The sequence below is a fragment of the Aptenodytes patagonicus genome, chromosome 1 (genome assembly GCF_965638725.1).
Source record: "Aptenodytes patagonicus chromosome 1, bAptPat1.pri.cur, whole genome shotgun sequence".
In the NCBI taxonomy this organism is placed as follows: Eukaryota; Metazoa; Chordata; class Aves; order Sphenisciformes; family Spheniscidae; genus Aptenodytes; species Aptenodytes patagonicus.
Genome location: NC_134949.1, coordinates 196,862,652 through 196,934,740, shown reverse-complemented (window position 1 = coordinate 196,934,740; position 72,089 = coordinate 196,862,652). Strand labels below are relative to the sequence as shown.

At 43.9% G+C, this 72,089-nt stretch overlaps 1 long non-coding RNA gene across 1 annotated transcript; it reads right to left on the bottom strand.

Annotated features, from left to right (window-relative positions):
* Nucleotides 1-49,887: 49,887 nt before the first annotated feature.
* LOC143173937 (uncharacterized) lies at nucleotides 49,888-66,796 on the bottom strand. Its single transcript, XR_012997850.1, has 4 exons — nucleotides 66,741-66,796; nucleotides 55,190-55,272; nucleotides 50,561-50,626; nucleotides 49,888-49,937 (listed from the first exon to the last, which is right to left on the bottom strand). It is a non-coding gene; the product is annotated as an uncharacterized LOC143173937 (long non-coding RNA).
* Nucleotides 66,797-72,089: the final 5,293 nt, after the last annotated feature.

The following is a 72,089-nucleotide window of genomic DNA, read 5'->3' as shown; positions in this document are numbered from 1 at the left end:
CATCATGATGGGCTCTCAGGTGTGGGTAAGTCTTTAAGTCACCAACCCATCCCATTAGAAAATCTTTTGTCTATATATTTTTCAACACCAAAAAGAGGTCACCCACTCCTGCTACCTCCCCACAGTAAATCATTCCTTATTCCTTTTTTTAAGATTTTTTTTTTCTTAATGCTATGGAGTTTGAAGATAGACATGAAGCAAGCTCCTGTGAAATAGCCTGCTCTCTGCCATGTATATCAGTGTTCATGCACTGGGAAAACAAAGTCCATCATCCGGTATCTACACCATATCCTGCCTTTCCAGACAAAAGAAAAAAATCTGACTGGCGCATCTCTGCAGCCACAGGTGACAGATACCACGACCACCCCATCCACTAGTGAGGACCCACTGAAGCCTTGGGGAGGTGGCGAACCCATAAATCATCTTGGCCTTTTCCTACAGAAGCAATGAAAGATGGAGGTGGTTTGGAGGAGGTGTGCAGAGCAAAGCAGGGAAGATACAGGGAGGAGTGAAAGCCAGGGTAATTGTTTGGAAAAAAAGAAAAACGAAGAGAAAAATGTGTATTTTACTGTTTCATGAGGTGGGTGGGTGCGTATGTGTGCACACGTGCCTTTACCCTCTCCTGGAAAGACAAGGAACTGCTGTCCTGGGTGCCCTGCTACAGCAAGAGCCAGCAAATAACTCCTTGTAAGCAACCAATTGCACTGGACAAACACAGCCTCTTCCTGAGAGGCTGCTCAGCTGCCAGTGTGCAATCTGGAATGCCTGTCTTCCTGCACTGCCTAGGTGCCAGCCTCTGGTGCTGGCTTTGATGCCTCCAGAGAGCCCTGTTTCCCACTTTTTCAGTCCCTTCTTTCCCAAGGTCCCTCCGGTCCCGGTTGGGAGGACTGGCCTCCTCCACTGCCACCGGTGCTCAGTGGTCCTGGGAGCCCTCCGAGCCACAGCAGGCATGTCTGGCCACTGCATTCCTACAGAGAGGTAAGGGTGCTGCTGGTGCTGCGTGCCATGTCCTAATGCACCGGGCAGGCACGTAGCACTAACAGCACCATCTCCCACGGGTCAAAAAGGAGAAATTTGAGGGGTTTGAAAAGGATGCTGCTTACAACAGGTTGCACCCGTGCACTTGTGTGTCTCTGGGCATGTAAACCAGCGTAAAAGCAAAAGAGTCCACGAGGAGTTCAACAAAACATTATGCTTGCAAGGGCAAGGAGTAGAAGGGGCTCCTCCTTATCCTAAAGCATTCCTCCATCACTAAGAAGATGAACAGCCAAGACCTTCCCTTTCCCTCCCAAAGGACTCAGGCCACAGGCAGCCCTTGTCTAGAGCACTGAATATCCAAATATCACCATGCAGTGGAAAATAAAGCCACAAGTTAGCTCAGTTTACACACAGGATACCTGTTCCTGGGAGAAGCATGGCATCCACCTTGCCTCCTTGTCATCATCGGGGGAGCAGCCACAGCAAGAAGACGGGTGACGAAAGCTAAATGAGCGGGGAGAAGAGAAGACAAGAAAGAGTGAGCACACCAAGAGCTTTAAACAGAATATTTGTGTCCAAGTTTCAGTTCTGAGGCATACCCTCTGGTAAGTGGGTGCAACACCATCATTTATACCAGCGGTTTGTTTGGCGTCTGATCTAAATGCAGTGCACTCCATTGTCTTTGTAAATTCATCTTGCATTATGGCATATCTGCTTACATTTTAAAACTACCCAAGGAGTAAATAAGTTGCCCTTTTTTACAGGCATACTGGGAGTTTCAGTCTGTTACCCATTTGCTTTAAATATCAGGTCGTAAAACTGTGCTTGGGTTTTTGGCTGACATCATGGTTAATGATGCACTGTGCCTATTCTCTGGTTATGGAGGAATTCTCACATTATTTCTGGGGTAAGCTAATAATGAATGTTACTCAGAACAAATCCTAAGTTTGTGGTTGACTTGCTGCCAATGTAGGAAATCATGTTACAACCATTATCTCAATCTATCTCCTCCCTCTCAAGCACAAAGTTTTAATGTTAAATCCAATGGAATCTATATCTATTATCTAAGTAAGCAGTGCCTATTTGGTGTGCAATATACTGCACCAACTCCCTTTAATAGTGTCAATGTGGCATTTGCACTGGGGGCAACCATCTTGGCACTTCTCCTTCCCAGGTTTTTTTGGGACACCACCTTATTTCTTATGTTCTCTGCTTTGCAAAATTTCCTGCAGCAGTTGTCATCAAATGAACCTGCCTTAAATGCAATCATTTAAATAGATTTAATTGCACTTTTTAGCCACAGAACAAAGACAGAAACAACATACACATTGCATAGGTCACACCTGTCAAACTGCAAATACATCAGTAGAGCAAAGCAGAGCAGTTTGCTTTCAAATCTTCACTTACATATTTATATAAAAATAGAGCCTTCAGGAACAACAAAATACATCTGGAATCAGAGTGTTGCAATTAGGGTCTCGTTCACACTAATCCTTGGGATAGCATTAATAAAACAGTCTAACGGACTGGATTCAAGCTTTGTTAGGTGGTTGCATTCACATTTGGGATCCAACCCACCAGGGCCTTCAGAGGTCCATTTTTCTCTGATGTGGTTACCAAACAGTGGAACATTTCTAGCATGACCAAAACTTAGTCATGCCTCAGTAACTTAACTCAGATTCCACATCTTGAAGCCTGAAAGTAGTTTGAGGGGCACAATTTTATCCGTGCCATCCATAAAAAGTAATTTAACCCTGTTTTCCTGATCGCCTTGGATGTTGTAGTGTGCACACATCACCTACCCTGCTTATGTGCATGGTGCTGTCCAATAGGTCATAAATCCTACGGTTACTGCCATCCAGTTATGGCATATGGGAATTTTCCTTTAAAAAGCCCTCTCCGGTGTTAGCACAGTGGAACTTGTATTCTCCCTACTGTCAGAACCAAGGCTTTCAAACAGCCACGTAATACAAGTAACAGGGGCAAAACCACTATCTACTTTTACGATGGAACGTGATCGGTGTGTGAAAGGTCCGTATGATGTGGTGACGACAGCAGAAGGAGACGGGACTGAGTGACTCAAGCTTTCCTTCCAGGCCCCCGTTACCGTGAGGGCTCCCAGGGGCTCTTCTCCTGCTATAAGATAGCGCAGTTCTTTCCACTGACGTGGAATTATGTCCAGCTCCGTGAAAACTGAGCTCATTCCTTGATTTGCTCCTCTCTGAACATCAGGTGAGTTATGGCAGGGGGAAAAAAGACATTTCCTTTCCCCCTCATCTCACGGTCCAAAAGCCACTGGCAAAATTCAAATCCTGAAAGCAGCTTCTTGATGACTTACGATGACAAGACCCCAAAAGAAAAAGACAAATGGTAAGAAAGCAGAATATCTGTCTGAATAAGACCCAAAGATTTTTTCTTTCCACCTACGCTTTTTCCTTTCTCTAACCTAGGTCCGGGTTTCCCTCGGAACTACAAAGGGTGTGCTACTTAATGAGGTTTGAAACAACCTTTTTCTCTAGTTAGAGAACAGAGCAGGTCAAGAAGTAATAGACTAAAGTGAGATTCTCGGCATCACAGCACCTTCTCAGCTAGCAGACCTTCTCCATGACTGTCCTTGGAGCCTCTTCACGTCACTACTGGAAGGTAACTTGATTTTTAAAACCCTAGTCCTATACAACCAAAGAAAATAAGAGGCTGAAGCAGATTCAAACGTGTTGATGAAACATTGCATTAGCATATGCAGAATCATGCGTTATACGAGTGTCACTGAGGTCACAGCCTGGAAGTGGCACAGTTCTGCCAGTACAAAGCCAGTTCATCTTGATAGTTGAGCAGTTGCCACAAAAGAAGGTAAAAATAATAAATAAATAAAGCTTTGCGGTCTTATTTACAATTTCAGGATGAGTTTCATGGACCGCTGGTTTTGAAAAGTGTGTATGTTTTTGGGAAGTGAGGTGTGGAGAGGGATGAGTGTTTTTATAGCTGAGCGCAACAGAGAGGGATCTTGAGAAACAGAAGATGTGATCCCACAATGGTTTAAGCAAAGCAATTTTTACACACAGAAAGTGTTGGAAGGATGAACCGTAAGGAGAGACAATTTAGTAAGTTACAATAAAATTCTCTCCAACATTAACTACTAAAAGGCTAGTGGTACACAAGCTTTCCCTTTGCTACATCAAATGTGTACCACTTCCACATCCAAGAGGAACAGACTCCAAAATAGGAGATGTCCATGACCGGTCAGAGTAATTTTAGCATTTTTAAAAAAAACCTGTGCACGGGAGAGGTCCCACATTTTCTGGAGTGTGTAATACATTTTTGTGTGTGGCATGCCAGCACCCAACCCACTTTTTTTTCCACAAAGTGGGTGTTGTCTGGGAGTGTTCTCTCGGGATGTCTAGCGCCGCAGAGCCAGCCTGTACCAGAAATCCCCTCTGTCTCAGCACCCTGATCCAGCTTCATGCCTCCCATCCTCCCTTACTGTGTTTCTCTAGCTCCTCGTGCTCTTGCGCCTTTATCTCGTTAACCAACTTGCTCTATCTGCCCACGGAATTCTCCGCCTGATGAAAACCTCCTGCACGCGGCTTTTCCCGGTCTCGGTGCTTGTCTGCTCTCAGACATGTAGACATAATATGGTCTGAGAAGATCAATTTCTTCTTTGAGGTCCAGTCTTATCTCCCAGACAGTGGTTTACGCAGTGGGTTCCCTGGAGAATTTTCCTCTTCACACATGGAGCCGTTCCCTTGGCCAAAAGCTAATGAATGTGGCACATCTCCAGACTGAGCCATGAAGACAGGCGGGAAGGATGCACACCCGGGCAGGCTTCTTACATGCTCAGACATCTATTCTGAAGCACGAAGAGAGGCTTTACTGCTAGTGCAGCTCCCTTCCCAAAAGGGTGAAATATCCCAGTCTCTCAGCGAAGACCTTATGCAGACAGTTTGGCTTTTTTTCCCCTCAGTATTCAGTGTCTTCAAGGTGGACTGGGGTGTTTCATAGCTGAAGCCCAAGGTTCTGTATTTCTCCCCCATCAGCATCATCCCGTTACCACCAGACCCTCAGTGCTGTTCCTGTTGTGGGCAGTGTTAATGACCCATTGACTGCAGTACCAGAACCATCAATGATGAGTTCCCCAGTCTCCAGGGAGGGGAAGCGGGGAGGAGGTACAGTGCTTTGGCCTAGCTCAGGGTCACTTGCTCTGTTCTTCAGAGACATTGGCCCTTTTGTGCAAGTTCCCCATGCCTTTTGGGGGCTCTGGGGTGTAGCTTGGACTCCAGTTGCTCATGGCTCTTTCCCCGGCACCGTGGAAGCACAGTCCTTGCAATAGCAATGGGGAAGCCAGTGCCCTGTTTTGTAGGAAGCAGCACGAGCTGGAAAGTTCAGGCCAGACACAGATTCTTCCAATTTGGAAACATCCACATTTGGGATTTGATTAAGGGTCATTTCTTGCTATTAGCCTCCCATGGCTGTACTGGTACGGTCTTGGAGATGAGCTAGCTGCCCCACCAGGCCCCAGGGCTGTGGGCACAGCTCACAGGGCAGCAGAGAAGCTCAGTGGTGGTTTCTGTGTGGACCTGGGGGCTGCTGGCGTGGGGTTGTCCCACTGAGGACTGGATGGAATAGCTGGAGCCATCAGCTGCCCCATCAGGGACCTTCAGGGCATGGGATCCAAAGCTATCAGCTGCCAGCTGTATCAGTTTATCTTGCCTATTTACACATGCCCCAAGCACAATAACTGCTTTTCCTGCTGCACTCTCCTTTAACGCTGCACAGCACAAGATCAGCCATTCTCCCTTCTTGATGCAGAGCTACGTGGTGGCAGTGAGTCCCCCCACCCCGCTCCCTGGGTCAGCTGGCCCTCCCTGGGCAGAGACATGGCACCCATGGCACAGCCCTCCAACTGCTAGAGCAATGACCTGATTTTGGGGTTCTTCCTCCTGCTACCTGCCCCAGCAAGCCCCATAAATTACCCCCAAACTTCAAATTACCAGAGCCCTCCCCCTTTCCAGATAACATGCCTGTTTCCCCAAGAGTTCAGCTGCAGAGATAATCTTTTCCCAGTTTTCCTCTAGAGGGACTCTTACCTTGATTTTAGCTTTATTAGCTCTGATTAAAACGCATTTACGTATATCAGAAGCCTCACTAAAACCAAGCTGCTAAACCCTGCAGAGATAGCAGCACAGTAACCATTCCTACCACAGGCTATCTTAAAACTGAGGGGAGTCCTAGGTGTATGAGGAATCAAGACAGGACCATTGCAGTGCAACTACTAAGTTTTACTGAACCATACAAAGCAAATATATTAGTGTGTTTAGTCTTAAATGTAATTAAATGTTTCAGTAGCAAATTAAGTGAAGAAAACAAATCAACCACATGTTTTCAGATACTGGGTACATAAATATTAAATCATTATAAAAGGCATATGAAGAGGAAAATGCAAACATTATGCAGATTTTAATTTCCTCAATTATTCCTAATTCCCCCTGAGCCCTACATTCATTCCCAGTGATTGCAGACAGAGTAATCACTCAAAGCAGGACACCATTTAATAAGATGCAGAAGCTGAAACACAGAGTTTGTCACTGGCCCCGTGTTGGCACTGTCAACACGGTGGCACTGTCGTCTCGATTAAGCTCCTCAGCCGTAGGGGACCATGGTTTGCAACTCGTGTGTCTGCAGGTACGTAGGTGATGTGCTCTGCAGTCTATCTGGGAAGATCTATCCATCAACATCTGCCTTCTAAAGCCTACAGAGATCTATTTATGTAACTCCCTCTCTGGAGGAAAGGTGCTGGGAAAGCAGCCAACAATAAATGGAGTGGGTGTGGGAAAATGAAAAATAAGCAAGCAGAAATACTACATAAAAGAATGACCATATGGTTTAAGCCACAAGCTATATAAGTCACAGCTATAAAGTTGTGTCTGATAACAGATCCAGCAGAGTAGGTGCGTAGGGCCAGAAGCTCTGCGGAGAGAGTCCTGGTGGGGGGTCAGGTGTGGAAAAGGGATGCAGGCTCAGAGACCTCTGCCAAGCACAAAACAAGCCAGAGCGAGCCCGGAGGTGGCTCTGCCTTTTCCCAGCCAGCCACAGACCTGCTTTGCCCATCCACAGACAACATCCTACAGCCAACACCTGCCATGGCATCCGTTCACTGGCCACAGTATGGAAAAAGAAAACAAACACCACTCAAACCTATACACTGCTCCGCTTTGAGGACTGATATTGAGTAGACCGAGGTGTTGATTCTGGATCAGGAAAACCATGCACACTCTCCTGCCTTGTTCATGGTCTTCTCAAGGCCACTCTAGTGATCTCCAAAGCGACCATCCAAGAAAAGCTAATGTATAACTCCTCTCTCATTCAGTATCACATAATGCACAGGCTGGGACAGAATTTAATGGGCAACAACTGTATTTCAAAAAGCAAATTAAGATCTTTGCTCTTCCAATTAATCTTTAGTGCAAGGGCTTCAAAGCATCCTGCTGTCCTGGCACACACCACTGGGAGATGGGCGGGGGAAGTGCTCCAGCTCGCTGCCCGCACAGCCCCGTGTGCTGGTTTTGGCTGGAGTAGAGTTAATTTTCTTCATAGTAGCTAGTATGGGCCTATGGTTTGGATTTGTGCTGGAAACAGTGTTGATAACACAGGGATGTTTTCGTTCCTGCTGAGCAGTGCTTGCACAGAGTCAAGGCCTTTTCTGCTTCTCACACCACCCCACCAGCGAGTAGGCTGGGGGTACACAAGAAGTTGGGAGGGGACACGACTGGGACAGCTGACCCCAACTGACCAAAGGGATATTCCATACCATGTGATGTCATGCTCAGCATATAAATCTGGGGGAAGAAGAAGGAAGCGGGGCACGTTTGGAGTGATGGCGTTTGTCTTCCCAAGTAACTGTTCCACGTGATGGAGCGCTGCTTTCCTGGGGATGGCTGGACACCTGCCTGCCGATGGGAAGTGGTGAATGAATTCCTTGTTTTGCTTTGCTTGTGTGCATGGCTTTTGCTTTACCTATTAAACTGTCTTTATCTCAACCCACGAGACTTCTCACTTTTACCCTTCTGATTCTCTCCCCCATCCCTTCAGTGGGGAGTGAGCGAGGGGCTGTGTGGTGCTTAGTTGCCGGCTGGGGTTAAACCACGACACCCCACTAGCTACCTGGTGTTCAGCACCCGATGCCTTTCAGAGCCTGGGCAATGCTCACAGAAACTGAAGCAGGAATTAAGGCAGGCTGTAGCAGGAACGTCTAAATGGGTGGTGTAGTCAGTTGCCTTGGAAAAGGGGAGTCAGTTGTCACTTCTCAACCTGCACCCAGATGAAACCATGTGGATTAGCTCACTTTTAAATCAGGCACCTTAATTAATTAGTTCCAGCATGCCAGTCCTCCAGCCTGGTGGTGAGAGGGACTGACAGCAGTCACTCACCAGTGGTGGGGTCAGCTGCTTCAAAGGAGAAAGCACTTTTTTACTCAAGACAAGGAGCTGAGATACTATTAAAATCCCAGCTTAGATAGCTATTGCAGGATGAGAGGTCCTGACCCAAAAGTGCCAGTTTCCCTCTGCTGAGTGCAAAGGGACCTCAGATTTGGACACTATATCTGGTCAAGGTGAACCCCATGTCTTCACAGCAGAGCACTGCCCCAAAGCGCTCATACTGTGCATGAAGTCCCAGTGGCACAGGCCTGTCTCTCACATAAGACATCTCTTTATCATCTCACGCCATGTTACAAAATAGACCCCTAATGTTGCCTTATCCCTCAGCCCACAGAACTGAATCAGAATTGAAAAGGTTGCTCCAAAAATCCACCTCGACCTACCACTCAGCTTGAACAGGCACCTCTGCAGAGGGTCTCCTCCAGCTCAGCAGCGGTGCTGGAGGTGAGAACAAGGTGGGCAGATTTCATCCTATATCCCAGCACATTTGGCAAGAAAGTGTGAAAAGGATGAAACAGGAAACATTTTGTTTGTGCCTGTTCACGCCCGTGGGAACAGTGTGTATAGGCAAGTCATTTATCCTCCTCAAGCTTCTTGTGGCAACTAGCAACCAAATAGTTTGGCAGATGATAATGAAATGAGCATGGGGCAGATCGGACTCAAGGGCACTGTTATATGTACAACAGTTCAGTGCGGTCTGCAGAGCAATACCACATTCGAAAGGAATGAAAAAGCTGAAGAAATAGCTCATCGAACTGAGAAAAGGGGTGACAGACAAAATGACTGCCACTTTACAAAGGCCATTTCTTCTCCTGCCACCCCCACAAATGAGCTCTAAAACTGATGCAAGCAATAGCAGCAATTTCTAAAGCAGGCAGCTCTGCCCTTTGCGAAGATGGATCAGAGAATGGAAGTCTGAGATTGATGCAACCATTATATATGATCGTCAAACCGATACTCCCCAGTGTATTTTGTGCAAGCCATTTTTTTCTTTCATATGTCCTCTTCTTTGCCAGCAAAGAAGACTTCTTATTTGCAGGATTAAGTGCAATTCTTGCTGGATACTTTTTCAGCAGGAAATGGAATTTTTAGTTGTGGTTTTTCAGTTCTATTTTTCCTCTAAAAGCGATTGTTTCCCAGACTAAATTTCAACTTTTCATTAAAAAGAAAAAAATCCTTAAACCCAAGGCATTTTAGTGTTTTTGGCCCAAATCCAGCTCAAATTCAGTGTAATTTGAATGTTACCCTCTCTGAGTTGGACTACCCTATTTCAAGCTACCTCTTCCCCAGTGTAAGGTGACTGTCTACGTAGGGAGACACCAAGGCACCCTGGGAGCTGTGGCATAGCAGGGGTGTCCGACCCCTAATGGAAAAGTGAGACATCATAGCTTCAGCACTATATCTTTAACTGCACTGTAATTCCCGGGAGGCACCGATATGCTATGCTGCAAACCAGAGCTGTCATTTGCAGCTGAAGATAGTCACATCTTGATTTTTCACACCCAGTGAGGTCCTCCAGGGGGGAATATGATGCAGGTGGAGGAGGGAAAAATAATCAGCCCTCTACCAGCCACATAGCAAGGACACGTCTGCCCTGTGTAATGCAGCGCAATAGTTGAGTTCGTCCCACCAGAGTGCCCAGTAGCACATGCTTATCTAAGGTCATTTGTGGTGGGGCAGAGGAGGGGAGGGAAACGCATCTGTTCACAGGGGAGATCATCCCAGATCGCCTCCAGGGGCTTGGAGTGGGAGACAGGTAGGAAGTGGGTGCTTGTTTGGGGGAGGTTGTACTGGGATGCCTCACACAGTGAAGATGTGGTCACGGGAGAGCAACCCCCAGGACGAACCATGAGCCTTCTCCCTGTTGCAGGGCTGCTTTTCCCATCCTCTCTGTACTCCTGCATGCATCCGACTCTCCCAGTGAAAACCTCTGTCATCCAGCTGGGATTTCCATACAGACCATCACTGAAATCCCAAACGTGCAGCTCAGCTCGAGGGTAAAAGCCTGCACACCGCTCACTGCTCTTCAGAGGCTGCAAACACACTCTGCCGAGCCAAAAGGCAAGAAAACCAGGATTACTTCTGGCTTGAGGTCCAGCACATGGCAGCAGAGAGTTTCACCTTTCTGCTGCAAGATTTCATTTCCTGTGCCAAGCCCGTGTCAGATGTCACGTCAAGCCTCTGAACTCTCCTTTTGGAGTTTTCCTTTAAAAAAAAAAAAAATGCAGTTTCTAGGAGGTGGGAAGCTACAGACTGCTGTCTGGTTTGATGTGTGTGTATTTTTAAAAATGAATGAAAAGTGTTCTGGATGGATACAGCGTAACAATATGTAAGCCTGAGGCATAGATGGTTAGAAAGCTGTATTCAGTGTGTGCACAGATGTAATTCACTGTAAGGAATATGTGACACCACACAGCAGTTCAAAGTAGCAGGCTGGTACTAATTACTATGCTCTTAATGACTTCATCCATCAAACCATAACATGTTCTATAATTATACAGCACAGCCATATGACAACCAAATGCCCAGCCGCTATTTCATAGGAGATGGTTACATAGCAAAATTCTCTGTTTATTACAAGCATAAAACTTGAAAAATAACTTCATTTTAAGTCATATGAGCCCCCAAAATGACTTTATTCTACCCTTTTGTGAGGAGAAAAGGTAAACCATTGAGGGTTTGGAAGGAGGGAGGTTGCACACAGGTAAGGCAGGGAGAATCTGTGGGATTCGCCACTTTTCATACAGATCTGGGATGTCTACAGCCTGCGACTTGAACCACTTAAGGACACCATACAGACATGCCTTGTGCTTCTCCACAAGGACAGTTTGGTGGCGGGAACAGCATCAAACTGCGGCCAGGGGAACTGCCTCACAGGCAGGGAGTGGCCTCAGCATCTTCAGAGGGTACAGTAGTGGGGAGGATGAAGTTTGTCTATGACAGATCCTCAACTTTCCCACAGCTGTGGCAGGGCCTTCCCAGGGTCTGGGCACTGTCACTGCTCACATCACCTCCATCTGCACCGGCAAGGCCCATGTTTTGGCTCTTTCCCTCTCTAAGATGAACATGCTTACCACATCTACCATCAACAGCTACCCTCCTCCCCAGCAAAACTGCACACTCCAGTGCACACAATTCTCCCCCTGGGGAGAGGGTGTGAGATTAAATTCTGTGACAGATGTTATTCTCACTGCTGCATGAGCTACAGAAAGATGCTCTGGTGCTAGGGCAGAGGAAGGCAGGGGTCTGGCCCCCAGTTTTCTGCATCCTTTTCTTCATTCCCTCCAGAGATCCAGTCCCTTCATCACTTCTGCCCACACGGTGACACCCTGCTCAGTGGCACAGCATAGATGCAGGTAAGTATAGTTCATCCACTCACCATTTGTGCAATGAGGACTTCACCCATTTCCCATACACATCAAAAAAGGTGAGTTTCCCACGTTTTCATTTACTTTTTCACCACTGCTTTTCTTCCAGAATCGCTATGGAGGGTGTTATACAGGAACCTAAACAATAAACTACAGATAATACAGAATATATCAGGATGAACTACGTATTCCCAAGCTAATAAACCATGAAGCTAACATTGTACAGATATCCTGCGACAGACACCTGCAAGCCCTAGAGCTGACTGCTGGCTGGCTGATCGAGGCCGTGGTGGGTCCGGATGCACTGAGCTCTCCTGTCCTCAGTCCATCGCAATGAAGCAGAGGGTTTGTTCCCACCTTATAAACCTAACTTGCATATCAGAATCAGAGGGCTAACCTCCCCAGGGTTTCTCTGTAGAGTTGAATGAGTGAAACACTGAATAGGTGAGTCAGCTACCTCTTCTATGCATCACTAAGCCATTGACTACGTGTGTGTGAGTGCTTGTTTGCAAGATGCACTGGCACAGGGATGTAAAGCATCATATTTATTAAATAGCATGAGAAAAACACAGATTTAGAAAAAAATGGTCAGGAGCAGACCAGAATGCGTCAGATGGGTTCTTATATCCCAACTCAGCAGAAAATTACTGAACTTCAATGACCAGGTCTTGTCCCTCAATTGGAGAGATGCAATTTCTGAGAAGGGCGTGACACAGACCCAGTCAGGCAAGCTGAACAGGTAGTGTCCAGAAAGCATTAAAAAATGCAGCTATCTTGCAGGATACCTTAGTCTTCAGCATAATATATGCCACATATCAGCAGAGTCCTCAGGCGCAACACTAGTTCAATGAGTTTTATCAATCAATTGCCAGCTTTACCAGTCCATGGGTTTTTACACAGATATTGATGACATTTCAGCAACTTGACCCAGAGACCTGCACTCCTGATTCAGAGATGCAAGTTACTCATCATACGGAAACAACCAAATGGCTGTAACAGTCTAAAATAGTGCTTTATTCCAGGAAAAACAGGAAAAAATCTTTTGTTTTAAAAATGGACAAAATGTACAGTGCTTGTTCCTGTTAGAAATTCCCAAATCTTTAGAGTATTTCACAATTTAATTATTGGCATAAACCTTGCTGTTCATAAGTATGAAAACAAAAATTTTAAGTGCCTTTATTCTAGTAGTAGATAGTGGGAGTACTTACCTCTATGGTTTTTTTGCAAGATTAATGTAACTGCTGAGAAAGATCTACATAAAACAATTCTACTTCATTAGCTTTTACATTTTTGCTGAGTGTGACAAGGTCTAATACTCACCTCGGTGGCATTTCTGCGTTGGTCTGTAACATAAAGCCTTCAGGGTGCTGCTGCCAGGCTTTTCTTTCCTATCTCCACGTGGCCACCGGCAGCATTAACTACAGAGCTTCTCAGCGTGCCTTTACCACAGTGACCATACCCTGCTTCATTGCCACCTCTCCTCATGTCTCCTGGCTGTCTGGAGCTTCATCAGGACAGTTGCACCTCCCAGGGCCTCCTCTTGTCCTGCTGATTGCCAGGTATTTTCTGTGGCCATGAGGCACGCAGGTTGCTGGAGCTCAGTTACCAGAAATGCCTTGTACCGCTCAGGTTTGTCTACAGAGCCTAGGGCCACTGCGCAGTTTGCTTATGGCTCTTCTGGTTAAAACACATGGTTCAGCATGACATCGGGCAGCACAAGAACCTCCTGGAGCTCCTGAAAAGGTTTGGTAGTGGAATACCATCTCAAAAATATTTCCTTCTTTTTCCCAGAGTTTTTTTCCCCCACCCCAAGCCATGCCCTACACAGAACAGGGCACTTCTTGAGACCCATCATTTGCTGGGCTGTCAAGTGGCCATTTATTTCTACAGGTCGATGCCTGCCTCTAGCAACTTCTCACCCCTACACCCACAGAGCTTCCTTATGCGGGATTTTGTCAGAAGTTTAAATGACTGAAGTCAGCATGTCTTGCCTCCTACGTACCGTCCTGTTGATGTCACAGAGAAGATCAATACATATAAGCTCAGCAAGAACCATTTGCACCTAAAGGAGTCAGGGTGGTTAACCACAGTGACCTGTTTCTGCACAGGAACAAAGAGTCACCGTCTCACACCAGACCACCAGCCACCACGGAAAGGTGACACACTGCCGTCCCAGACAGCGCAGCCCAGGCAGTGGCAGCTCTGAAAGGAAGGGAAAAACTTAGCTTTGCAATATAGTGAGGGCATGAGGACCTGAGGAGACACTGCCAGGTGCCACCAGCTTGCTCCTGCATAACTGCAAGAATAAAGCCTCTGAGAAGACTGCATCAGTCGCTATTCTCTGATATGAGGAATGTCACACTTAAATTGGATTTTTCTTAGGCTTATCCTGCACCTTGTCCCTTTTTGTATTCTGTGTTTGAACACTGGCAAGCAGTGCAGGGAAGGATTGCCTTAATACTGGGGTCTCTGCTGCCTGTGTCACCTCACTAGAGCCATGCATTATCTCTGCCAGTTTGCACCAGGCCGGCACAGCCAAGGGTTCATTGCTATGAGGTTTTTGACATGAAAGGAGACTGTTAAGGTCAAGCTCTCCATCAGTCAGAGGTTTGTACTTTGTATTGTGCCATGGGGTTGGGTTTTTCTGCCTGTAAAGCCTTGCACACTGTTGAAAATTATATTCCACTGCCATCTCTTGAGCTGACCCTGGCAATAGGCTGTGCACATGAGCTATCTTCTGCACCTCCACAAACCTAGTCTGTGTCCCTTGAAGCTAAGCCTTGCAGGTTGTTCAGCTCCCCCAGGATTTTTATTTTGTCTCTGCCAATTGGTCATCTACGTCCTGCCTTTACCTCAACCAGCGCTCGCTGGGCTCGTTTACATCCACTCTCGTTTTGTAGTGAATAGATGAACAGAAAGAGGAAAGTGTTCATAGAAGGTCCCTCTAGCTAAACATTCATTATTGCTCCCATTCAGAAAAATCCGATTTAGATTAGGAGTTTTTCACAGCTTGCTTTGGTGGGGTTTGGGTTTGTTTGTTTTTTAAATCATTAATCCAAGGTAGTCAGTCCCTCTGTCCACAAGTAAAACAGCACACGGTGCTCCTGAGACTGCTGTCCTCCGCCGTGGTTTTCTATCTGAAGATGGGAGGCAAAGAGTTTCAAAGAAGAGATTGCTGCTGGGAGAGTGCCAAGATGAAAAAGGAGGTCCAAGGACAACTGGAAAGAATTACCTCACCCTGCATCCTGCATGTGTCATACCTCTCCACCCCTCACTCCTTGTTACGGTCTCCACACCAACCTTTTCCTCCTGCTGCCAGCACCAGTGACTGCCTCAGCCATACCGCTGGCATGTAACCCACCTGCACTTGACCTTTTTTTTTTTTCCCTACATCAACAAACAAGGCTTCCCCCTAAGAGCCCATGAGGACACACAGTGTTAGGCACGTTTCTCAGCTCCCAGTGCCTTCCCAAGGCAACCGCAAACACCAGCTGCCAGCTGCCCAGGTTCACAGTGAGCAAAATGGTCAGAAGAGCTTAAAAATGGTGGAGCAAGTTGGAAACCAATGAACTGGACCAGGGAGGTAAAAGATGACTCGCTAGTCAAACTGGATATTGCTTTCTTTGCCTTTCAAAAAAAAGACTAGTGGAAGTGCTCTCATGCTTACAGCCAATCTTAAAGAAGGGCACCATGGCATTACATCAGCCATGAGATTACTTTGCTTTCAATATCACTACTCAAAGAAGAGTTAAACACACGCAATAAGACTGCATCACAGAGAAATCATCCTCTATAAAAAGCCTGTTTCATAATAGGTGACTGTGTATTATCTTTCCTGCCTTTGGGAGATGATGAAAAGGTGACTCATCACCAGCCACACTGTCTCCAGCATGACAGGCCAATGTGCAGGTGATATTTCACTCCACTTATGAGTAAACTTGACAATTCATAATTCTGTCTAACATAGGAGGACATGAAAGCACTTTGGAGGAAGTTCATGGGATGCCAGGCAATGATATCATGGTCCCAAGGGAGGGGCATTTTAAAGACTAAAAACAATAGACTTCTGCATTTTAAACGGGGCAAACCTTCAACATCAGATGAAGGACAGGTACAAGTGTGTGTGTGTATGCATACGTATGTACACACATACACACACAGACTTAATGGAACAAGCATAGCTATCAAGAGTTGTAGCACTGCATTTCTCCCAACCTCCACTAAAATATTTTCACAAAACAACAAACAAGCACATCATGATACTCAGCAAGTTTTGCAGGAGCAGTTTAATATGTGGCTTCGTTAAATCTTTACATGTCAGGCTGTCATAGCTGTATCAGCAAGCAACATGCTGCCACCAAAAGGGGTTGTCTCCATGAAACAACACAGCAAAGCTCACGCAGTGTGTGGATCAGATGCTTAAGCAGGGCCAGGCCTGACCCACTACCCATAAAGCCAAAAGATGAAAATCACAGGGAAGGAAACAAGTACATAAATGTGTCCAAGCTGCGGTGGTCACACATCTGAGTTGCCAGGCAGTGACACCACATCCATCTTCTTACCTTCCTGAAGAAAGTGCAGCCTGTGTTAGAGCTCAAAGGCAGCCAGGTCCTGCCAGAGCCCCCCTGTGTCTGCCAAACCAGCAGAAGGCAAAGCATTATTTTAAACCAAGAACAGCAAGGAATAGGCTGTTGTGTCACAGGGCAGCTCTGCCTGCAGAGGAGCCCCCTCTCACCTCCATCCTCTCCCTCTCCGAGCAGGCTTCTCCTCAAGGGAAGAGACAAAGGGTAAGAGTCTGCCCTTCGAAATTCAGAAGCTAAATGCTGAAATCCGAGGTTGCTACCCTTTGCAGTGGGTGCCCAGAAATTGATATATTGCTACAGGGTGACGTATCTGACTTGTCTTAGATGTGACTTTGGCAGTGAGATGAACTTCAAAGCTTGAGCAGATGAATCCTATGCAAGGTCCCAAGCACCAGAAGACACTTAGCAATCTCCTTTGCTTCCACAGCTTGGAAGGTCTTGTTCTTGGCCCCCAGGACAGTCTTTCTTTCCTTGGCTTCCCGACACAGGGGCATCTCCTTTCTGCCCCCTCTCTTGAAGACACAAAGCCCCATCGGTTTGTGCAGGCTCATGGCTAGAAAGAAGTGTGCGACCTGTAACTACTGCTCCCTGTTTTCAAAGGTCCAAAAGGCATTTTAAGGAAGATAATGGGTGTCCTGCACATTAGAAAATGGTTCATTTCAGTGTATTTGTCACAGGAAGCGGTATCATCCAATGGAGATGGGCCGGAGGCTAAAATTCAGCAGACCTGAACTCCACAATTAGTTTACTAATTATCAAAAATCTTCAACTCTGGAGCCCAGTTTCTTTGTCTATAACTGTGAATCATGACTTCAAGTGTTTAAAATGCCTCGAATGCTGTTAATGAAAGGTGACATAAGCATTTGCTGTTCTTACATCCAAATCAATATGTTTTTTTTCCCCTGAACAGTTCTTTCAAATTAACACATTTGCTAGACTTCATTCAGTGACACTTTAGAGTGGGTTACTAGGGAACTCATCATGCAAACCTCAACGAGAAGAAGGCAGAGAACACACTGCAATAAGAAACAGCAGGAAAAAGAGGGTGTGCTTTTTTTTCCTGACTCTGTTACTTATGGAAGAACGTGGGGTGGTGTGCGGGGGATCTGAGGAGAGAAAAAAGTGATCATGAAATGGTAATACTCCTTCTGAATAGGAGTAGCACTATGGCATTTAATTTATTCAAGGCTGTGGGCAAACACAGATTCTGAAGAAACAGGAACCACAGAGAGCTGATTTGTTTTTGACAATTTTAAAACCCTTGCTTGGAAATAACTTTTTTTTCATTTGGAGTTTTTCTTTTTGGCATTAACTTGGTCTCATATTCAGTGCCATGACGGAATTCATTGCTGAAGGATCACAATTCCGGCTCCTTGGGTTTTACATGCGTAACACCTAAGTGAGGAGCTGTGTGCTGTGATGAATGCCTCATGCATGCCAGCTGACTTAGAAAGGGTGACTTGGAATTTTTCAAGTTCAGTCGTTTTATTCTTTTTACAGTTCTCTGTTCTCATCTCCTCCCCCTCAGCGTATTTCCTGTTTCCTCATCCTGTAATAGTTATGTACACTTAAACGGTGGATCAAACACCTTTCGAGCTGTTGTTGTCAAGTTTTATTAACATTTCCCACATCGTTTCCTGTTTTCATACTGATACCCCAGCAAAAATCTGCATGAGTGAGCAATGTAACTGGTCAATACTTACCCTGAACTGCCGGCAGATCATTCTCTTCATAGAGGATCATCCATCCCAAAAGATATTAAAATGATGTTGCTTCAGCCATAAACTTAGTAGACATTAAAGGAATCATTTCACCCACCAACAGAGATCAGCCAGCTTTGAGGGAGATGCAATAAACTTTAAATATAGCAAGGCTGGACATGGACCTAGGCCAGGGAGTAGCAAAGGATGTTGCCTGTGCCTGAAAACACAAGGGAGGTGTATGTTGGTAGAAAGTCTTTTCCCAGCCTGGTGGAGGCACGATGCCGCTCACAAAAAACAGCAAAAAAATGCAACTTTGTTCCTTCAGGCTGCAGTACCTCAATACCAAGTCCATTCCTGAGGTTACACTTCCAACAGTGCAGTGTGCGAAAGAGCACTGAAAACAGGCACTAATACATTTAAGAGAATAAATAAAGTTTCCATCAACTTCAAAGCAGCAACTGCAAGAACAAGCCTTCTGCTTGCAAGTGTCAAGGTCTACTAATACAATACTTAGCATGCAAGATGCCCCAGTCTGTAAGTATGTAATGCCGTAGGAAAACTGATTGACTAAGTCGGCACCAAGCAGCGACTTTATGGAGGTTGTTACATTGCTTTCCCATTTAATATCCCTGCAAAATACAGCAATATTTCTCTATGGAAATACAAATTATGTGTGTCAGTAGGAGGGAACAAATCAAGTGCTTTGTGTTAGCCAGCAATTTTAAAAGCAGCGGACACATCAAGGCGCATTCAGAATATGTCAGACAGTGACTGAAAGCAGTAGGAAAAAAAGCCTACGTTCTCCCACATCAAGCTTCAGCAGGGTTTGAGGGAGGGGAGGGGAGCTTTAAATGGTTTGAGGCTTAAAAAGAAGCCAAATCACAAGAGAAAGCGATTTTAGATCCAGTATGTCTGTGTTTCTAACCAAAAGTCTATGTAAAAAAAGGAACAGAGGAGTATGTTTTTCACAATTTTCTCTTGTGGTGTTTTGCTAAGGCTGTTACTTCACAGGATGTTCTATTGTCTTCACTGCCACGATGTGCAGAAATACCCTGCAAGCCACTGTGGGCTCTGATACAGTGCCTGGCGACATGAAAGATGTGTTTTTGCTTTCAAGACCGACAGACTGAAAATCAGTATATGAGAGCTTTGCCACCCGCACCTGGCAGGCAACCTTCCCCGTTCAATGAGATTTTAGTGTAAAGGAGAAAAAAACACTAAGCCCACTGCATCCAGGTTGGTGTTTGTTGGGCTCCTGAAGTCCTCCTGCTAAAGAAATCCCAAGATTCAACTATAATTGTGCTCTTTTTTGGTTCCTGAGGTGCTTTCTACAAACCTGGGGGGATGGAAAGAGGACCACTGACTTTTCAAGCTTTTATTTACTGTGCTGGAGCCAAGCTATTTTCCAAAAATATTCACAGCTGGGATTGCTGCATAGTCAGGGGCTAGGACTACAAGAGAAAACAGCAAAGCTTTTTTGGGAAAGTCGTCAGCAGAGACCTGGGACTCCACAAAGATCAGCAGCAATCACATCTTTTCCCTGGTGGCCTGAAATGAAGGTCCAACATCAGAAAGCAGGAAAGCCAGACCTTGTACCGCAGAAAACAAGATCCCTTTGTGCTCCTTAACCCGATGGGGACCTGGATTTCCCCATTCCCCATGAAGCAAGGCCCTGAAACAGTGGTAGGTAGAGACAGGAATGGGTTGATGTCCAAAGATCTGGGACTATACTGCAAAAGAAGAAGCAGACCTAGGGGTACACTTACCTCCACCAAGACCTATGGCCACCGTCTGTCTGCACATCCATAGCGAGTGGCAGCTTAGGTCAAAGTGGTCATTTCAGCATGGGTGACTTTGGGGAGGTAAGAGCAGCAAGCCCTGCTCACGTCAGGCTCCCTCTTGAACAAAAACCAAAAGGTCCTTGTGAAGAATAACTTCAATAGCCCCTTGAAGATCCAAATCTACCTCCATGGACACGTCCTTCTCCCCACCAACTGGTCCATGAGTTGGCTGTGATGAATCCTTCTCAGAGCTTTCCCACAGTGCAGGACCCTGCAAGGGCCAGGCTGCCACCCCTGGCTGTACCTGGGCAGCCCAGGAGGAAGTCCAGGGCCTCCCTGGGCTTCAAGGAGACCTCCAGCATGCAGATGAGACGGGGGGGGGGGGCTTCTGGGAATCCCGGGTCTGAGAGCTAGCTCAGACCTCTGCATTAATAACAGTGTCACCATACCCAGTGTCACTGCGGAGAGAAGCCAGCCCACCTGGAGGAGCAAATGCTGGAGAAGACCATCCATCACCATCTAGATCCATCCATCACCATTATGCAAATTTTGCTTCTCCTGGTGCAAATCTGTCCTGCAGTGTGCTGCTCTCATGAGCATCCCCACCAGCCCACTGGCCTTTATTTCCACACCATGCCTCTGAGCACTGGGGCTTTCTTAGCTCAGGCAGCCCTTCTTTGGCAGGTCTTTTCCCAGAAGCCGCCTGGCTCAGCACATTCCTGCAGCCAAGGAGCCGTCCCTCACCCGTGGCAGACCCCATGGCAGGGTGGGGTCAGCAGACCTCTCCCACCCCAGCATTTGAAACTAGTGCAAGGTTTGCCTCAGCTCTCAAACATCTGCGATGCCGAGTGTTTTGCAGGTAACTAGTGGTGCATATCCCAAACGAGCTGTTTGGTTTGTCTGCTTGCCCTTCTCACTGGTCGTGCCTGTGTGCGCTAAAGCCTGCTCCAGTTCGGGACACTAAATGTACAACAAAACTCTCAAAGAGGGGCAAGGTGAGCCAAAGTGCCAACATAACACCTCTATGCAAGCGAGCTTGCATTCAGTTTTAAGGCAACTAGGTTTTGCAAGGGGGGGTTAAAGGTATGGAGGGAGGTTAGTCTGTGTCATAAAATGTCAGTAAGTTTTTTATACAACCACCAGAAAAAGTCTTTTTGGTTTTTTTACACCTACAGAGTCTTATACGTTGTCTTTTAGACGCCCCAAAAATTCCCCTTAGCACTTTTATCATTCAGCATCACTCCAGAGTTTAGTCAGCCAAACCATACCCTTTTCCAGTGTTAGATAAATTGCATCTTGAAAACAGCACAGACACTAATATCACATCGTCCTAGAGCTGAGCCACATGTGAAATCTCTATCCTGTTTTTCTACAGAGATGAGTAAGATTTTCCTGTGTAATTAATATATAATATCTTTCTGTGTGTTTGTGTAAATATATAGAGCAAAGATACCACTGTAAAGATAACAAATTGGCAAAGCGCTTTTTGCATTCTTTCAAATGTGGTTGTTTTACTTGCAGTTTACTGCATTTTAGTCATGTTTTGACATTTGAAGAATTTTCACTTCACTATTCAGAAAATAGACCTCTTACTAATAACAGAACCAGACATAAAACTCATAGTAATAAGGAGTAGCAGTAAACAACAGATTTACTATTTATCGCATACATTTATTACGTATTAATGTAATAGAATATTTAAGTAAAATGGAAATAATTCTAATATTTATTTAATGAGGCTAAAATACATAATTTAAGTTACTTGCATGTATTTAACAGTAATAGTAATTATCATGGGTAGGTATTTTTGTACAGATTTTGCCACTTTCAGACATGTCAACCTCTTAAAGACAACAGCTCTACTTCTATGAATAAGTCCTGCATATTGTGAGGAAGGCTGCAAATTCTCTAATAACACAGAGATGAAGAATATTTACAAAGACATAAGAAGACAAAGTCCTGATTGAAAGAAGCTTATGTTCCTGGGTGTTTAGAGCCAATTTTCTATTGTCCACTAGCCCATTATCACCGAGATCTGCAAAGAATTGGGAATTCCGTCAGTCTTGAATTCAGTCCTTATTTAATAATCGAACAATTAACTTAAAACGATCAAGCAGACCAAAATATTCAATTTATCAAGTGTTTTTACAGAATAAGAGTTGCCTCGTGATAAGTTGAGATATAGGACCTTATGGAATAGCATGCTCTTGATGAACAGCAGGATAAAATTATCAGCAGCAAATAGGGGGCATAGAAAAACCAGAATATGCAGAAATATGGACAACCAGCTCTATCTATGCCTGTTGATTTTGGACAGGAGGCATTTGTTCAAATGCATTCATTTATAGAGAGAGGCTTTTTTGTGTTACTTTTCCTTGGGCTTTCCTGGAAGTGTGATACTTCTAATCTCTTGCAGCAATAGCAGTATTTTAAAGCAACATTTGAAGCACTGCAGCAAGGAAGGTCGCGGGGAGGCTGTTTGGCTGCTAGGTGTAGCCAAGCCGTGCTCAGCCAGTGAGACTCTAACTCAGCTCCACTGCTTTGAGCACGCCTAGGACGGGCCTTCCTCCTCTTCCTTCCCCCTTTTAGCCAGCCCTTGTGCCTCCCAGCTTGAAGTTTTCATATTCAAAATAAGGCTGCTTGCAATTGCAGCTGCATCTGCAGTCACCATGACACCTGCTCCCAGCAGTGCCAGCCCTTTGCTTTCTGTCCTTTGGGTGGCCTTCTGCGAAGCCGTACAGCCCATTTATGCCCCCCGGTTTCTATTGTCACCCTTTGCTAACTGTAGGACCCATTAAGGTAATGCAATTCATTAAGCACAGCTTTCTATTTTGCTCTAAAACCTGAGCAATTACAGCAAGCAAAACAGTTGAGCAACGTACCATTGCCTTGGTTCTCACCCTCTGTTCTCGCCTTTTTAGGATTCATTTAATTCTTCATTAACAGACGCAGGCACGAAACTGCCTGCATGCCCTATGTCTGCAGCCCATGTGTGCCAGCAGGTCGCCGCGTCCCATGGTACTCTCCAGCCGGGAGTGCCCCACCAAGGGCAGGTTCGGGCATGGAGGCCGACTGGACCTGCCAGAGGAGCACGATGTGGAAAGGAAAAGGGAAAGGGCATCTCCAGGGAAAGGTTTGGGAGTCTGAATTTTTGCCAGCTTTGCTTTGAATAATTAGCACTGCTCGTGAACGCAAGCTGCGCTGTCAGTAGGGAGTTGTCTGGTTAAACGCGCTGAGGTTTTCTCCACGTCTGCCAGTAGCATCCAAGATCCCAATGCAAAGCACTGCTCTCCTGCACACAGCGTGGGGCTGCAGCCCCTCCGCGAGGCCGGACCCTGCCTCAGGGCTGGGTAAAAGTGCAGGACTCCCCAGGCATGGCAGCAGGCAGGGGTTGGCCAGGGGGTAGGCAGGCACGTGGAGTGCCCGCCGTCCTCCTGGCACACGAGCCTGTTGCATCATCTGGCACACTTTGTCTGTACAAAAAGGTCAAATCCAGAGGCAAATGCAAAAAGAAAAGGTCATTTATTTCAGAAAGGCAGAACTAAACATTTCTTTTTCCCCTTCTCCTCCACCTCAGCACAGCCCCATCCTCAGAGCGAGGGTGAGAGGAGGGGTCCCGTGTGGTGGGACATGCTGCAAGAGGCACGGGCACGACACAGATGTCTTCTCAATGAACAGCATCTGCCCTACTTGCACCGTACAGTCGCACAGTCAGATGTGCCTGTGTCATACAGAAACTAGGTTAAATGAAAGGGGTGTAGCTCTGTGAACTTTCATTTCAGCATTGTTTCATACCTTCTGGGTCAAGACCTGAAGATTTTGGTCAGTTCTGGTCCAGATAGGAGTAGGTCCATAGGACGTTTGTCCAAGTAAGAGCTAAGGCAGGAATTTGGGATTTGGGCTACTGTGAGGGAAAAAGACACCACCCTGGAAAATAAGCCTTATCAGCCTAAAAGTGCTACTGTGTGTGTGTTTTATTGTGTTTTTGGCTGCCACACCAAAGTCAGCCTTCCCAAAGGATGCATTGGAGCCTCAAGCCGTAAAGCTGCCGACACCCCACCTTCCCAACCACTCCGAGGCTCCCTGTCACAGAAATAAATATTTCAAATAAAGCCCAAGTTAGCATATTGTACTGGGGGCAGGTGATTCCCCCCTGCCGGTGCAGGCGCCATCCCTGTCCCTCACTCCCTGCCTCCCCGGGGCAGCGGTGGCTCTCGCACCCCCTTTCTGCCCAGGGACAGGGACCACCTTCCCAAAAGCCACGATTAACGACGTCCAGGGATGCGACGCGCCCCGACATTAAAAATACAGTTGTGTTAAAAGATGTGGGAGAGCCGTGAGCAACCTGAACCGTAACTCCGGGCAGGTTATTCATGACTAACTCCTACACGGGCCAGATCTTACTCAGCAAAGAAGGGGCTGGGGCCTAGGCTGCACTTTCACAAGCAGTTCAGCTCAGCGAGAGCGAGAAAGGGTGCTTTATTCCTTGTGGCAACAAAACGGTAAGCAGCTTTCTCTGGCGGTATCATACCCACTGTGCTTTCAGCAATTGCCACTTACACTGGGAGAACGGGGAGAGGGGGCTCGTGCAGCCCTGGGTCTGTCTTTAAAGGGAATATTGCCCTGAAAAAGGTGATCTAAAGTTTAACTAAACAGAATTTAATCTAAAAAAACCTTGCAGCATTCAAAGCCAGTTTGCAATTACTAAACATCATTATCAGGATCTGTTTTGCTCTTCGGACTGTCAGGAGATACTCTCCCACTGACTTTCAGGCGGTGGATATGAGCCGGGTCAGTAAGTTGATTTACACTGTCTATAAACTCAGGTTTTATTACAGGTGAGATATTTAAATGCTGCTTGTTCATGCTGAATGCTGATAACATTGCGTTGCAGTATTTGTTTTTCCATGTCTGTCCGTAGTGTGGCCATGAGCACCGATTTCGGTTTTCATGGTCTGGGTTACAGCTCTTCTTTGCTTTCCTCCTCCAAACTGTGCTCACTGGTACTAGTGGCTATTTAAAAACAAGCCCATCAGCAGATTCAGAATATTCTCTCACCTCTGTACCCTTCTTTTCCTTCCTGAAAACCTCCTGTTAAAATGCTGCTTAATACATCTAGAGAACGGGAGAAAATTAACATCATCCATTTGTGTTTGAAGCCCAAATATACCAACCAAAAAGATTCCGCGATATTAAAAATGATGTTTACAATGTGATAACAGCATTTTCCCAGTGTGAATGGTACTGGTAATCATAAAAGCAAACACCTTAGGCCATCTCTATTGAGCACAGCTTGCAGTATTGGTCCCAGGGGAGCGTGAGTACTCCAGTGCTCGGCGGAGGAGCTCTGGTATAACATATCTACTGACCTGCACTTGAACCTACCACTTGCTGTTTTTCTCTTATAATCTAAATCTGGAAATGTGCTGTCTGGTCAGTAGCATACTACCAAATCATTCAGCGAAATGCTCTAGATGCCATAAAAGCGTGCCTGTGCTTGCAGCGCCATAGAAAACGAACTTGTAAAATATAGCCCGAGTGTGGCTCGCAGCCGCCGGTATCGCAGACAGCCCATGTGCTGCTGCAGAGGCACCTTTGTAATGCAGCCAGGCAGCAGCTGTGTGCATTGCAGACATTGTGGGTGGGTGGCTGTCTGCGCGCTCAACAGCTGTCCCCGCCGCCGCGCCGAGCCAGCACCCGGCCGCCCCAGAGAGCGCCCTGTTTTGCTCAGCCAGAGCCGATTTCGGAGCACCCCGTGAGAGCGGTGCCGCTGCTCACACCCATCCTCCTCGGTGGGGTTTTGTGGGATGCAGACACCGCCACCAGCCTCAGTCACAGGGAGAGCCCGGACAGCCCAGGTGCAGCGTTCGCCTCTGGGTAACTCGATCGGCTACCCCGGCCTGCTTCGCAAAAAATGACTGCAGACACCAACTATTTTGTGGACATACTTGTGTTAAAAAATACCAGGCAGTAAACTGCAGCTTTGGCGTTTTGCCCTTTTTATTCCCCAGCCCTGAAGTTTAGTCAAATCCATCCACTGTGGTGTGCCCACACATTTGCTGCCTTTCAGCAAATCCTGTGTGTTGACCCTGGTTGCACTAAAGTCATGCTCATGTTTACAACTTCGGCATTTGTAAAGGACACTATTAATCCCTCCATAAACCTTCTTACCCTATGACATTGGGTAAGAAAAACAGCCTTTAGTTTTTGTTACAAAAAAAAGTTCAAAAGCCTTCATTTCCATGTCTACTTGGTCTACCGTCAGTGGAGGGATGCTCTTGGCCATGTTTATAGAAGCTCCCGGCTCGTGGTGTGAGGGGGGCTGGGGCAGGCCGGCGTCTCAGAAACGTGAACTGTCAGAACTGCATCTTCTCGCTGCAATTCAGAAACTGCTGTAGCAGCTGTAGAGGCCACCGAAGGCTCGGATGGAAGTGAACACCGAGGACGCTGGCAGTCGGAGGGAGCGAAGTGCGTGACCTCACCTAAAACCGCCTGAAATCACTCTGCGCCTTTCTATTGACTTCAGTGATCTTCACCTCCCCCCCGAATGAGTAACAAGGATCCCTGCAGATTAGGCAAGTGAGATGCATGCACAGACAGCCATAACAGTTTTCAAAGCGCTTACTTATGTTCAGATACTTTTAACTTTCTAGAAGAGGCTGACGCTCTCCGTGAGTCGTCACGGGTTTGCTTCTGGCGTGTTTTCCAGTTTCATAGCAGAATCCCCACCGGCCATTTCGCTCCTGTGCGAAGGGAGTATTTTTCAATGTGGTGGTTTTTTCAGGCTGTATATTGCATTGACACTTGAATAACATGAAGCAAACTGTTGACTCTTCTTAAGCTGCAATGTGTCACTTAGAAAGCTTTTAAGCCGGATCATACACTTCGCTCATTCTGATTAAAATACTGTATTTTTTGAAGCTGTACAGTATGCAGGAAAGCACCAACTGTGCAAACGAAAGCTTCTTTTTCCTTCCCAGGGTAACTGGATGAGCTCTACTGAATTTTCCATGCTGGTGATGTGCTCTGGCTGCAGAGGCAGGGCTGTGACCCTTTCGGGCACAGGGGGTGGCAGGGTTGGGCACACAGAGATCTGAATCTTTGGGAGTATTTTGGAAGTACGCAAAACACAAACGGAGAGCCTGATTTTAAAAATAGCATCTTCTTTGCAACTGTCAATACTGAAACTCCAGATCAAGACACAGGGATTGCAATGAAGCAAGTGAAGGTTAAGCAGTTTCAGGCAGGACTTGGCAACAATAGCTCTAAACCATTCAGCAACATCTGACTAAAAAGAGAATAGGACTTCTTAGAGACTTAATATACTGAAGGGGATTTTTCTAGGCTTGGAAGAGCAAGGGAAGATGGAAAAATGAACAGGATTTTTGAAAATCCTTGTCTGGTGTTTTTGGGGTTTTTTTCACATCACCTGTGGGAACAAATTTGCCCTTTTTCTTTCCTCTCCCCCCATCTGGCTAAGCAGCTTTGGGTCAGAAGCCCCAAAGAGGGGCAGGCACAGGTTAGATATCAGGGCCAGCTGGTCAAGCCTTCCTCATCGCCTGGCTGAGCTCCTTTCTCAGCTGTGAGGATGCTACCTTATGCAGAAATACCTTTTAAAAAAGCAAACTGAAAAGGGGAAAGGAAAACTGAGTTACATGGGGGATTTCTGTCCCACTTGCTCCCTCTGACCAAGCAGAGAGGAGAGGCGGGCAGAAGAGAAAACAAGTCTCAGAGGAGTCTCAGCAGATGCTTTTTCTGCTGTCTCAAAACCTCCTTGACATTTCCTGGTGCACTGAAGATATCTCAGAGCTCATCTCCTGTGGCAGCACAAACACCATGTGTCTCAGCGAGCCTGACACCCGTGCAAAGCTTCATGATATTGGAGTTGCTCCACTTAGATAACAGCGAACAATAAGCACCGGTACCCGCATTTCTCAGCAGGCCTTCAGGGCTTGGCAAGGGGGACACGGGACCTCTTTGGGAACCTGTTTATCCTTTGAAGAAATCAACTAAGAAACCAAAGGAGACAGGTAGATCTGCTGTTTCCAATGAGGCTGTGGGCCAATGCTAGAAGCAAACCTAAATGATAAATTACATACTGTATGAAATTATTAAATCCTACACAGTATGAAGAAGTGTATGTTAAGTAGTGTCCAGAAACAGTTATTTTCATTACTCACTGAGGACCATCTATCTAGTAACTGATAGACTTTGGAAGTTGTTTCATCAGCACTTGCCAGACACCCACTGCTCTTATCAGATCTTTGCTCCCAGGGAGCGCGGGGCTGGGAGAGCCCTCCTATGCTCACAACTTCTTCTTGGATCACAATGCATTCTTTATATTTACAAAATCTTTATTAGCCTCTGGAGGCCCCAGATAAAGACAAAAGACCATAAAAACGTCCATAGGAGGTCAGACCAAAGGTCCCTCTAGCCCAATATCCCGTCTCTAATGCTGGCAATAGCAGATGCCTAGGGAAGAGTACAAGACTAGGGCAAGCCTATAATAAAACTACCATGATATACTCTGTCAACCACCAGTGATTTGGAGGTCAGGGACTTCCTGACCCAGATATGGTATGTTTGTGTTTGAAGGCAGAGAAGGATTTGAACCTCTATTCCAAGCATTTGAATGCTACAGGAAAAAACACTTAACCCAGCTGGTGAGAGAAATAAATGTTCACTATAAATACAAAGCTGGTGGAAGCAGACCAAAAGTGCATTTCCAAGCCCAAGACATTACCTCCAAGAAAACACTCAGCTTTCTGAGGCCAAGAAGCATCTTTTAGCCTGAGAAGCTCCAGCTGCTCAGCGTTCCTGGGGCAGCGCTCACCCAGACCCCTTCTTCCTTCCAGCTGATCCCTCAGGAGAAAACAGTGAGGACGAAGAGCTCTCAGCAACATGTAGGACCGGGGCATCCGAAGCCTTCCCATTCAATAATTCAATCAGATGCTAAAGGTTCTTTTCAGAAGAAATAGCAGGTTGGGTAGGTGTGTCCTTCAGGCACCAAACCAAAATGGTATCTCATACTGGAATGTGGTGGGCAAGTGAATTATTTACTGGCCAGAGCACAGCTATCCCAGCTGCAGTTAATGCAAGGAAGTAGTTGCGATGTTCAATTCAAGGGGTTATTACGGTGGCCCGAATGCAGGCCAGATCGTCAGGCAATGCCCACGCACTAGTAAGCATGTGCCGACAGCACCCCAGGGCCACGCAGCCCCAGCAAAATGCTGCCACATCACGACCGGCAGCATTCGGACCCAGGTCACGAGGACAGCCACCACAATAGGTCTCAGTAGCGGCAACAACAAAAACAAACGCAGGTCCCTCTACCGCATGAAAGGCTGCGCAAACATTCATTCCCCTGAAACATTTCTGCAGGGCCCCGGCGCTCACATGAAAGAACAACTGCACTTCAGACCTACTCCACTTTTCTGTCAGCCACCACATCCCCTATTGAAATAATTTCCTGTTTTATTTTTAAGATTGCTGCTGTCATAAGCTGTTGCCAGCGTGGGGGTGGGGATGGGAAGGTGGTGTCTGCCCGGCAAGCACAATAGCCGGCTGGACGAGGGGTCAGCTTGGCGGCTGCTCCGCGAGACAGCGTGGTGGCAGAGGGAACACCGTAAGGAGCAAGGGGAGAGTGATGCTCATCGCTTCGTAGCATCTCTCCTGGAAAATCAAGGCAAACAGGCTTGATAGGACCCAGGGAGAGAGCCTCACCCAATGCTTTGACTACAGAGCTGATGTTTCAAATCCTTGTGGTGCAAGAAAAAAAAAGCTGTGAGGGACAAGGGTACCTGTTTGAGGACGAGTCCCTGTAATTGGAACAGAGATACAACATACAAATCCAAATTCTAGCAACAAGAGTCACAGTTGGCATAGCCATCCCCTCTCCTTACAGTAGGCGTAGCAGAAAAAGTCAAAAAAGGGAACTTCAAACGGAAAATGGTGCTAAATGATACTGTTAAGCTACAACAGCTGCATTATTGCTAGTATTACCTTTGCCTCTGGGTCCCAGGTTCATGTTCAGTTTACATCAGGATAAGTCTGTTGGGCCATCATACCCTCCCATGTATTTTTTTTAATTTGCCTTAAAAATATATGAAGGGAGTGGCATAGTTAGAGTGAGGTGAGGGTCAGATCGGAAGGCAGAACTGAAATTAGCAACAACCCAGCTGCTGGAAATTATTTCGCAGACTCTGGAACAAACTACTCAGTTTCACTAGGGGCCACTGTGCAGCACAGGATCGGCCCTTTCCACAGGGCTGGTGAGAAGGGCCAGTGTCACATCATGGGCACGACTTGGGGGTTTTTTTTATGTTTTGGTGCAACAAATTGATTTGTGAAAAGCCAAAGATTTTTACTCAAAGGAACTTTTTTAAAACTCACCAGGAATCCCTTTCCGAAGCCAGAATAACTACAAAATTTAGCTTTTTTTTAATGCCAGAACTCATGTAATTTTCATGGCTGTGAATCAGAACATCTTCATTCTTGTGGCGTGTTTTTCACTTTTATGAACACTAACTTCACTACATTTTTAGAGTGGTGACTTTAGCCACAGCGTGGCTGCTGCTAAGTTCCCACGGCTACCAGTAGGACTTTTATGTGGGAAATCTGTGGGCAGCAGGGAGCCTCCCTGTTTGTATCAATATGAACTTCCCAAGCACATCAGACTGACATTTTCTCAGCCCGAGAGTCAAAGCACACATGCTCTCACTTAGAGCTCTCTTTTCCTAAGCTGAAGGACATGTGTGATCATTTTAGCTTCGACAGTTTTCTAGTAGGCCTTTTGCACACACAGAAATCCTGGGCAAATGAGTTTTTTTTCTTTTCAGCCGGCAGAAGCCCAATCCTGCAAACTGCTGAGTGCCAGTTGTAAGGCGCTAAGGGGCACAAGCAAACGCCAGGAGATGTACGGAGCATCCTTCCAGCTTGCGCGCTCCAAGCATGCCAGAGACCCTCAGCACTGCGGAGGCACCCGTGTTCCCTCTCCACCATCAGAGATCAGGCTGTCGGTGCTGGCAGGTCACCATCGGCACAGCCGTCCCGCAAGAGTTTCCCAGCTTTTCACTCAGTGGCTACGCATTCCAGAGATGACCAGACACATAAACACATCTCCTGTACTTGCATACTGGAGCACTTTCTGCAGCTGGGTAGTAAGTCGAAGAGCACATTAAAAGCATATATATTGTCTCCCCCAGTTGAAAAAAAAAAGTTGATTTTTTTGTTCTCAGAACATAAAAATGCAGGGGGAGGGCAATGGGCGAATTGTATGGCTTCAGCTTTATTAGAGATAATATATTGCAGGGAAAAATCACCTGTGGTGGGACACTGTGTTTAGTCAACGTTTAGAGAAGACCCCACAAACACAACAGGACCACGCTCAGTGATCGTATCTCACTATCACTTCCTATTTGCAGAACTGCAACCATAGCAATTGTGGAAAGGTTTCAGGTCCATAATCACTAATGATGGACATCCATACTCAGGAACGTGAGGCACTGCGAAGCAGGGAAGCAGAAACCCTCAATCAATTGTTTATCACTTCAGTCAAAAAGGCTGATTTCTTTGTCCGTGAGAGATGCTCCAGCTTTGCATGAAGCTGAAGCCAAAAGAAATCTCCAAGCCCTGACCTTCAGAATGCTCACAGCTCCCCATTTTCGATCCAAAGTGTTCAACTCTTTTATGAACCCATCCTTTGGCAGCCGCTGCAACTTTCACTCCTCACACCTGGCTGCAGGTGAAGTCCACACTACACTGCCCTGGGCGTATTCCTCAACGTCATGCCACGTGTCCCACACGAGGACAAGAATATTGCGAGATATACTGCTCTTCAGCCAGCAGTGAGAATGTCAACATATAATTTATAGGGCTTGAAATGGAAAAGAAAATAAAAAGCTGAAGGTACTTTTACTGTTGTTGCAGCCAGGATAGTCTAGGGCTGTAAGCGTGGTGAAAAGTTTGTGGAAAGAGGTAATATCTTTCCTGAGACCAACAGATATACTTGGGGGAAAAATAAGATAACCTTCCTCCAGCTCAAAACTATCACTGCCAGGCTTTAAAGTTCTCCAAGTTTGACTGCTAAAACCCGGAAACTGTTTCCCTGAGCAGGATGAGAGCATGGCAGTGCGACAGTCATGCTCGTCGTAGGCTTGCAGCAGAAAAAGGAGCGTGTGCTCAGCTGCTGAGCAAAGCGTGGGGCTGTGCTGTTGCTTTGTGATCAGAAGGAGCCCTGGGCACCTCGAACGCCCGTGACCTGGGGTGGCAGTGGGGAGAGGTACGGCCTCCCCAGCCACTCGCTAAATGGTGACTTTAGAGATGCTACGTTTTGGCAGTGCTTTATTTAAAAGGCCCAGGCCAATGAGATTTTTTTAGGAGCGGAAGCATTGGAGAGTGTACAGCAAAATTCAGAAGCTGTGAGGTGCACCAGGAAGATTTATCACAGAGGGTTTGTGTACTTCTCTGACAGCAGGACAATTTTTTAATATATCTGTTAAAAGATGCATTGAGCCATCTGCAATCTCCTTTATTCTCGTTGTCTCAGATAATGAGACTGGTAGTGCATCCCAGGCCTGTTTCAGTCATCTTTCAGTGTAAGTCAGAAAGAGAAACACGTAGAGACATCACAGCTGGGGCAAAATTCCCACTGAAAGTCCTCACCAGTGGCTAGTGTAACCACTAGTGCAAGAACACCAAAAAGATTTCTCTGTTGTCTATAACTTAGCCCCATTTTGTAAGGCAGTTTCAGTGTCTGTGTGAGCACATCTGTGCCTTCCCCCTTTGAAAAGCGGCAGAACTCCTTGGCCAAAGGAGCCAAATGCGACAAAGATCTCAAAGTTACCAGTATTTCTAAAAGCCACATGAAAATAATAGGCCAAATAGAAGAGAGGAGACCCATACACAACCTTTACAAGCACTCAGACTGAAAGTGGGGCTGTGGTATGAACCTATATGCTGTTATGTCCCCCGACACCCGCTGCAGGGGGAAGGAGCTATAACACTTCAACAGGGAGAATGGCTTCAACGCTAGTTTGTGCTCACCCGTTATACAAATCCCCTGGGCTTCAGTAGTCCCGATGTTCGAGTGATTCCTTACTGACATTAAGAGCGTGCTCATTTTCATGGTACAGGGCTGGAGATGGGGTTTTGCTGGGGGCCCCAGGGCTTCACCCCATTGAGTCAGCGGCCACCTAACCACTCTCTGCTGACTACCTGGCCTCAAATGACATCAGTCCCCACCAGGCATCTGCAGGCAGGAGGCATGTGTGGAGGTGACCCAGGTGTTGGGCTGGCGAGAGGGGCTAAAAAATGAGAAATGTGCAGAAGAAAAAAGGGGAGCAGCAAAAACAGGGCATAAGAGAAGATGGAGGGATGCAGGAGGTCGGTACTTTGGTCTCACTCTGCAAAACTCTTAAGGACTTTTTGGTGTCGAGTCATATGAAGGGAAAGTGGGTGGCTCCAGAGACACAGTAAAAATGAGATTAACTCACCTACCAAATTCTCAGTCATCCTCCTCTTATAACCACTGCCAGGAAGTATGAATAACCAATCTAAATTTAAATAGAACAAAAAAGAAAATACTGTACAGTGTGACTAGTCCACGAAGAAACCATGAATTTGCTCTTTTAATAATTAAAAGTGACCCAGCAAGTTTTCCAGAGCAATCATCTCCTGTTCACGGAATAAAAGGCTATCTTCACTGCCCATGTATGCAGAGCGTGCTGCATTATCTGCCCAGATAATTACATTATTTTGCCCATTTGGATGAAATTACATTTTGTGAGAGTGACAAAGTAATTCCCCAAGCACCAGTTATTTTTCTGTTTAGAAAATACCATGTGAAATTATTCCATTCGTGGAAGAATTGAAATGCTTTAACTACCTACTTGCTCATATTTTGTAAATTATGGAAGAAAAAAAGTTCATTGCCACTGCTAGCATGAGACAAATGTTTCACTGCATATGACCAGGGCTGACAAAATTTCCACCCCAAGCCCATTCGAGTTCAGCTTGGGACATGCCTTACAGACTTTTGGTTTTACTTTTTGCTGTGCAGAACCAGTATACTCCTACAGCTCAGCTAGCTCTGTGCATGCTTTGACCTTCAAAATGAGATTTCTAGGTATCTTCACCCTTGGATATTTTTAATACGTTTACTTCACTGAATATGAGAAACATCATTAATATCTGCGTCTCAAGAGTTCTCCACCAGATAATGTCTGAAATGTAGCTCTCCGGGAGCTGTTTGGAGAAAGACTCACCACTTTTAATCCCCTGCAGCACAATTTCTTCAAGCAAGTCAGTGAGAGTAAATACTATACAAAATGAGTAAAGGCGACGGGAGTGAGTTTGCAGGCAAAACCCCTCATGAGTCAAACTGTCCCCCAGCTACCGCATTAAATCATGCTGGTAGAGGTGAGATTGAGCGAATGCCATGAAGAGGGCTTCGGCTCATTAACATCTGAGAGTTTTTCTCAGACATGAGTGTGGTCCCAGATCTGAAGTCCATTAAAGCCTTTCAATCACTCTGGATTTGGCTTTAAGAAAGAAGGGCAGTTTCTGGTGTTGAGTTTGACTGCATGTGTTGAAGCAACCCAAGTCATTGAATTGTCGGCGCTGCTGAGATGGAAACAAAGAAGGAAGCAGAGCTGAAGGGACTTCTGAGAAATGTTGCAAACCAGTTAACCGGACAGGAATTGAACAACCTATCAAGCAATATGGAAAAAGGCTGGTTCCTAGAGATATGCCACATACAACCATTTTGTTCATACAGCATCTTTCAGTGCTCCAGTAATCAGATCCATACATAAGGATTATACTACCGGACAAGAAAACATACACATCCTTTAACAATGTCCCTAAATTAAAGGCATGAACGAAGAAAAAAAATGCATCTTTTTGTTGCTGTACCACTATGCACAACGGCTCTTGACTAAAAATTAATAATGTATTGCTTACTGTGCCTATATACTGAATCTCAACAAGTCTAATTTCATGTTAAAATCACTAGCCTTTGCCTTTTATCAGATAGAGAAAATGGAAATTAGCACTCTCTTTTTCATGTTTCAGAACAAAAGTATGAGCTTTGAAGTTCTGTATTTGTGAAAGGAACCATCGTGGCCTGTTAAAACGAGCTTTTGGTACTGAAAAGGTTAACTAATTTGGTTTCCCCGATAAGTTTATCTATGATCAGAACTGAGTCATACAGAAAATACTCCTACAAGATTTGACCTTTTACTTGTATCCCACACTGAGATAATATTATACTTAAAATGGATATCAATAAGAACTTTGTTTTAAAAAGTATATTTAAAATAAATTACTTTTAAATAACAGAAACTGTTTTCAATTAGCCCTGTTAAAGGAAATCAACTAGAAAGTTATGTATGCTTTTTTATTTTCTTTATATAAATTATACCCAGGAGTCCTATGATAGCAGCACTGTACAAACTATGCACTACCTTTATATTTATTTCTTATCAAAATAAACTTAACAAATTAGATTTGTTTTTACAGCACTTTATATCCAATAATGACAATGTTGTATTGGTCCCAGGATAAAAACAATGAAAGTAGCAGCTGAATGGTATTTTTATTAAGAGTTAACAAAAATGTCTTGTGCAAACAGAGTGTATAAAGAAAATTAATTCCATAATTCCTCATGATGAAGGCGTCCTTCTCTTTTTTCTTTTTTTCTCACAATATCAATCTCATTTGGAAAGATCATTCTGAGGGAAAAACTTTAAGTTTTAGCATGACTTACTCAGCAAAATGATATGGCTAAACTTAAACATTGCTGACTGCTAGGATTTAATATTAGGACCTGGCAAATGTTTGATAACTTAATACTTTTTAAAAGAAAACTTGTTTGTTACTGAAGATTTTGGGAGCCCAGAAGAAATATAATCTAAAAAAATAACAGAGCTAAAGATCCAAAGAGGTGTTTCTTCTTTTTCCCATTTTTTCCATTTCCTCTACCTTGAACTGGTTCCTCCATGCTAGCATTTTAGAGGCCTTTTTATTGGTGGCAGATTCAAATATCTCTGAGATACTCACCATACAACTCAGCAAGAGTCCACGTTTTCCTCCAGCAGTGGAAAAATGGCAGGGCTAATAGTCTGGGGTTTGTTACTAAAAATGAGTCCTTATACAAAAAAAAAAAAAAAAAACCATTGTTTAGAACATGTGGTTTGCTGCTATTAAGTTAACAGTGGAAAATCTCATTACTTTTAATTTTATTTTGTGGTGGGATTGTTCTCTAGGCTGAAGCAGATTTTCTTTTAAGCAGAGCCTCTAATCCTACCTTACAGTCTTCTGTTCCGCAAGTCACTCTTCGCATAGCTTGGCTAGAGGCATGTTTTAAGTTGAAGTGCTGAATTAAAAGGAAAAAAGAGAAGAAAAAGAACTTCTTCCCACACGTGCCTCTGGGGCTGCTAGCAGGCACTCGTGTGCCACCTTCTCCAGCTCTTGCTCTAACTAGAGGAGTTTTCCAATAAAGATCTTGGGTTAAAGGGGCTCTTTGAGAAGTGCTAACAAAGTTTCTGCTTCTAATGAAAGATTAGATGCTGCTGAGTGCTTTGATGGGGTAAATTGGAGTTTGGACAAATTCTGATGTGAGCGCCATGCAGGAAGCACTGTGGAGAAGCAAAGGTGTAAGAAAGGTGTAACGTGGTTTGATAGACCAAGGGTTCTGAAAATCAAAGTGGCCAGAGAAGAAAATAAAAGACTCTAAAGGTTTCTAGTTCAGGTTTCTTTTCAAATTTTGGAAGCATCTAATCTGACTTCTGACTTTTCATTGAGACTATAATGATTTACAATAACAGAGAATCAAATCTGCAATTTGAGGGGAAAATAACCCCAAGGCAGAAGCCTTGCTTACAGCTTGCATGCTATATATGCATATATATATCCTACTTACGAGTTACTGTGACTCAAATCTGAAACTCTCACGGTTAAAAATATCAAGTGAGATTCAGAGTCACATAATATTTGCGTTCCACCAACAGCCCAATGGTTTTTTTCAGTAACATATGCTCACGCCATATAAAATTCACTCTTGTGCAGAGGTGACCCGTTATACTGTAAATTCCACTCACAATAATCCTCATGTAACTCCGTCTGTGAGCTGTATTTCAAGATACCCTTAAACCTTCAAACTCAGCCATTCCGCTTGCACTCTGCACTTTCCTAAATACCGGTTCACCACGAAAATTTGACGTATGAATAAGCAAACTATATCCATACAAGATCACTGATTATCTGATATTAATTTTTTTTTTTCTGAGCATCACTCTAGTTGTTCTCAACAAAGTTGCCAAAGTCTGAGATCTACATCTAGAAGCTGACTCACTTAGCCCCACTGCTGCTGACGCCTTGCTTCTCCGTCAGTGATAATTTTGGAAGCTCAGGAGTTCAGTCCCTCAATATTTTGGGGGAAGGAAAATGGATCAGCTGCCCAGCAAACAAAGGAGCCCTGACCGGTCTGAACTCACACACACACTCAGCAGCGCTCTGCTAAAAGTATCTCTGTATCGGTGCAGTTCATAGGTTTGTTTCAAGCCAGTTGCACTAAAATTTTACAAAGAGTGAAAGCAGAGCAGAGGATTGTTCGTTGCTTCACTGTAAATAAGAGTACCTCGGGAGGAGAGATCTGATCTTCGCAAGGGCATGAGCACCTGCAGCTCCCATACCAGCTAGGAAGAGCAGCAGGTGTTCAGCATCTCTGAAATACCAGGCTTTGAACTTAAAATGCATGAATCCTTGGACGACCTCCCAGAGGTGAAGTGACTCCTGCCATTTTGGGACTGGGTGCCATTTAGAGTATTGTTAGAGATTTAGGAAACGAGTTCAGAGCTGGATACAACTATAAAAAACATACAGTTGTTTTACAGATGAACAAAAGCTAAATGTAACTAGCCTGGAACAGAGAAAATTTTGTCTCTTGGCAGAGGTCTAAAGTATTGGCTGAGACAGAGAGGAGTGAGAGCAAGACCTTGCTCAGACAGAGGGTGATGCTTTAGAGCTGCGGCGTTCATCTGTGCCACAGGGTAGTGAAACCAACTCATTTTTGACATCTCGCACATGTGCAATTGAAAAGTGAACTTGCAGAAAGGGATTATTTCAAGAGCTGAGTGAAACTAGTTTGTTCAGTTTGGAGAGTTTTTGTGTTAACTTTCTTATGTTTTGCTTCATACAGTTCTATACCCCAGGAGTTTTGCTTTGAATTTTAGCTTCAAACAAAGCAAAACTGACTGTAAACCACTGTATTTTGACTTTTCATGTTGAAACTATATCTCACCCAGAAAGTTTCAAAAGCCAAAGTGCAGAGTACTGGTAGCCTGGAGTTTAGCTCAGCCCATGTTCAGGCTGTCAGACTGAGGGTCTCTCTGACTTTCCCTACATGCAGTGACGTTGAGACCTGGCTTTTCTGTGCAGTCCCATGTCTGCATGAAACTACTCAAAACCACGCAATTTTATGCAGTTTCTTCCAGGAATAATAGGCAAAGCCATCCCAGAGTTGTCAGATTAAACTAACATCAAATAGTGGCAAATTAGTAATTGTTATTTTTAAGAGAATTGTTTCCAATAAAATTATTATAAAGGTTTGCTTAAACAGAAATCCAGAGATACAGATAGCACTATTTACTGCTAAATGAATGCTGTTTGCTTACCTTTACCTTAACAGACATGATTTGTCAGCAGCAGTATGGTAGTGTCCAGAAACACTTTCCTGAAAGAAGCTTTGAAGAAACACCTACTTAAACATACTTTCATCCTTTATTTTATTGACTTTCCACATTTATTTTCTTAGCAGCCCTTCATCCCAATGGTTAACACATTGGATTATCATTCTTAATGGCCACAGAAAATCATTTCTGTCTAATTTACAACAGCACTTATTATATTTCCATGGTAATCATTTAACTTTCCACTATATTAATAACCAAGACCGATTTTACCTAGCAAGCAACCTAAACCCTCTAACTTGACAAAAATATTGTGTGCTTATTCCTCTTTCTAACCATCAAAGAAGGTCACTACGACGACTCTGGGTATCAGCATTTTTCCTGTGTGAATCACTTACACCAAGCAAACCCTCTAGACCTACATTCTTCCTTTTTTGAATTTCTGCTTAACCAATTGGATCAACAGGTCCCCTTCTCCGTGGGTGGTGATAATGTCAGTACCCCACTGCCCAAATAACCTTTCTCTATAGGGAAACGCTAACATTTAATTATTTAAATTTAAACCACATGTATTTTGGTCTCATAACTGCACTCTGTATTAACTGCCTTTTGTTATTAATTTGTATCACTAAAAATCTTAATGAAACCAGTTATTCAAGTTGGAAATGTTAAGTGCAGTAGACATCTAAAATCCATGTATAAGCTATAATACATCAAAACAGTTAAATAGTAACTAAATATTTTACCTAACCATTGTAAACACATTTTCAGAATTAATAATGACACAGCTCTGTGTATGTTCAGTGTAAAGCTGTGCCTCAGAAGAGCTGTTCTTTTCAGCCCCTTTCAGGGAACACAAGCAATGGCTTTCGAATGGTTTCTATCTCTTACCTCCATCTTATCCAGAAACAAAAAGTGTCATTTAAGTGCTGTCTACACGAGACCTCCACCAAGGGCAAATTATGTGCGGGTTGACCACATCCAGTTTTCCTCCTGGTACTCTCTGGAAGAGGCACTGCCACTGTATACATTCTTTGCATACATTGCCATAGGGTGACCACAAATATACAGCTGCCAGTGCAGTAAAAATATTGGTATTTGGGACAAATACTCAGAGACTTCTTGTTCAAACAACACGAACCACAGTTGGGATAAAGTGTAACAGTTTCCCCAAACTAAATTTTTCCTCAGTAAAATTTAACACAACTGCAAATATTAAAAAATGAATAGACAGATTAGCTCTAAAACTGCAATTATATTAAAAACTAAGGGGGATTGAAAGACTGTATAAAATTTTAAAGTGTTTTCTGTAACCTCTAAAATTGAAACAGTTTATTTAATGTTTACACATATGATTTAGATAATATTTACATAGTTCTATGCTTACAGTCATTATTTTAATTATACATTTCACATTTCATCATATAGATGTGTTATTTAATACATATAAAGCTGTAAACCTTTATGTTGCAGATAACAGAGTTTAGATATAAGCACATTATCTTTTGAACAGCATTTTTTAAAACATGTACCACCTCCCAAGTACAAATTCATGCTGCCTTATTTTTTTTTTAAATCTGAATTCTATATCTAATTCCATAAACTAAATGTTTCGCTACCCAGAATACACTTTAGTCCCCTGGACTGACATTGATAAAAGGAACGTCTTTTCCCAGTCTGGCTGGGGCAGCTTACTGGGGCTGGTAAATTATATCAAAAATAACAGTCATCTGAGATGGTTCCAATAACTCAAGAGATATTCTGTGGGCTTGGTCGCAAATTTCAGGGTGCTTAGGTTGTAGATCTCCAAGGCTTCCCGTAATGCACATTCTTTCCCATTTCACAATCTTTCAATTAATTCCTAATCCATAAACTTTTATCACATGCCCTGGTATTGGATAAAAATATTAAAAATGCCACTATACCCTTCTTAAGGGACAAACCATTCTCAGTTCTCTGTAGGAATCTTCCTCCACCTTCATTCAGGCTCAGATTCCCAGTGATCAGTGAATGAATGACACCAAGAGGGTGTCTGTTTCTTGTTTCAAACAACCATCGCAGCCATGCCTTGGGGGTTCATCCTGAAGAAGATTGATAAAGACTTAGAAAAAAAAGACGAGTACATGAAAACAGTTCTTCTGCTTCCTTTGAAAATTAAAAAATTAGTATTGTACACTACTAAATCAGATTTTATGATTGCTTTGTAAGTCACCCTACATCATGCATTTTTCTGTTACAATTTCATTTTTTAAGCTTCTGCAAAAGTAGTCCGAATTCCTATCGATCATAATGCTAGTGACTGATTAAAAAAAGCTCCTGGGAAATTGTTCTCTGTCTATACAATTCTAATTAATGCCTGTGGTGAATTTTATCCAGAATTTGCTACCTTCCAATAGCTTTAATTTTATTTTAAGATGAGTTATATATTTTATACATATACAATATATATTTTTATATATTATATACAACAAATTGTTCTTGTTATAAAAGAACAATTCAGTAATGCTCAACCCCACATTGTACAATTCATATATAACTACACTAACTAATATATTCAAGGTTTTTATCTTCCCTCTGATTCAGCAGACCATCAAAAATGGACTGATTAACATAGGTTTCTAATTGCCTATGTAATTAATGCAAGTATTTCTCTAATTCCCTTTGAGTGCCCTGGCACCTGAAATTACTACTTTCTTCAGAGAAATTAGTTTGCTGCATCATGCCCAAAACTGAGGCATTAAGCTTACTTTTGCCAGACTCCCAACAGTTTTGAACATCAGACCGCTACGTTCCTGATGAGAAGCCCCAGGTTTCTGGCCAGGACCTTTCGTGGTGCGTACCCTCAGCAACAGCAGCTCCCAACTCATGCACAGGTTCAGCTCAGCCACCATAATTCAAAACAGACTCTTGATAGCATCCCATTAAACACAATAACTCTGTACTTGTTAGATACAAAATTCCTTTCCTGCCTCTACGTCTTGTTAAACTTAAATAAAACACCTTAGATGGAATTACCTTCACAGCTGTGCTATCTTTAATTTTGTTAAGCATTTGTAGAGGCATATTACCTTTTACACCATTTATCTAAAGGAGAAATTCAGATGCTACCTAAGAGAAGCTACCTAATGCCTGCTGGAATACCCTGGAGTATCCAGGATATCTGTGCAGGGCTGGCAGATATGATGTGGGACCTACAGGAGACCCGCACCTTTGAACGGGCAGCGAGAGGCCAGGTGGGATCCCCAGGGGCTCTAAAATGACACAGGAGGTCTATGTTTAGGCACATGCATTTATTCTAAAATTAAAAAAATGAACCACTAAAATCAAAAAACAAAAAAGACTAAACAAAATTTTATATGTTTTCACTTAACTAAAAACATGAAAAAAAAATTGTAAAAAGTCCAAAGAAATAGTTTTGCCTAAATCTCCTACTTTACTGTATAAAAACCTATTGGAGATCATCACTGCTTGTTATCTAGGTCCTATAAAAATAAAGTGCATAATGAACTAGTCACATTCACAATACTTTTATACTTTCTAACTTCAAATTTTAGAATACCACTACATTTGCAAAGTTAAATACTCAAAAAGTCAGAAAACACTAATACAGGCTTCATGCAAACCCAAGATTACAGCTTTTAGCTATTTTAGAGTGAAGTTTTTCATTGTAAACTTATATAATATTTTTTCTCATTCCGCAACCGAGTGCTTGATACTGTTCACGAGAAAAGCATTGTGACATTCGTAGTTAAATAACATCTTGAAAAAGATATGGCTGCCTATAGTACAGTTATTTTACATCACTTTGTTGTAATTACAAATTCTAAAAATGTAGAATTAATTCCCACTTTATTGTGCTCCTCGCAGCCAAGCCTTGGAGCTTGTTCTCATGTTTTTCCTCAAGCAAATTTCCCTTTGATTCCAGGAAGAGTTTTGGTGGAGCATCATATCACAGTAGCAAATAGTCCTTTGTAGTAGCACTTCTAGAAATGGCTGAGAAGATAAACCTGGCTGGACTAGTCAACTGGAAGATGACCGTGATGAAGATACGAGAAAGGTAGATACAGTGCTAAGATGTATCAGGTGAAGTATTTCTAGTAGGGTGTGGAAGCTGTTGCATTAATGTGGTATGCAAGGCAGTAACGAAGGATGCACGCTTCTGCTTGCCTTTGTTTAAAAAAGATCAGTTTAACTTAAAGTAATGCTGGGGGATGGAAAGCTAAGCTTCTGAAAGAAAACTATGCAAATTTTATTAGTTCAGTCTAGGATGCTCGAGCCCAAACTTCCCAGCTACGTGCTGATGCAAATGGTAGGGGAAGGGACCGCATGGGAAGGGAGCCCCAGCCCCAGCCCACAGCCTGCTCCTGGGGAAAGTCAACGTTGGGTGAGAGGAGCCATCCTGGCAGGCTGTGCACGGCACGTTGGCCCACAGCCTAGCACCTCTGGCTTACTAAAATTGAGCCTGAAAGGGAGTGTCATTGATTCTCCTAAATACATCAGCATGGAGAAAACCACAATAGAGGGGAAAAAACTATTTCATGTAAAAGGACACTATAGACACGAGGGCCCTGTATAAATTTAGGCTGAAAGATAGAAAAATATTTATAATCATCAAAGCTGTGATGGGTTGGAACAAACTTCCAGTAGTATATAGGGTGGGCAAGACACCTTCTGCATGGATTTCACGGTAAATTTGTTTTTAACAGCCAGAAGACTAGACTCGGTAGACCAGGAACCCTCAGCAGTGAACCAGCAGGGTCTTGGTTCTTTATAACTCAGCCATAGCTTTCTCACTGTGATTATGAGAAATCAAAAAGAATCTCTTCATATTAAAGGAGGCTGCAGCTAATACCCAGATGAACGCTTAAAGGAAAACATAAATATTATAATAGACATTAAAATGATTTTGTGATTATTTTCTGCTTGAGGCTCATTTATGGAGTAAATGAGTACTTTTGGTTACTTCAGACTAAATCCCAAGCAATTCTACTGGTTTCAGTTGCTTCAATGAGATTACTTCAGGTTTACCTTGAAGTAAACCAGATCTGAATTCAACACCTTAATTCTGTGTTTCCTTTGGGGGAACTACAGCCAAAAGCCCATCATAAAGACTGATGAATATCACTGATTTTATAGTCATGGGGGGTGAGTAATCAGTGGTGAAGATGTCACAGAACACAGTAAAAAGCAGAAAACAGCTTTAACTAGACACTGGTTTGCCTTACCGATCGTCTGCCCTTTGTTGGTTACGTGTCAGGATTACACGCTGCACAAAGATTATTAAAAATGCAGACCAGCCAACTTTCTCTTGGTTTTTATTTGGAGTAAAGTATCCTTCAAAAGCTATACTTAAAGCAAACATATTTTTTCCTTCTTTGTCACAGCCAAATTCTCCAGTTCAGGAATTTACAATATTTTCCTTTTTCCAGAATGACACCTGCTGGTGGGAGAAGCATGGATGAATTGCAGATACTTTATAGGTTTGATTGTAGCTAACCTGACATGTTCTCTGAGCATGCTCATCACCTGTGTCCAGGCAAACTATTGAAAATAAAGATTTGGAAACTGTAAAGGTGCTATAAGGAGTACATTGTAGAAGTAATATAGTTTTCCAATCTGATTTAATATTTGCTCTTAATAAATCACCAAGCTACCTACTACTAAGACAATGCTTCAATGGTGTTTCAGTGTTAGACACTAGCACTATTTTGGGAAGCCCACAGCATTAATATGTCAGATTGAGGTGAAAGCCAGAAGGAAACCCTCCCTATCCTATGCAAAAAGCTGCTGCGCTGCTTCAAACCCTCAAGTGCAAGTAAAATCAGCTGCTAATGCAACTTATTGGTGCTTAACACCCCAAAAGATTAGCATCTCAAAGAGAAGTATTGTGCACATGTTCCTGACTCGGTATAGGAGGACATAACTAGGAGAGACAGAAAGTAAGTTGTACCTTTGCCAAAACTGTGACAAATACTCCGCAATACTCCAGGCAGCATTAGGCTCTGTAATGGGCTTCCATATTCACAGCACCTCTGTTGCCTGGGTCTATTGGAGTAGCCTCTCCTCTAGCTAAACTGGAGCCAGGCTTGAGCTTTTGATATTTCCAACACATTTACAGCAATCTTTCCAAAGTTATTTCCAACGCTAAGAACACCCTCACTGGGAATACACAACTTCCTTTTTGTGAGATGCCAACTATCCACCGTCTTCTGTAAAGGCAAGCTAAAGTGTAGGTGCTCAGGATCCTGAAGAAAACCCTGAAGTTGGACCCTAAAATATCTAGAAATAGGAATTATTGAAGCCACTCTGGGATATTTTTGGACATTAACTTGTGGTAATTTTAATAAATCAGATTTTGAGAACTGTATGTTTTAAACATGACCTACAAAGAAATATTTGTGAAAAAAATGCCCAGTTATAAAGAAAATAGTATTAGAAATTCAATTCAGAACTCGAATTCAGAGAATTCTTTTGAATTATTTACAAGAGCATAGGCAAACATACACATTCAAATGTGTTCCCCTTGGGTAAATTATTAATATATAGGTATTGCTATGGCATACCTCATTGTAACATCAGAAGGCAGACTTTCTTGTCGTATTAGACTGCATTAGGCTGGAGACTTGACTTCTTTTCCTGGATTTGTCACTGGCCTCCTTTATGGCTTTCGGCAGATAACTTCACATCTCTGTTCCTTCAGTTCTCCCATCTGTGAAAAGAAGGTAACATTGCTTTATTATGGTAGTTAAGTGACTGATTTCCAAAGATTGTTTTTATTTTGGTAAATGCAAATACATGAAAAGTGGGTACATTGCTGTAAACTCACGGGTAATGAGACTTTCAACAGATAGTTTAGAGCTGGAGAGTTTCTTTAAATATATTTCTTGCAAAGTTGATCAAAGCTTCAGTCCTACGTATGGTTGTACATACTTCTGTTTATAGAGTCCTTGTTTGTCACACGTGTAATTGTGACTATCAAAAGCTGGAACCTTATCATAACTTCGGTTTATCCTCCTTAACCTCCTTAACAAAGCAATGACTTCATGAAGTACCCGGCTACATCCCACTGCCTTCAGAGTGGGACCTCAGCCCAGGGTAAGCACTTTGCTGAGAACAGCAGCAGGCTGGAAGCAGAAAGACTGATATAATCCCCAAACCTGTGACAGCCTGGCCATCCCCACAAGGTTTGAGCTAGCTGAAAAGCAGAGAGGAAATTGCAGAAAAGATGCTTGTGCAAATATGTTCCTACTTTTTACTGCCAGAGCCTGAGGAGCTTTACTGAAACAGGTTTTCTAGCTGCTTCCACTTACCTCAAGCTCTCCTTGAGCACACTATTATCGACAATTGACTGTGACTGTCTCAGTTCTGTGCTAGAATCCAGCAAAAAGACACTTCTCATCCCAAAGCGATAGCACTGCTTTTCTTGTCAGATTAGAGGTCAGCTTGAGTTTTGAGCTTAGGTTACTGCTCACCCTTAAGCAGTCTTTCCAGTTTTTAATGCTACACATGGCGAACGAAATGCATGCGTGGGATAGAAACAGCCTGGGATTCAAATAAGCCTCTGCATAAGGATGAGAGCTCCGAATTTGGCCAATTTTTTCTGCTCTTTCAACTCTACTTATTGAACTCACATGGCATGGAATAACCTTGGCGTTGGGATTACTTTCACGTCCCATTCTTTTTATTTCACCTAGGACATTCTTAATTTCAACCTTTTAAGCCTTGCTCACCAAATTGTGAGATATACATGATTGCCATAGATCCATCCCACTTCTTACTAGGCAGCTACTAGGAAACAGGTTTGGATCCCAGCACTGCAGCTACAATATTTTTAAGCACTCTCATCACTTCTGGTAATGTGTTACCAGCGTCATTTCCCATAGAAGTCCTCCCATCCCTTCCCCCACCAAACAGCATATGCCCTAAGACGAGTCCCAGCTCATCCAAACTCCCTCAGCTGCTAAACCATGCCATGACCAAAAAGCTCCTCCTCGAAGGCATTCTGGCTTCAGCTGACCTCCTCGGGGACAGCCACGGGCTCTGCAGAAGTGATCTCTAACACCAAAGTTAAGCACTACTTTAAACTGATCCACATAGAACAAGAAATAACCCTATATCGTGCCATGGTTTAATTTTCTCGCTAGTTTTGCACGTGTAGCTTTTCCTCTGCCTGATGGATATGCTTTTCTTCCTCCTGTAACCAGCTTCCTCCAGCTTTGGTTGATTCTGTACTTCAAAGAGTACTTTCTTCCCCCCAGAAAATACGTCCTTACCTTTCTCTCTTTTGTCTCAAGCTTGCTTTGTTTGTCTTACCCACATAATTTCTGTATTTGTCAGGGACTTTATCAGCATGTACCTTTTTGTTGCCTCTCTCAGAGAAATTCCTCTCCTTCCAACCGTAGTCCTTTGCAGCCAAGTCAGAGGGAACTGCTTATCTCTAGGGCGCAGTAAATTCTTTGGGCCACACAGACACCGTGCAGCCACTTCTCAGTGACCAAGTACTTGTCCCACAAGGATGAATACCAGGTAACTTATGTTTTCTGAATGTCACTTACCCTCTATCGGCCTGAAGAGGTCTGGAAGGCCCAGGTTTGCAACGGGGGAAGTGTGCCCATTTCTTCAGAGCACTAAAGGCCCATGAGTGCTGAAGTCTCTGGTGTGCAAAGGGAGCACACGCAGGGGCAACACTGGGAAGTGAAATGCTGTGTAGGGAACCAGAGCTCCTGGAAACCTGAACGAACGCATCTGCCTGCACTTCTGCTTGTAGGACAGGATCTGAACACAGCCATGAGTACGTGCTACCCTCATCCCACTTGAGGAAAGCTGACTGTGCTCTTTCCTGGGCAGACAGTCTCCCTGCCTGGACCATGCAACGGCAGAGGAGGTGTACACTGCTCCTTCTTTCCCTTTAGGAATGGTTAGTGCTATACGGGAGTTTGACCCCCAAACGCAATACGGATCCAGAACCACAACAGTTCCCCCACACAGAGGAAGTACAAAGGTTCCTGAGTGGTGTATATTTTTGTATTTCTACTTTTTGCATTGTCTACTTTTCCCTTCTACACCGTTTCCCTTTCTCCGAGTTGTTTGTCATTTTACAATCCTACCCCGAACACCAGAACAACAGTTATGGTTTTCTGTCTAAAAACATATGCTTTCAGCCAAGATGTCATATATTTTAAACTCTGGTAAGAGCAAAACAAGAGAGAATCCACACTGTGTGTGCCTTCTGCGTCTGCACAGGACTGCTAAGCACTGCAGACTGCACAGGATGTAATGTCAGTCCATGGGGAAAAAAAAGCATAACTACTTGACCCAAACTAGCAGGTAAACTTGATTAGAGAATTGCTACTTCACTACTCCTCTCCTCCTCACATTCCCCCCTACTTCCCTATTTGTCTCCTCCTTCTCAGAGAAATATACTTCTGGGGGACATATCAAATATGTTGCTGTACGATAGCAAATTCTTCACTGAGATCCAGAAAGGTTAGATTTTTACAAGATTTCACTTTTCCAGCAAATCAAAGTACCAGATTTGCATACCACGTTCAAGGGTTTTTTCCCAAAATTAACTATTTAATTTTTTTTTTTCTATTTAGTGTATAGAAATTTCTTTCCCTCAAGATCTGTTTTAAAGCTTTTCCCCCTGTGGCCAGATTAATAGGCCTGCTCTTGTCCACGCGGCTCTCTCTCCTCCCTTCTGTGGTCTTGTCACATGGTCCCTTTTCTCCTTATGAGACATTCACACATATGGTTTCATACACCTGTTCTGCCTGAATTCTGGAACAACAGTTATCCCACTCCCCCAACTGGAGCCCATTAATTGTCTTGAGCCTTGTTCCCCCGTTGGTTGGTTAATCGCCATTTCCATACCCTCAGTAAGCCTCCAGCCTTTGCCCTGTTGCTAGATCATCATCAGTTTATCCAACACAGATTAGTCCATCTTCACAGCACAGGACCCTTTCTCTTTCCCACATCTCATTCTAGATGAAGAACTTTTTGGTATTTCTCTCAAGCTCCTTTCATTTGTTTTTACTTTATTCCTACATATCCTGCCTTCTGAGACACAACTTTCTTTGCTGATCTCTCTTTTTCCTCTGGCCTTGCATTACCTACCAACATCTTTTCTGTGATGATTACCCATCAAATTAGATACGGTGCCTTTCCCAACTATTGTTTTTCTTTTGTTTGGGATATAAGGTCTAGGTCATTTTCACATCTGAAACTTTAAAAACTCTACACCTCCTCCACATTTCAACCCCTTGGCTCCTCAACCCGGATGACTTCAGTAATTAATTCACGTAGTTTATCAAAATTTTCCTCTTCAAAACCAGGAACCTTAACTACAGTCCTACTTCTATTTATTCTTCTATTTAGTGTAAACACAGTAGACTTGTGAGTACTCGTTTCAAAGTTTCTTTTATTTTTATTCTTCCACAGAAGCCACAGTGCTCATCAAAACTAAGTCTAAAATAGGATTGGTTGAGAAGTCATTTAGTGAAGAAGTATTTCATCTACCATGTTTATAGGTACGTTGAGAAATAGGTCCCTACTTCTGCACGCCTTCCTCCAGCCTACATCTAGGAAGCCTAAGTCTCCCATAAAGACATAATTTCCAGTCGTTATTTATTTCTCTAATTATGCTACAGAGATCTCTGTTCATGTCTAGATGATAAAGATGAACTAAGGGCTACAGCAGCCATCTGGAATGATCTGAACAGGTTCTCTTTTAATTAACTTTTTCCAAAGTAATTTCAACACAGACAAATTTTGCGTTAGGCCAGCAATAAATACTAATAATTGCTTTTTTTCTGAGAGAGAATTTATGACACACTGTTTGTTTGAGAAGGCCAGTATACGATATTTTCAGCTCACTCCCAAAGCAATTGCATCACTGGACAGCACAAACCCCAGGGCTGCTGGACTCCTGGCTGCCCTAACACTGGGATACCTCAAAAAAGCAGCCACCTGTGAATCAGGAAGCCTTGGGGCTGGGTAGCCTGAAGGGGCAGCAGCCTGAGGACTCGGGAGGCTTGGGGAGGGGGACCAGAAAGGTCTGATCCTCCGCCAGCCTGACAGGAGGCGAGGGGAAGAAGCCAGAGAGCTGCTAGCCCACTGCACTGACAAGGTGGGAGCTGGCTATGCTAGGGCAGGGGGAGACTTGGCGGGGCGGGGGGGAACCAGAATTTACTCCCTTCTGATTTTGGTGGTGTAGCTTTTGTCCACCTTAAGAGGTGACTTTACCCACGTCGTTACTTACCGCCACGCCGGTGGTCTGATCAGCACAGCGGAGACCCGAGGGTTGGCTGGTGGGGGCGGTGGGGATGGGGCAGCAGCTCCCTGGCTCAGCTGCCTCTGGGGCTTCAGTGGAGCTGATACACCCTGTGGACAGCATCTTCACCCTGCACAAGTGGCATTTTCCAACTGAGCACGGCCCCATCTGAAAACTTTTGACGAGCTCTTGTCTGCAGCGCGCTACCAGCTCCAGTTACCAACAAAATATTTCAAACTTTCACAAACATTAAAAATGTGAAGGAAGACCAGCATTTCAGCCACCAAATGAGTAATACCTCTGAAGCAGACTCAACAAGAAGCTTGTGGGAATTTTTGTCTAGCATTATTTACTACTACAAATTGCATACCAGATCTAGCCTGTTCAGACTGCTGTGCTTGTTACACTAACAGAAAAAAAGCTGAATTCTGGGAGTCTTTTTTTGTTGTGGTGTACTCTCACTCACTTTCGCTAACACAATATGAAAATGATGTCTGGGATTACAATAGCATGATGGAAACTTTCTACTACACTTCAGCGAACCTTAAGGGAAAACATGTACATATGCGCTACAGATATTATGTGCATTTCTAGGAACCCTGTCAAAATTGATCACATGAAAAAAAACAAGACAATTAGGAAGAAAACTGCTTCATCAACTTCTTCCATTACTCATACCATAGCGCAGATGCGAGATCAAAACCAAAAGCGTAATTTTCAAAAGCCTTTTGAAAATTTGGCTGGATTTCCTACCTTGTCACCTCCGTGAGCCACACAGAGAATGAGCAGTCCGTGATCTTCTGAGAAGCAAAACACCACCTAAAGTAGCGAAATGGTTCAGGATGAGTCCAAACACTGAATTTTTTAATTCAAGAACAAACCACATTGTACTTTGCTTATGCATCTGCAAACAGAATAGGATATAATGAAACAGAAAACTCTCCTTGTGGTTTTGTATATATCATCCTTGCCACTTTCATAATTAGAGGACATAGGCTACCATTAAAGTCAATTGCAAAGTTCCCATTGACTTCAGTAGATGTAAACCAGGCATTAATATTATGCTTTTCAGTTTTCTTGAGGTTTAAACACCTCATAAAATAAATTTACAGATGAACTAGTAAATGTACACTTACAAAGAAACCTCCTAAGGAGTCCCCGAAGCCATATTTTTAAATGCCGCTATTCATTCAGTTTATATCGGACAGATTAAGGGACTGTCAAACAAGGGCGCATACATCAAGAACAGCAATAAGAAATGCTGAAAATATACTCCAGAAATATAACTCCAAAAATATCATTTGACATATTTGACAAAACAGACTTAGAAGAGGGTTTTATATTATGCGACATATTTCACAAGCTCAGAAAACCCTATCTATTTATTTATCTGCCTGTCCATTTCAGTGATCTGTAAATGAAAACATGTACAGTATATGCAGCAAGGTTTTTTTTCCAGGAACCCTTTCAAAACCACTCACATAAAAATGCAAGAAAAGCTAATTGAGAAAGAGAGAAAAAGTGAGGGGGGAGAGAGAGTCTAACTGATGAGAAGTCAGAAATACTACCATCCGGAGCTGACATTTTCTTCTATAGAGCTATGTGCCCATTGGGCATAATTTTTGATCTCGCAGACTTTCCACATGTAAAACTCCAATTGACTTCAGTGCAAATGAATGAACTGCAGGATTTAATTAAGCCTGCTGAGGTTTGAAAAACAATCTCATATGCTGTCTGAACATTTCCATGAATTTCAGAGATTTTTGAGACAGTTTGCCTAATTCATTGCCAAATAATCATTTATAAATAATTATAATTATAATGTGTAAATATAAAGAGAAGGTGAACATTAGATGATAAACAGATATAAGGAACTAACAATTACCTAACCTGCCTTGATGAAGGCTTTATTAAATGGAGCGTCATACATGACATTACCAAAGAAAGAGTTGTGATTGATGGGTGACATTTGCACAATCATCTTGTTCCAGATACTACTGGCACAAGCAGAAAGGCTCTTTTGGCAATTAATAACCACCTGAGAAATGTTTGCCCGTTACCACACAGGAGCACGGTAGAAGAGGCAGGGATCCCGTCCAGCTCTCCAGAGCAGAATTCAACTACCTTGACCTGGAGACCTTGTTTTCTTTTTCTACCATGCCCTGCTTCATTCAGAAAATACCTTGCACCTCCTCAACAAGTGAGCTAGAGTTCTGCAGTCATCACCCACCAATTCTCCTCAGTGTTGCTTTATCTCAGAGCAGATCCGTGCTAGACATAGGGATGAAGCCAAATGAGAAAAAACACAGTGCAATCACAAAACTAGAGTCAGTGTTTCAATGCAAACACGTTGGAAGCATACTGAGGCTGCAGAGATCATTCTGTTATTCTTAATTTTAGGATACTTGTCCATGTAACTTGAATATTATCTTAATGAGGTGTTTTGCATATACTTGTTTTTAAAAACAAACCAATAAAGACTATTTCCACTATGTGCATCACACCCACAGAGACCCACCAACCAGGATAGTGCCTTCAGGCCCACACAGACTAATAGAGAAATGGACAGCAAAGAATCACAGAATCGTGGCCTAACTTAGGTTGGGAAGGACCTCAGGAGGTCATGTGGTCCCACGCCCCGCTCAAAGCAGGACTAATTTCAACATTAGATGTGGTTGCTCAGGGCCCTGTTGAGGTTGTCCAACTCTCTATGTGTATTCAGGCTAGTGGCAAAGAGAAACTATGCTGGAGGCTCGCCAACAGCACACGAACAATCAAATTTCAGAGCCCTGAGTTGCATTCCAGCCTAGGAGGGACAGGCTCCCTACTCTCGGTTCCACTGCATAGCATCACTGTAGCTCAAAGTAACGCCCCGGGACAATACTACAGGGGTTGCCTCTGGTTTGGCCTCTGGTGCACCCAGCTAGTGACTGCTCAGTCATTCTGTGAGGACGGTGTATGGAAAGTCTGATCACGGGAAGGAGCTGTGCGAGGCGGAGAAGATGAAATCTTGGGAAATATTTGCTGTTAGGCTTCAGTAAATCTCTATGGAATATTTGGTAACCATGTTTTTTTCCACATCTTGAAACAGTCAACCAAATTTGAAAGGCTTTGTGAGGATGGCAAAAGGCACATACCTGATTCAAAGGCAGAGAAAGGCCTGTCTTTGCTCCAGAACCTTTTAAAATACAGGGGTCAGATTTTTTTTTTACATAAGCAGAAAAACATACTTTTCACTAGCTGCCTTCTTATAAATAGTTCAATCACTTTTCTATTTAAAAATGAAAAAAAACCCAAAACCTAGAGACTGACATTGGATAAAAATAAATTTAGTCTAAATCCATTAAGTTTGGCAAAGTTTTGAAAAAAATGAAAACAAAATCTTGTAACAGGATTTAGGATTGTAGGAAACCTTCCTCATGGGCAGAGCTGCCCGTCCTGCCTGTAATATTGTTTGCTAAGCACTTTAGAATCCGTAGAAGTGAACAGAGCCACATAACTGAAGCTGCTGGATTGCATTTCTCTACTCCCCATTTCTGCTGCAGTATCTTACTGTTAATTATTGTTATAAAGTGCAGCTGGCTGGTGGGAGCACCAGTCAAGTATGTTTTCCTCTGGAACTAAACTCCAGGAAAAGAAAAAATTCTGAATATGCATTGCATCAGGATTAAAGACAAATTTTGAAGTTTGCTTCCAGAGAAAACGCCGGTGCATTTAAACCCTATTAATGTACAGGGGAGGGAGTGCCAAAGGACGAGAGCACTCCACAAATACAGCTGCAATTCCATGAAGTCAGAGCAAGCAGCTCCTTGCCCACAAGATGAGGTAAGTAAGGGATGTAGTGTAACAGCCCACATAACACAAACGGATCTTGCAGCTCTAACTATCTGGGCCGTGAGGCCCCAAAACTAACAATATTAAACATATCATACATATAGCTTTTGTATTCAGCTTGGATTTTATTTGTGGATTTTATTTGACAGTTCTAAATCTTGATTTTTTGAAAGTATTGTTTCTACCATTATTATTAGTAAGGGCTATTACTGAGCTTCCAGTATGCAACATCACTAGCTGGTAAGGGATCACTGATGAATTCTCCATCCTGTCATACTCAGCAGAAAGTTTGCTACTGATTTCAGAGGAGCAAGATTTTCACCCCACAGGAAATCAAGGTAAGTGGGAAATAATACTCATTTCATCCAATTAAATAGTAAAGCTCACACGTTTTCAGGACCTCAGTCCACAGACATTTCCTTTTTCTGTCAGAAAAATACGGTTGGAGGATATGTAACATAAAGTACAAAAAAGGTGCTGTAACACAGAGTGAGACAAGGGGGCCAAAGCTGTAAATTCCTTCCATCGACATGGTAATCTGTATTTGTAAAAGGCCAATATTGAGCAGGCAGTGAAAACAGAAACGCATAACCACATCACATCATTCCACTGCCAGAAACATTCATACTAATTTCCACCATCAAACACACAGTATGATTACTTAGAGGTTTTTTTAACCAATCCTACTTATAAAAACAAAATCCTCAAGATGGTATAACTTCACATTTTCATATTCTGTAACATGAATATACATCAAATTGGCAACAATCTGTACCTTGTGTACAAGCCTCCTTCAGGGTCATTAACACGGAATCAACTCCTTGCAGTAAGTAAACACTTCTTTTTCTTCATTTTTATGTTAAAAACTGAAAACTAATCTTGCAAGCCATTTTGAACCAGCAAAACAGCGTTGACAAAGCAAGTACTGTAGTCTGATATCTTTTATTAGGCCAACTTAGGGTTCAAAAATATGCAAGCCTCCTTGACCACACACAAGTTCATGTATGCAGAACTCCAGGCTGGACCCATAAAATGTATTAAACTACTTGCTTTGTCACTACACATATATATATATATATATAGCATGTATGTATATAATGTATATGCATACACATTTGAAAGGCTTCAGAATAAACTGGTCATTGATACAGTTTTAAAATAACAACTCTGAAGGACTTCTGTGGGTTGGCATGTAATCTTGATATATATCACTGGGTTTAATAAAGAAAATTTAGCAGCACACAAAACAAATCCTGCTTCTGATTTCTAATGAGGTCTGATTCCTATGAAAAAAACCTCATGACTGTTACTAATAGTGTTAGCAACCATAGGTTCTTTTCTGCTACTAATAATAACAATGAGAATACCCGGCAAAGATATAGCACCATGTTTCACATCAAGTGTTTTACCTCGCAATAGCTGTGATACTTCTGGTTGCTTTATGCAGGTAAAACCCAGTCTAAATGGATATGTCTCTTCTGCATAAGAATTCAAATGTTTCTAATGTTGCTATGTGTCCACAACAAGGTGTGTGCATAACCTGCTCACCTCTGCTTTTCCTCCCACGAGCATGTAAACAGATCACCACCCAGTTTTTCAGCGGCTCTCAGTCCACATGACAAGCCTTCCACCTGGGGAACAGAAGGGCTGGTTGTGGGAGGACATACAAAGAACGTATCCAAGAATTACAGTAACAAAGGCAACCACTCTTCTTTCTTCAAGTTCTGGCACCTGTGAAACTCTTTCTGGGTGTTTCATTAGGATTGCAGTCACACCAGCAAATGCGAGCTATTCATTGGAACAAAGACTGAAGAATCAGTGTCCTTCAAGCCTTTGTGCTACCAGCAGGAATACTGCTTCGTAAATGTGAGTATCAGTGATCACGTCGTGTCTCTACAGCCCTCAGCTACTGGAACTCTGCCAGCACATGCTGTGGCGGTACCTTGTCCTCTAGTTGTATACGCCTTGAGATGGGTTGGTGGATCTAATGTGATAACACCAAACGTGGCTCTGATAAAGTCTGCTAACTCGTTTTGAATGAGTTTGAAGTTGATGCTACATCTTTTTAGATTTGATCCTGAACAACAAAGGGTGTTTGAGACCAAAGAGCGTCACAGATTTGCAGAAGAGCATTGTCTGGCTAAGGCAGTACGTTCAAGAAGGATCAACATTTTGATCCTTCTACCAGTGAACTGGGTCATGGGAAAAAATATTGGTAAGTGGATATACTGATTAATAAGAAATCTGAAACCGTCTTTAGAATAAATTTAAGACGTGGCCTCAGTGTTACCCTATCCACCTGAAAATAATATGGAGGATTACACATAAAAGCTAGAACTTTATTTATCCCTGAGCTGAGGTAATGGCTACTAAAAATGTGGATTTCATTGACAGATGATTTAGTGAACATGATGACAGATGCTCAAACGTGGCTCCATTAAAGATAAAAGCAACATGCTTAAATCTCATGAGGAGGGATTTTTTCTTATTGGTAGAGAATGTATGTCAAGACCTTTAGAAACCGAGGAACCACATAATGAGAAAATAACAAAGAATCAGCACTCATAAGTGTCTGGCTGAAGTTCCCACTAAATGGACTTTGATAGATCATTTTTTCCTGACAACAAAGACACCAGAAAGATTGGCTGGATTGTAGCTCCTCACTGCAACCTGTGATGAAAAATACTTCCTGTTGCCAAATGGAAAGCCAAGGAGAGGACTTTCTCCCTAGAAATATGTTTTTTTGCACTTCTAGAGTGAATCTAGTCCAGAGATATCATCTGAGAACATCAACACCATCAGGGGCAGAATGAGGAGATATAGTATCAGACAAAAATATTGGGACATTATGTCCCTTGAAGATGACAGTTTTATCCGTGACTGGGAAGATACTGAAGATCTAAAAACTAAAATTAGTTATGCTTTTGCTTCTGAGAGTTCAACCTCCACTGCCTGTTGCAGTGCCAGCTGCAATGCACTGGCTCAGTCAGCCTCAGTGTTTTGTGTCTGTTTCTTGTTTGGTATCAATGAAGGTGACTGAAAGGCTAGCTAAGAGCTGTCCTCCCTTTCTCTGTGGGCCTCAGTGACAGCAAACTGCTGCTACAGTACTGGTCTTCTGGAAACACTGGTCTTGGGTGCAGCTGATGACAGTGGGTGGCATCAGCCCTCTCATTAACAGGACACTAGAGGAGAGAAACAGATACTTCTAACATGTGGTTCTTCTCATCATAAAGGAAATGTCAAAAACAGGTCAGATGAATAATTCCTCAGAATTATCTGCTCCTTTCCATTAACCATAAACATTACCTAAGGTGACGTGCTTAGACACAAACATCCATATTGCAGACATCTACATTTAGACTAGAAGAATCACACTCTAGATATCTGCATTTCAGAAGAGGAAAACATTGGTGCCTTATGGCACAGATGCACCTAGGAGGTGATATTATCATCACAGTCTTCCACATTACAAAGACTAACAATTCTGACTCCCAAGTCTTCTCTGAGCATTCACAATGAATGACAGACTGCACATTTGGAAGTAATGTGGTCTATTTCTCAAGAGCAGAACATAGATTATGGCCACCATGTCATACTTCTTTTACATACAGCTTAAAGCCTGGGAATTTCATAAAGCTGACCATTAAAAGAAAATGCACATATATTAACTACTATTTTATTTGCCAACAAACACAGAGAAACACCTACTGTAACAAAAAACATAGCAACTATGAAGTACAGTAGTAACAAACTATCCCTAACTAATATATCCAAGCAAACACTAAGGCTGATCTACTCCTTTGCCAAGGAACCAAAAGGCAGAGACTTGCAGAGTTTGGGGCTGCTTTTCACCCTTGGATGGAGTCCTATGGAGAGAAAGTATATGTTCTGTGATTTAACAGACTCAGAGAAAAATAAGCTTTTTATCTTGCTTTGTAACAAGATTCCTCCATAATATTTTCATAATTTAAAACTAGGAGTAGGCAGGTGAGAGGCAGAGCTGTTCCATGTGAACAAAGAGATGAGAAAGGAAGGCGTAATTGGGGCTCCTACTTCCAGTTCCTACTGCACAAAGCTATAAAATTGCTGTAATGTCTTTCTCCGAGAGCTTTATTACGTTATTTCATATTGTCTTCCAAGCTAGAGTAGGCCTACAGACCTCCTTTGATATGTTTACACTGAATTAACACTAATTAATGAATGTCAGCTGACCAAATGTAGATGCCTACATAAGAGTGAGATGAATTGTCTCTAAGGTCCATTGATTGTATTGACTAGTTTGACTACAGAGGGCATTTAGACACCCAACTCACATGTGGACACCTACATTTACCCCAAAGGTAAGCATCTAAAATCTCTCCCAGGCCTCACAACTCTCACTGGCAGATAGGTGAATATTCCAGACTAGCTTAGTAATGAAATAAATGATCTCAACAAAATGGAGAAATGGTCTGAAAACAATAGGAGGCAATTCTACTGTGACAGGAATAAAGCTCTACACTTAGGCAGCACATGAAGGATGGGGGATGATAGGCTAAGGAGCAGTTCTGAGAAAAATACCCTAGGATTATAGCTGAATAAACTGAAGATTAATCAACAGTGACATTTTGTTATGAAAAAAGCAGTCATAATATGATGGGATGTACACCTGACAAGGCATATGAAGGAATCCTTCCATTCTGTTTAGCACAGGTTACATCGCATCCAGTTTTGGGCACTGCACATCAGGGAAGATGGAAAATAAAAGTAAAGCTGCAAGAATGGCTGGAGGTCAAGAAAAATAAGTTATTCTCAAGCCATTTCAAGTCAAGATCCAGAAGAGGTAGCAATGGGCTTAACTTGCAGCAAAAGAGATTCAGGTTACAGATCAGGCTTGTACATATAATTTGCATATGACAAAAAGGACAGTTTTCTAAAATGATTAAACACTGGAGTGAACCACCTTGAGAGGTTCTGAAATGTCCATTCTTGGAGGTCTTGGAAAGCAAGTTAGTCAAATACCTGTTAAGGAGAACATAGGTATATTTAATTCCACCCTGATCAGAGGGAAGGAGTAGATGACCTCAGATCTGCTTTAGCACTGCTTTCTAGAATTCTGTGATAACAACCCATTTTAGAGATACAGAAGCAAAAATATGACTACAACAGTGTGCCATATCCAGAATTAGGATACACTGACTTATCTCATTATTTTAAATAACACCAGCCAGTAATATTGAGCTATTCTTAAGACAAAAACATTCTCTCTTAAATAGCCACATTTTTAAAATAGATCATAGAATCATAGAATAGTTTGGGTCAGAAGAGACCTTTAAAGATCATCTAGACCAACCCCCCTGCCGTGGGCAGGAACATCTTTCACTAGATCAGGTTGCTCAAAGCCCCGTCCAACCAGACTTTGAACACTTCCAATGATGGGGCATCCACAACTTCTCTGGGCAACCTGTGCCAGTGTCTCACCATCCTCATCATAAAAAATGTCTTCCTTATGTCCAATCTAAACCTACTCTCTTTCAGTTTAAAACCATTGCCCCTTCTCCTGTCACTACAGGCCTTGGTAAAAAGTCTCTCTCCATCTTTCTTACAGGCCCCCTTTGTATATTGAAAGGCCTCAATAAGGTCTCCCCCGAGCTTTCTCTTCTCCAGACCAAACAACCCCAACTCTCTCAGCCTCTCCCCATAGGAGAGGTGTTCCAGCCCTCTGATCATTTTGGTGGCCCTCCTCTGGACCCACTCTAACAGATCCATGTCTGTCTTGTACCGAAGAACCCAGAGCTGGACGCAGTACTCCAGGTGGGGTCTCACCAGAGCAGAGTAGAGGGGGAGAATCACCTCCCTCGACCTGCTGGCCACAGTTCTTTTTATACAACCCGGGATACAGTTGGCTTTCTGAGCTGCGAGCACACATTGCCAGCTCATGTCCAATTCTTCATCCACCAGCACCCCCAAGTCCTTCTCTGCAGGGCTGCTCTCAATCCATTTATCCCCCAGTCTGTATCGATACTGGAAATTGCCCCGACCCAGGTGCAGGACCTTGCACTTGGCCTTGTTGAACCTCATGAGGTACACATGGGCCCACTCCTCAAGCCTGCCAAGGTCCCTATGGATGGCCTCCTTTTCCTCTAGTGAATCAACTGCACTGCTCAGCTTGGCGTCATCTGCAAACTTTCTGCGGGTGCACTCAATCCCACTGTCGATGTCGTTGATGAAGATATTAAGTAGTATTGGTCCCAGTACAGACCCTTGAGGGACACTACTCGTTACTGGTTTCCACTTGGATATTGAGCCATTGACTAACTCTTTGGACACAGCCATCCAGCCAATTCCTTGTCCATCTAACAGTCCATCCATCACACCCATATCTCTCCAATTTAGAGGTAAGAATGTTGTAGGGGATTGTATCAAAGGACTTACAAAAGTCCAGGTAGATGACATCCGTAGCTTTTCCCTTGTCCACTGATGCAGTCACTCCATTGTACAAGGCCACCAAATTAGTCAGGCACGATTTGCCCTTGGTGAAGCCATGTTGTCTCTCTCTAACCACCTCCCTGTCTTCCATGTGTTTTAACATATCTTCCAGGAGGATCCGCCCCGTGATCTTACCAAGCACAGTGGTGAGACTGACTGGTCAGTAGTTCCCAGGGTCCTCCTTTTTACCCTTTTTAAAAATGGGAGTGATGTTTCCTTTTTTCCAGTCACAGGGGACTTTGCCTGACCGCCATGATTTTTCAGATATAATGGAGAGTGGCTTGGCAACTACATTGGCCAATTCCCTCAGGACCCTGGTGTGCAGTTCTTCAGGTCCCGTGGACTTATATATGTTCAGTTTCCTCAGGTGGTCTCAAACCTGATCTTCACTAACAATGGAAGGTCCCTGAGAGATGTGAGAAGAGAGATTACCATTGAAAACTGAGGAAAAAAAATTGTTGAGTACCTCAGCCTTCTCCATGTCGGTTGTCACTAGTTCTCCTGTCTTATTTTTCGGGGGGGGGTGGGGGGTGGGGGGGGATACCACTTGCAAATTAAAAAAAGTGCATAACTACGTTATTGTTGAATCTGTAAATACAAACTGAGGAATTCCATAATTTTAATGTATAAAAAGCATTCTTGCATTTACAGCCACATTAATTACTTAGTATAGTAAATATATGTACATTACGTAGCAAATAGTGATACAAAACTGTGCATGCAATTTCATGCAGTATTTTTGTATCTTTTTTAGTTGCCTGTAAATCCCCTGAAACAAAGATACCAAAGAAAACTTGAAAGAATGCGGCAGTATCGTCTCTGTCATATGTAAAGATCACTTTCATTTTCTTCAGTGACTTCCCTGCAGAATAATGTTGACACAGACCCAGAAGTATGATCTCATTCTTTGACCTTTACAAAACAGATGGGTTGGGGGATCACCATGAAAACTGCAACTTCATAATCTTCTAACATGGTTCAGAAACAATGCCGATCATTTGCACTGAATTAAGGCAATTTTCTGACATTATATTTCAATGACCTTGTGTCCAGGGTCGAAAAAATACCTTATAATTTGTTCTAGATGGCCCAAGCATATACCCACTACTTCTGTGGGGTCCTATGGCAATACTACAGAGCCTTCCAGCAAAGCAATGTTTGGGAGGAGGAGAAGTATAAACACAGCAATTAACATTTTAAAGCCAAGTGTTCTTCTACGTCTGTGTGGGCTTCACCTGCCTATGCTTCTTCCTTTCTGCAATGAATTGTCTTGATATTGTTATCTATTTCTTAGGAGTTATTACCAAGTTTTAGAACTCAATTGAATTTCCCAATTCAGTTTCAGGACAGACAGTCTTACCTGCATCATAGAACTCTGGGGAAAAAATCTAGCATAAATGGTGTGTCTCATGCTCTTCATACTGCTATAGTTGGATACATACAACGGCTCTTCTCTGTGCCTTGGGAAAACCCCCTTGAAAATTGTTGTTCAATCCAAAAGCACATTGGGCTTTTACATACCAAGCCTAAAAGAGTAGTCACACATGCCACCAGACTTTAATATTCATGACCTTATAAATTAACAAGGTCATCAGATCTATCAGGTTACAATAAAATCTCCACGCCATTTTTAGCTTCTATAGCCCCTCAAGCAGCAACGTAGAAGCCAGCGGCTCCGGGTCAGGCACTGTCTTCTGGAACTCCATCAGTGACACTCACCATCCAGACCCACAGATATTGTAGCACAGAGAGTTTAGCTCTGTTACCAGGTCAAAGACATGCCAAGGATTTGTCCACACAAGGCACTTTGAGAAAATTAATCTGAATCAACCAAGTGAAGTAAACTATATTGGATTTAAGCTCTGAGTAAGTATCTGCACAGATGCTTAATACTATTTAGTAAATCTGCATTAGAAATCTTTTGAAATTAAGTTCTATGTCTCACAGATAGGACTTTTTGATGCCAAGAACTCTGACAGTGGCAGTTTCTTAATAGGAACTCCCTAATGCAAGCCATAAAGCCTTCCTTCTTCTTAAGATTTTTTCAGGGCTGGGAGAGGCTCTATCTAAACCTGCAATTCTTAACTAGGCAACAAGAGGAATGATGGCAGTTATGAGAGAATTGATATATCCAGCAGATAAAAAGCTCATTATTATATATGGGGTTATAATGAGAGGCATTTGCATACCGTACATTTAAATAGTGCCCTGCTGATATAAAGCTTTCCTAAAATTCAAATCAATGGGGCATTCCCAATGTGGAGATTTTGCCTCCCTTTTCATAACAACTAATAGATACCAGAAGTGATTCGTCATGCACCTGACATAAAAAGCAAAAATTGCATAACAACATTAGACATCTAAAACACAGATGTCTACTTCTGACCTGTCAGATCATGCTCTACACAAATGGGTATTTCTGGGCACAACGCCTCTCTAAAACAGATTAGATGAATTATATACTCAAAGTACTTCTCTCTTCTGACTATAAAGAAGTGTGATGTGACATGGTGTACACTGTAGAGCTGTAAAGATAAATTATATTAATATGTATCAAGTTTTCCCTAATGTTTGTTTCATCTTGGCGTGGCCTGCTGAGGATGATCAATTTAATGACTGTAGGTTTCAGATCTCTGGCTGCATGTTGTATTTCCCTTGTCCTTGTGTAGGACATTTTCAGTGCATTTTCATCACATATCTGAATGAAAGTCATATTTTAATGGTTTCTTTTTTCTTTTGGTGTGTTCCAAAGATCCAACTGTTTTCAAACACTAGTGTCTCAAGACACTAGTGTCTCAAGACACCATACTCACCTGTAGAAAAGACGGATGGAAAAAGGCTCTAGGGCAGTGTCCCACATCAGATTGCTCTAGCAGCCCCACTGCCCAGACTGTGACACCACATTAACCCTGACAGATGTACTTCAGCTTGTGAGCCCCACTTCTCCGGTTTGATTTCAGTCAGGTTGGCACCTCCCCTCATAGGCAGTGCCTTCACTTGAGGCCATAGTTTGGGAACTGCTGCTCCAGGCCTCATAAAGGCTTGAATTAAGTGTATATAGTTTTTTCTGGATAATACTAGGTGGTGACATACTAATCTAGTTTCCTGCTGCAACAGGATAACAGATGGGAGAAGCAGAAGGTGTCATACCTTGACTGTTTTTGACACTGACATGTATTATTCTTCTACTTAAGACAGAGAAACAGAGTTTAGAGGAAACTAGTATAGGATGAGTACAAACTGGCTGGGAAGTCATTCACCAGAAGCATTTATCAATGGCTAGTTACTGAAATGGAAGGATGTATAGAGTGGGATTCCCCAGGAATCTGTGCTAAATTTGGGGCTTCTCAGTATTTCCATTAACAACCTGAACGAGGGAAGATAAAATATGCTTATTCGTTACTGCAGATAATCCCATGCTAATAGAGGCTGCCAGCTCACTGGAAGATAGGACTGAAATTCAGATTATCTTGAAAAATTGGAGAAATAGTCTTAAAAATAGGTAGCAAATCAATAAGGACATATGCAAAGTCCTGCACTTTCACACTGCACAAATACAGGCTAGGCATGAATTGGTAAGACAGCAGCCCCGTAGAAAGGAGCTAGGGGAGCACAGCCAGGATATAATCAACTGCGCTGCTTCAATTAAACAAAAAAAGCAAACCCCATAGTGGGACACATAAAGAGTAAGACAGCCTTTAGAAGACTTGAGTTGTCTGCTTGCTCAGCAGCGGCAAGCTCTTAGCTGGAATACTGAGTCTAGTTTGAGATATGGGAAAAGAGAAATTGGACAGAGTTCAGAAAAGAGAGAGAAGAATTGTCAGAGGTCAAAAAAAAATATGACACCTACGAAGAAAAAGCAAAAGGACTGGCATGCTTTAGTCTACAGATGACTACAGAAAACACGCCAAAAAAAGACTTCCAACATGAAGGATGGTTAAACACTGGCATAGATTGCATGAGGGGTGTGTGAAATCTCCATCCCTGGATGTCTTTAAGAACAGGCTAGACAAATGGGAAAGACAGAGGGATAGCGGGTCATCAAGGCATAGGGAGAGGTTCAATGATCTCTGAGGTCCCTTCTAACTATTTTCTAGGATACAGTCATTCTGCACCTTCTAAACTTTTTGTTGTGAGTAGCTGTGTTTAGTGTAATTGTGCAAAGACCAGCATTTCTCATTCAGCGTCCTTGGAGCTGAATGAACCTGAGCTTTTTACTTGTTATAAATTCAGTAAGTCCGCTAGTTCTCAGAGTTCACTGCACTAAAGCTAAGGCAGTTAGACAGCCTGCTTTTATAATGCTTTCATTGAATAAATTTGCAAAGCTGCTACCTAGAGTCTACATTATTGCTCAGCACCACTTTGTTAATTTGGAATCCAGATCTGGTGACTGATTTAGGAAAACAGTTCAGCTAATCCCTAGTGAATAGAAATCCTCAGCCTAAGATTGTATGGCTCACCAGATTCCCACACGTGCAAATGCAGCAGCTGCCTTGCAAAGGGAAGTTAAAATATCAAGTACAAACTTTAGGGGGTTTTCACATGACTTGCTTATTTTCCTTCCTCAGAGATCTAGGGCTCCAAAAAGAAGGAGTAGAGACAATCACAAACTTTCCCAGTAGACGACTTTTGTAGTAAGGTGGCAAGTGCACGTATGTATTCTAGAAAGCTCCTTGAGGGCAGCAATTCTGGCAGGAGAACGTTCAGAGCTACTGTCAAAAAACCTAATTCTGCTAATTAGCCTTGTCTCGTTTCTTCAGTCAGCCAATACAATTAGCATGGATACCCATGTGATATCAATAACCTATATATTTTAAACTATTTCCACGTAATTGCCTTCTGCATGATAAAACACATTCAGGCAGAGTACTATGAACTACAGTTCCTCAGTGAGAGCTTTTGGGAGGGCGTTTGTTGTTATGGGAAGGCCCCTGTGCAGATTGCTTCCTGCCTGATAGGAAGCCCTTGATTGACCCACAATCTGTTGAGCTTTGGGAGACCACACAAGGCCCATTTCTTCACTCAAACTTGGCATGAGGTGAGCAAGCAGCTGATTTTCCTGGGATGTTGAGATAGGCCAGTCGGTCAGACGTATGTTATATACTGTACCTGCTCCTGCAGTAGCCATCCAAATTCAGAAATAAATGAATAAATGTAATGAAAGTAACTATTTTAATTATGACAACAATGAAAAGTCATTTCTTCCTCAAAATTATTATAAAGACGTAATAAATGCTCTCAGGTAAGTCCTTCTGAGTGGCACTGCATTACTGAATGGTTCTAGTGCAGCTGAAATTAGTTTCTACTGAAGTCAAGCACAAAACTTCCACCTACCCATACTCGTGAGAATATTCCTCAACTACGATTCTTTCTGTTGTCGTATTATTTACAATATGAGTTTTGAGAGCATTATGTAATTTGCCCAGTTATAGATTGATTTATATATGACCCTGGATAGCTCAGACGCATGCTTCCCTCATTTCATTCTTGCTGTGCCATCCCACCCCACTTTTTTTTCACTTTCCCCGTCCCATACTTTCTTTCACTGTTTCTGAGATTTCTTCTTTTTCCTTCCAAATGAAGTTGTGTGGGATTAACCTTGGAGGCTCCAAGTACCTTTTCAACAGACTGATGCTTCTCTCCTGTTCTCAGGAGCTAAGAGATTTACTTCTACAACACTCCCACCTCCTGCCAATTACAAAATGGAGCTCAGTTCTCTAACAGTGCAGTGCAGGACACTAGACCAGAACAGCTGAAATCCCTTCATTAGAAGCAGGATATTCTTGTCCAGGGTTACTTTCTAGTAAATGTACATTTACAGATGCAATGAGAGATCTTTGATAAAACGCCTAAGAAAAAAATGAGGTTCAAAATCTAAAGCTACTCAGATACTTACCTCCTACTACCCAACAAGAAATATTTAAACGGCAGTCAGATGCCCAAGGATCCCAGGTGACATTTGGGGATCCAGGCCTGTGGTCCCATCTGAGCTATCCAAGCACCAAATAATGCAAGATGCTCTCAGATGGATGAGAATCTCATGTGGAAAACTTTGCCAAAGTTTCTGAACTAAACATACTTCTGAGCAGTGAATTAGGTGTTGCTGGTCTGTTTCCTGAAATGTCTATCAGAGATAGCCGATGTGTACTAGAAATGGTTGTGTGTTACATGTGGAAAGCAAGGGTCTGTACAAAGATGTGTTGACTGTGTTAACTTAGTTATAGTTTTTGTGGTGTCCCGTGTAGTTGAGCCACTCACTTGAGCTGTGGCAAGCTGCACTTACTAAAATAAGGTAACTATTTTGTGATGAGCAAATACTTTCTGAATATCATTTTACATTGACATGCTTTTAATAACTAACAAGACTTCCTTTTCATATAACATTTTATAATTCTTATCTGTCTCGCTTACATCCTTAGGCCATCGTGGCTATGACATGACTATCGCATTTTATAAGCATGCTACAACTCTCCATAATCACTGCAAGTCAGTATACAGAATTGCTATAATGAGTTAGACGGTTTCTGGACTCCCCCAAAATGATCTTACCTAAGTAAGCTTTATAAGCCAAGTAGGCAACATACAAACAAGAACAGGGTGTAACAGCTGATAAAAAAATTTTTAAACATACCTATTAAAGTGCAGAAATGCTAATCCTGAGGACACACTCTTCTCCTTCAGACGCTTTCCCCAACACCCTTTTGTTTCTTTGTGGGGAAGAATGACTGCAATATAAGGAAAAAGAGACATAACTGGCACAGATGCTACCATATCCAGACTTCAGGGATCTAGCCTCTTAAGGTAGGATACAAAGTCCCAAATCAAGTGCTTCAATTTGCTGTGAAATACGTGAGAAAATCTGGAGTGACAAATACGTAGTTGCACATTAAGTCACGTAGAGTTAGGTGATGCCACAGGCCAGGCATGTGAAGCTTCTGAAATCTCATTTCTCTCTAGAGTTTGCACACCTTGAAGCAACAACTCAAAACCAGTTTGAATTCTAGGCTGGAACCTAGGACTGTCCTTAAGCACTGAGCATTGCTAGTGTAAGTGAGCACTTCAGCCGGAGCAGTACTGTTACATTTGCACACTGCAAATCTGCCCGGCCACAAACATACATTTCACTACCCAAACTACTTTCATTTCTCTCTATGCAGATGTACATTACAGATATTGAAAAAAGTTTCTCCATATATTAGCCCTTTAGTACACTAATCATTTTGGTTACTTTTCCCTGAATTCCCTCTTGAGCACTTATTAATTTATGACTGAAAAGTAATTAAAATGAGGAAATATACATTCAGATGTATGCAGAGAAACATTTTTTTCTCTATTTACTCTTAATTTACATCTTGATGAGTCAAATCCCCACCGTTACATTGCCAAGTCAAATAAAATTTCACCGGCGATTAAAGTTGTCCTGTGGGGATTGTACAAAACACACATCTTAAATGAATTTGGTCGTCTAAATGCACACGGCCAAAAAAGGACTGTATTTTATATCTCTAAGCAAAAGTAATGAAGAAAACATCTTTTCAGAGCCACCGGCATTTCAGAGTGCAAATAATTTTCAATTTCAATAGATGAGTATTGATATCTTTGATATAACTCTATATATAACTCCATATAATAAGTCTAAACTATTCTCCTGGAACCATTGTCCCACACAGAGATACATAAGGTACTCCGGCAGCTTTCAGCTTGCTTGGGATCTCTAAAAGGCCACGGCTGAGATGCAAACATAACTCTACTTTTACAAAATAACTTAAAAGTTTATGACAGTTTTTTATTTTTGTCTTTTGCCCTTTAGTTTCCAGCTAACGGGCCCGATTCTGCCACCACAAAGGAACGGGCAGAACGAGGTCTGTTAGCCGGGAGCGTTTCGGGCCGCCACCGAGCTGGAGGGGGAACCGCCGGTGGTGCCGCTCCGGCTGACCCGCACGGGCGGACCGGAGCCGGCGGCGCGGGGGGCGGCGGCCCGGCGTCTCCGGGAGGGGGGGGGAAAAACCCCAAACGAGGGAGGAAACCACAAGGTGTATTGGGTGCAGCTGTAGAGAAGCCAGAAGGGGTTGATGTTATCAGCCGCCTTTTCGAGCTCTGGGCTAGATACTGATCTTTACATGGAAGAGATGCGGACACTTCTTGAACGCCGCAGCACGACAGCCCCGCGTTACCGGAGAGCACGGAGAGAGGCGGCGGCTGGCCGTGAGGAGCCCTGGGAGAGCTGCGCGGAGAGCCCGGGGCCAGCTCTCGCAGGCCAGCCCTTCCCCGCACGGTCCTTCCGCAGCGGCCGCCCAGAGGGCGAGGCGAGGCGGGCCGGGGCCGAGGCCGGGACCGGGGCAGCGGGTGTCGCCGGTGCAGTCTCCGCTAGGAGCCGGGGGAACCGAGGCCGAGGCTCAGCCCCTCCGCGGCCCTGCCCCAGGTGCGGCGGCGGTGCCGCAGGCAGCTGCCCCCCCTCCCTGCCTCCCCTCCCCTGCCCTGCCTCCCCCCCGACCCGGCTCGGCTGCTCGCTCCTCCCGGCGCTGCCGTCTCCCAGCCTGCCCAGCACTGCCCCAGCTGTCCCGGCACCGTCCCGGCACAGTCCCAGCACTGTCCCAGCACTGTCCTAACTGTTCCAGCATTATCCCAGCACTGCCCCAGACTGTGCCAGGACAGTCCCAGCAGCATCCCAGGATGTCCCAGCACTACCCTAACTGTCCCAGCACTGTCCCAGACTATGCCAGAACAGTCCCAGCCTGCCCCAGCTTTGTCCCAGCACAGTCCCAGCACCGTCCCAGGATGCCCCAGCACTATCCTAACTGTTCCAGGACTATCCCAGCGCTGTCCCAGACTATCCCAGCACCGTCCCAGACTGTGCCAGGGCAGTCCCAGCCTGCCCCAGCTTTGTCCCAGCACAGTCCCAGCACCGTCCCAAGATGTCCCAGCACTATCCTAACTGTTCCAGGACAGTCCCAGACTGTCCCGGCACTGTCCCAACTGTCCCAGCATTGTCTCAGCACTGTCCCAGGACAGTCCCAGCGCCGCCCCAACTGCCCCAGCACTGCCCGAGCACAGTCACAGACTGTCCCGGCGCTGTCCCAGACTTTCCCAGCAGAGTCGTAGACTGTCCCAGCATAGTACCAGCACTGTCCCAGCACTGCCACAGCTCCTCCGCGGGTACCCATCTTCCTCCCACGCGTCCCCCGGGTTGCCTTAGGGAGAGGCTCGCCCCCCGTGTACCAGCCAGGCGGCACGAAACGGAGGGACTCGGCGAGTGCACCCCTCGTGACAGTCCCAGAGCCCCGTGAGGGTTAACCGTGCCCCGAAACGGCTCGTGGCCACTGCCATAGAGGCACAAACGGGAAAAGGAGCCGGGGGCTCTGCCGATGGGACCCATAAGTTGCTTTGCAGCCCAGCTGTAGTGTTTGCAGAGTTACCGTGCGCAGGGAAACGCCAGCAACGCTTCAGCCCCCCCAGGAAAGTCCGAGCACGGACAAATCCGCAGCTCGGGGTGTCAAGTTCGCAGAAAATGGCCGAACACAAATTTCTTTTGCATTTTCCTCCCGGAAAAAAAAGAAAAAAAAAAAGCTGAACCCACGAGATAAATGGGTGTCTGGTGGTAAATACTGACCAGCAGCAGCAGCTGGAGACGAATCACCACACCGCCAGCATTTCAACTGCAGCGTTTAGAGGAGAGGGGGAGAAAAGCGAGATCTCCGGGCTGCCGCAACTGCCTGCACGCCCACCGGTTTCACTGGCTCGAGTGTCTGCGAGAAAAAGATAAGAGGCTGGTGCAGAGAAACAATTGGGGGGGAAAAAAAAAAAAAACAAACGCAACTAAGAAGCACTAATGACTTGAAAGTAGTTGCAGCCCTGCAGAACTGCTCGTCCCGGCCGGGGAGCGCAGCGCAGGTGGCAGCGGGTGGCGGTGCAGCGCTCGGCGGTCCCCGGTCCCTCTGCCCCGCCCAGGGCGGCCAAGGGGGCACGGGGGGAGCGGGGGAAAACGAATACCGGCCGCAGGGAGACCCCGCTGCCGGGGGGCTCGCCCGCTGCCCCGCGGGGAAACCTGCGGGCGATGGAGACGGCGCCTCGGCGGTGCCCACGGACCGCAGGACAGGCGGCGGTTAAAGGAGGGCTCCCCCGCTCTCCGAGGGTGATCGAAAAGGAAAGTCTGAAATTCCCCCAAACACACGCGGTTTGGGTTCAGCGGCGCGGGATGGAAATGGCTGTCATTAACCACCAGGTCCTGAAAGTTCTTCTTGCTTTTCAGGGAGCCAGAAGTTACTTTGACACGAGGTGGTGTCATCATCGTTTCTGCCTTTACGTATTTCCAATACACCGGAAAGTTTCCATCCGAGCAATTTGAACATTTTACAGTAACTACTCATTTTCCCGGAAGCCAAAACTAGCCTGGGAAGCAGATCCGCAGCGGGCTGCCAGCGGCTCTCCACCCCGCTTCGCCTGACCAGTGGAGACATGGCTCCAGCGCCAGGACCCCACTCCGGCACCCGGCCCCGCCACTGGTAACCTCCCTGGGAGCAGAATCGGGCCCCTCGGGAGCTCGGTGTCTTCCCCGGACGAGTAAATAACCGAGAAGAAGCAACTATGGCACTTGAGATAGTTGCTTGAAAAAAAAACCAGTTGAAAAAAACACTTGGGGGAAAAAAAAAAAACCAGTTGTTGCTGCTTTTTTACGGCGATATTCCAGCCTTTTCCGACTCTCTGAACTTTTTTGCTTAATTGCACCGTTTACTTTCTGCTAAAAGGAGGTGATTCTTCGCTTCTTTCTCTATGTTAAATAACTCCTTATGTGCCGGGAGAAACAAAAGTACCAGCAGACACCCAAGGTGCCGAGTATTTGCGTTTGGTATTTTTTAACGACGAGATTTAAAATCGCTTAATTTAATTATGCCAAATAGGAAGGTAACATAGGCGTCTGTAGAGCTCAGACTACCTGAATTTACACCCAAATCTACGCGAAGTTTGACGCGAGATGAAACCGGAAGCCCCGGTGCCGCTGGGGCGGGAGAGGGACCGGGGGGGGGACACACATAAAAATATGGGCTTGGGAACCTCCGCGAGGAAAAGGGTGTCCGAAAACAGGACGCTCAGAAACCTGACATCGAGGGGATGAGCTGCATGTTGAGCCTGGCAGGAAAGCGAGCCGTCACACAGAGATTTAGTTATTATCAGCCAAATCTTTGGACTGGGGAACGAAAAGGGGAAAGATATATAACATTTGCGGCTGGAGAGACGCGAGCTCCCCGGCCCCCCGGCCCCGGTGCCCGGCAGCCCCTCTCCGGCCAGGGGCGGCTCGGGGGCCACGGGGGGGCATTTCCGAAATGACACCCCCTGCTCTTGGCCACAGCTCTGAAATAATTAAAGTTTAAAAAAAAAAATTAAAAAAAGATAAAAAGAAAAAAAAAAACCAAACCAGGGAAAGACAAGTCGTCGCTGGGACACCGCTATCCATACCCAGGTCACTGTGTTTCTTTCGCTAAGGGTTGTCATTATTTGCTGTATATATCCTCCCGCCAGTCATACCTGACGAGCACGTTTTAAAGCCTCCGCTAATTTACACAGAACAAAGACACTTTCCAGCTACGCTAGGAAAGAAAAAAAGGGGGGGGGGGGGGGGAACACACAACCTCGGCTCAATTAAAAATAACGATTTTGTCCTTGGACAGCTACCAGTTCTTTGCTCTTACCGTCCCGGGACTTGCATTCAACCTCGGTAACACCCTGAAAGGCTGCAATCATTTTGCATACATTGCATCGTACCCTTCCAGTCCTGCAATACAGAGCAGTACCGACCTGACAGCAGGCTGCTCAGATAGCTAGTTTGTTCAGTAAAAGAAAGGTGATGAGGCGCACGGGGTTAATTAAATCTTGCAGAGATCCAGTTGGTATGAGCAAAAATCATCCAGTCTTTAACAACCTGGTTGCACACGCTGGATATAGACAACGATGTCTGAAAAAATAATTACGAAATTACGCAGCT